A 72,089-nucleotide genomic window follows, 5' to 3' on the forward strand; every position below is an offset into this window, starting at 1 on the left:
TATAAAATTTAGTAATTTTAGACTCTGTGTCAGGTAACTGCAGTATCTGAAGACTGTAAGTCTATGTCTACCGCATATTATTTCTGCTGGTTCTTATTCAAAAAGTGCATTGTTTTCTTGTGCCATTTATCTGTGAGTCAATCATTTTCTTTGGACCTTTATCTGTGGAATTCCTTTGAGGCCTAGATTGAAGTTGAGTTCCTCCAAAGAGGATTTGTATTTACTTTTATGAGTTGCCGGTGGTGGGGGCGCAGGGGCGGGGGGGGGGGCACTACCAACCTGAGATCACTCTAAATTATTTGCTTGAGTTATTTTGGACAGCATAGTTAGCATAAATTTAGACCACAGACTCATGTAGAGGCTTACTTATTGTTATGAATTCTTGGAAAATACTTTTCTCTGGATTGCTTAACATCAATACTTTAAATCCTGCACAATAAAGCAAGTTACTTGCAAGTAGATAATCAGAGTTAGTGTTTAAGTGTTTTAACCTAGAACTGTTGGAAGAAAGGATAGATAGTGATAATTTTCTAGACTTAGATTAAGCATGTATGTTCAATTTGCTAAAGCAGTAACTTCCAAACAGGTAGAAAGGGTAAAGATGAAATAAAATACTGGGGGAAAAATAAATCAAAAGATGAGAAAGGAAAGTTAAAAAGGCAGGGGGTAAAAGTATGACAAAGAGAGCATAAAAAGAAGAAACTTACCTAAATATATATTTCAGTTTAAATTTAAATGATTTTAACCCTCTAGTACAGACAAAAATTATCAGAATAGATTTTTTTAACCTAGCTATATGCGTTCACACGAGCTATGCTTAAAGCATAAGAACTAAAGAAACTAAAAGTCAAAAGTGGGGGAAAAAAGATATGTCAGGTAAATGTTAACCAAAAGAAAATATCTGTAGCTTTATTAAGAAAATATCTGTAGCTTTATTAATATGGGATAAAAATAAATATCAAGACAAAAGGCATTATCAGAAACAAGACGGTCACTGCTGCTGCTGCTAAGTCGCTTCAGTCGTGTCCGACTCTGTGTGACCCCATAGATGGCAGCCCACCAGGCTCCCTTGTCCCTGAGATTCTCCAGGCAAGAATGCTGGAGTAGGTTGCCATTTCCTTCTCCAATGCATGAAAGTGAAAAGTGAAAGTGAAGTCGCTCAGTCGTATCTGACTCTTTGCGACCCCATGGACTGGAGCCTACCAGGCTCCTCCATCCATGGGATTTTCCAGGCAAGAGTACTGGAGTGGGTTGCCATTGCCTTCTCCAAAGAGGGTCACTACTACTTTCAATTTCCCAAGAATTTTTAACATATAAAAATATTTTGGAATTATTCTAGCAAATAATGTGCAATCCTCCCTGAAGATAATTATAAAGCTTTACTGAAAAATGCTAAAATTCGAAATAAATCTAAAGATATACTTTATTGTAGGATAAGGAATTTCAGTTCTTCCCAAATTTGGGAATGTAATTTGGGAAAATTACATTCTTCCCAAATAGATTTAGAGATTCAATATAATTCCAATCAAAAACCCAACAGCCCATACAACTTCATAAGCTGATGTAAATGTATATGAAAAAATAAAGGCCATAAGAAGAGTCAGGTGAATCCTGGAGAACTAATTAGAACTTTCTGTATCAGACACTAGTACATATTATAAAACTATATGAAACTCTGCTCTGCTGCTGCTGCTGCTGCTGCCAAGTGGCTTCAGTCGTGTCCAACTCTGTGCGACCCCATAGACGGCAGCCCACCAGGCTCCGCCGTCCCTGGGATTCTCCAGGCAAGAACACTGGAGTGGGTTGCCATGTCCTTCTCCAATGCATGAAAGTGAAAAGTGAAAGTGAGGTTGCTCAGTCGTCTCCGACTCTTCGCGACCCCATGGACTGGAGCCTACCAGGCTCCTCTGTCCATGGGATTTTCCAGGCAAGAGTGCTGGAGTGGGGTGCCATCGCCTTCTCCGGAAACTCTGTTCTAGAGCCTGAGAACCGCAACTACTGAAGCCCATGTGCCCAAGAGCCTGTGCTCTGCAACAGGAAGCCCCTGCAATGAAAAGCCAGGGTGCCGCAGCTAGAGAGAAGCCCCCGCCCGCCCAGCAACGGAGCCCCGGCACAGCCGAAAACCATCAAGCAAGCGAAAATTTAAAAATAACACAGAACTATAGTAATTGAGATGGCATGGTATTGGCACAGATAAACAGAACATAGCAGAAATACACCCAAGCGTATTTGGAAACTTTGGTTTTTTGCAGACTTGGCCCTGCACATCATTGTGGAACAGAAAGACTATTCAGTAAATGTTGCTGAGACAACCATAGATCTATATGAGGAAAATGGCATTAAATCTCAATCCTACCACAAACAAAAATCAGTTCCAGGTAGATTAAAACACTTAAATGTAAAGACAAATTATAACACTCTCAGAAGACAACATAAACAATATTTTATGACATTGGAATAGGTAATAATTTTTCTAAATAAGATGTGAAAGGCAAAAAATAAAAAACATAACTATAAAGTTTCCCATAAAGGGAAAAAATGAGTAAAATCAACTACATTATAATTAAGAACTTTGCAACAGAGAATAGAAAATAAACCTCAACCTGAGAGGATTTTTTGGTAATACATAAAACTGGAAAACAATATCCATGATATAAAAAGAATGTCTGTGAATCATTTTTTAATGGGCAAAGAACACAAAAATCCATTTCTCAAAAGAAGACTCACAAATGATCTATAAACATATGAAAATTATACTTAGTATTTGGGGAAAAGAAAATTAAAACCACAATGAAATTACCATATCATACCACCAAATTGTCAAGAGTTAAATGTCAGTCAATACCAGGAGTCGAGGGCAAGAGCACCTCTCATCACTCCTGGTGGAGCTTTAAAGTGGTGAAATCACTTCAGAACACCGTTGTTACCTAGCAAAGCTGCATATACTACACCCGAACAATTCCACACCCAGCTATATGCCATGAAGAAGCTCTTGTGCCCGTGCAGCAAGATTTATGTCCAAGATTGCATTTCTAAAATGGAGACGTAGCTGTAATACAACAAAGGAGAGAAAATGAACCAATTACAGCTACATGCATCCAGCAGACAAACCTCAAAACAGCGATGTTGAGTGAAAGACACCAAATTGGAATATGCACTGTATGTTTCCATTATATATGTTCAGACAGGTAAGACAGAACAATACATTGTCCAGGAATATGTGCACAGCTGATATTACAAGGAAAAGGAAGGAAATTATTATCATGGATTTGTGGTTTCATCTGGGGAAGGGAAGGGTGTGCAAAGAGGCTTCTAAGGTGTGTTTGTTCTTGTTAATGCTGAATGGTGGGTAAAAGAGTTAATTTTAACAGGCAATGAAAGTTTTACACAGGCTCTTGTACATATACTTCATAGTAAAACCTATCTTAAGGGTAATATGGGAAAGCTAAATTCTTATTTTTCATAGTGAGAAATCAATAGAAAATGCCTAAAACTTAAAAAAGCAAGAAGTAGCAATATAAACACCACATCAAGGTTTATGGATGTGAATGTCAAGGTTAAAAGAATTCAATTTGGTTGTCGCTGGAGAGCAAGACATGGGAAGAAGGAAAGGGGAGCGGGACTTAGCTGCTTTTTACAAGTCTTTACAGAACTACTTGACTCTTGAAACCATGTGCTGTGAAACTGATTAAAGTAAAAATGAAGTTTTAGAAGTGGCATTTGATACCTAGAATAGTCAAATGCATAGCGACAGTAGAATGGTGGTTACTGAGGGCTAGTGGGGGTAAAGGATCATAGGGGTTAGTGGTTAATGGGTTCAGAGTTTCAGTTGGGGAAGATGACAGGTTCTGGAAATAGATGGTGCTGATGATTGTACAACATGTGCATGTACTAAATGCAAATAAACTATACACTTAAAAATGTTTAACGTGGTAAATTTTACGTTATGCATATTTTACCACACACAAAAAAATTTAAGCTCAAAACAAAAAGAAAGACTGGAATCTGAGCTAAGTTAGGCAGAGTATGAAGGAGTTAACCATCCAAGGCAGGGTGAAGAGGTTGTAGGAAATCTGATTCTTGCCCCGGATCTTTTCTTCATTAAAAGTATTAATTCCCACTCCTGGTTAGAAACCTCCCTAAGAATCTCCAGAGATCACATGAGGTGCTCCAACATAAAACTCACAAACTAAATTATGTTTAATTTCCAAAATTCCTCCTTGGGTGCTTAATGGAAATAAATACATCAAAAGTAATCTTAAAAAACAGAAAAACTCGAGTATCATTATTCACAGTACAAAAGGATTCTTTGACTAACAAGAGGATTTACTACAGTCTCTTAATATAACTCCCCCAGGACACTCAAAATGTGATTTAATTAACACAAAACACGCTTATCCCACCTTTCAGAAATACGCCAAACAGGTGCTTTCAAAGGAAATTGAGAACTGAAAATCCAAGAAAACAATGAACCACCATACAGTGGGTTAAGGCTGCTCTAGCCTAGAGTTTCTAAATCAACTTTATTACTGAAAAATCCCACACTGGGATCATCCCCACAAGGGAAGCTGTAGCTGACCAACCATATCTCCAATCATACCTCATGCCTCCCTCTATCATTACACACCATTTAAATTCTAATTCTTCACAAGAATCCGTCTAATATGAGACAAGCTCATCGTGGGCTGGGGCTGCGTCTTCCATCTGTATGACCCCAGGACATTTGCATACAGCCCAGGCACTGCCCAGGACCTACTTATTGATTATGTTGATCCACTCATTCTACCAACTGCCCAAAGCCTAGGAAAACAAACCCTTCTTTCTCGGCCTTTGTCCTTGCCTGCATCTACCAGCTCTGCATCCATAAGCTCAGAACCTAAATCTTTGCTCTGTTCTGCTCCCCACTTGAAGTTACTGGACTCCTTTCTTATCATGCACAGTCAGAGACCTCACATGGTATCATACTTGAGTATAATCCTTGGATATCAGGGTCTTGCCTTCCCTTCCCCCAGAACGGGTGGCCATCCCCAACCCTAGGTCCAGCAGTTAACAGGCTCTTGGGTCATCCTCTGCCGCACAGCTGCCTCCACTTAGGCACCCAGCTGGCCTCCTCTCTATTGCAGTACACCCTCCCTCTGCCTTACCAGTTCAGCCACCTAATGGGGAGACCCCAGCTCTATTCCACCTCCACTCAGTCCCTGAAGGGGAGAGGGTTTGCCAAGTGACATTCTCTGGCCCTCAGTCCACAGGTCTCACCACACTGTGGCCGAGGGTCTGGCCACACCATGACCACCCAGCAAATGATGATGAGGTGTCCCAGATCACAGGACAAGAGCTTGCTCCTCAGTGAGGCAGAGGGTTGGCAGCCACCACCCAAGAACCCACTTCCTACTCTTTGGAGGAAAGGCATCTGCAGCCAGGGACCACCCCTACAGCTGGGGAGCCCCCTATATAGCCCTGGGAAGAGCGGGTGAAGACCCTACTGTGTGGAAGAAAGGCAAGGTGACCAGACACCTTCCCTATCTGCGGGCCAGCAGGACCAAATAGTAAATATTTCAGTCTTTGGCAGGGTGGGGAGGGGTGGGGGAGGGCATGAGGCAAGACAGAGTCTCACTGAATAGTCTTTCTTATATGTAAAACTCTAAAAAAGTTTTGGGGCTGTACAAAACTAAGTAGAACTAGATTTGGCCTGCAGGCTGTAGTTTGCCCACCCCCTGGTGTGGTTGAAGAGGCAAGAATTCATTTACAAGACTATTAGAAGCTATTAGAAAGCTCAAGGGAAATCAGAGATGTGCGTTAGAACCCTTCTTCAATCAAAGCCAATGATTTCCAAAGCTATAGAAGCCTTCTTCAATCAAAGCCAATGATTTCCAAAGCTATAGAAGCCTTCTTCAATCAAAGCCAATGATTTCCAAAGCCAGGCATTCACTCCTACTGGGGAGAAAGGAAGAAATTAATGACTTCTAGTGTATTTTTATCTCATACTTTTTATTTCAATTTTGGTTTGTGTTTTATAAAATACATGATAATGCAATGGTATGTATACAGAATTTATAGATATGTAATTATATTGGGTGTGATGTACTAAAAACTTTTTAACTGTAGGAGGGCAGGGGAAAAAAATCTGAAGAATGCTGGCCTAATGACCTGGCACTAATTGATTTTGAAAAATCTCACACTGTCATGCCTTTATTTCTATGAGTACCTATTTTCTAACATAGTGTTGAGTTTTTTTAAAATTACAATTTATTTAAATCAATGTTGACAGATACTAGAGGATTTCCCTGTTTTTGAAATCAACATATTACGAGAGGGGGAAAGCTATTTGAGCACTGCTATGAGCAAGGTTCGGGCTTCCCAGGTGGCACTACTGGTAAAGAACTCGCCTGCCAAAGCTGGACCTGAGAGACACGAGTTTGATCCCTGAGTTGGGAAGATTCCTTGGGGAAGGGCATGGCAACCCACTCCAATATTCTTGCCTGGAAAATTCCATGGACAGAGGATCGTGGCAGACTACAGTCCATGGGGTCACAAAGAGTTAGACATGACTGAAGTGACTTAGCATAGCACAGCATACATCAACAAGGTTCTGCCTTTGGAATCCAATGTGTGGTCAAGATATTGAATCTTCACTGCTCCTTTTTGTCGTGTTGCATTAGAACCATCTTCCCCTATGGCAGGCCTCGGGATCAAGACTTTTAAGACTACTTCTGGGTCCATGTTTACTTCATGAACCTTGAAGGACTGTGGTCAAGGATCATGCTCTCCTTGACTTACACCAATGACATAGTAACACTTCCTGTATGTGCTGAATTCAGCCTCTTTTGCAACAGAAGGTGTTGCTGGGGGTGGAGGTGGTGCCTGCAGTTTAGCTCCTCACCTTACCTGATTTTATCCAAATGGCATCATTTGTACATTTTGCCCACATTTTGTAAAAATGGAAAATAACAAACTGAAAATTGTAGTGCCAATGATTAAACAGTGGAGATAAACTTGATGCAACTGAGATAAACATGAATAAAAATAAACATTCTGGAAACAAATAGCCTCACTTGGACACTCATTGCATAACCAAGGTAGCTAGGTATTGATTTGGACAGGAAAAGATTAAAACTATAGAAGACGTTGTCAAGGACACTGAAAGGCCAAATTTTTACCCCAACTTCAAATTAACTTGGCTTGCCACTGTTTCATGGATGCCAGCAAAAGACACAAAACCCTGGGTCACAGAGGATTTTATTTCTCAGGGTAATATCAGCACTCGTGCCAATTCCCTGAGCCCTGTTTTCTACAGAGTCAAGTGACATCTGCCCAGGCAATACATCAAATTATAGGAGAGGAACCCTGAGTGTAGGGAACCTGAAATCTATGATTTCTAGTTTTTTTAATTTTTAAAGTTTTTTTAAAATTTTCTGGTCATACCATGGTTTGCAGGATCTTAGTTCCCTGATCCAGGATTGAACCTCTGTCCTTGGCAGTGAGAACATAGAGTCCTCGCCACAGGACCACCAGGTAATTCACCAGAATTTTTTGTGTATATGACCCAGAATGTGGCTTATCTTAGTGAAAGTTCATGAGAACTTGGGAAGAATGTGTATCCCATTGTTGTTGGATGAAGTGTTCCATAAATGTCAATTAGATCAAGTCAATTGATGGTGCTGTTTAGGTCAATCATATTCTTTCTGATTCTCTGCCTGGTTAACCTAAAAATTACTGAAAGAAGAGTTTTGAAATTCCCAACCAGATAGCAGATTTTTCTATTTCTCCTTGCAGTTTTATAGTTTTTGTCTCATTAATTATAACACTGTTAAGGGAGAAGGCAATGGCACCCCACTCCAGTACTCTTGCCTGGAAAATCCCATGGACGGAGGAGCCTGGAAGGCTGCAGTCCATGGGGTTGCTGAGTGTTGGACACGACTGAGTGACTTCACTTTCACTTTTCACTTTTATGCATTGGAGAAGGAGATGGCAACCCACTCCAGTGTTCTTGCCTGGAGAATCCCAGGGACGGGGGAGCCTGGTGGGCTGCCGTCTATGGGGTCGCACAGAGTCAGACTGAAGTGACTTAGCAGCAGCAGTAAGAGCAAACATGTTAAGAACTATTATATAGTCTTGGAAAGTTAAATTATTTATTGTTATATAATGCCCCTCTTTAATCCTGATAAGTTTCCTTTTTCTGAAGTCCACTTTGTCTGTAATTAAGACAGCTACTACAACTTTCTTTTTAACTAGTGTTAACACGGAATAGCTTTCTCCATCACTATACTTTTAACATATCTGAACCTTTATATTTAAAGGGAGGTTCTTGCAGGTAACTTAAAAGTTGGATCTTCTTTACACAGTTGACAATTTTGGTCTTTCAATTGATGTATTAGACTATTCACATTTAAATTTATTACTGATATAGTTGGAGCTAATATTACTCGAACTATCATTGGAGTGAACTATTACTGATATAGCTGGATGAATCACAAACTGGAATCAAGATTGCCAGCATAAATATCAACAACCTCAGATATGCAGATGACAACCACCCTTATGGCAGAAAGTGAAAAGGAACTAAAGAGCCTCTTGATGAAGGTGAAAAAGGGGAGTGAAAAAGCTGGCTTAAAACTCAACATTAAAAAAACTAAGATCATGGCATCTGGTCCTATCACTTCATGGCAAAGAGATGGGGAAACAATGGAAATGGTGACAGACTTTGTTTCCTTGGGCTCCAAAGTCACTGCAGTGACTGCAGCCATGAAATTAAAAGACACTCACTCCTTGTAAGAAAAGCTATCACAAATCCAGACAACATATTAAAAAGCAGACACATCACTTTGCCAACAAAGGTCCATATAGTCAAAGCTATGATTTTTCCTGTAGTCATGTATGGATGTGAGAGTTGTACCATAAGGAAGGCTGACTGCCAAAGAATTGATGTTTTGAACTGTGATGTTGGAGAAGGCTCTTGAGAGTCCCTTGGACAGCAAGGAGATCCAACCATTCAATCCTAAAGGAAATCAACCCTGAATATTCCTCGGAAGGACTGATGCTGAAGCTGAAGCTCCAATACTTTGGACACCTGATGAGAAGAGCTGACTCGAAAAGATCCTGATGCTGGGAAAGACTGAGGGCAGGAAGAGAAAGGGGTGACAGAGGATGAGTGAGATGGTTGGATAGCATCATTGACTCAATGGACGTGAGTTTGAGAAAACTCCAGGAGACAGTGAAGGACAAGGAAGCCTGGCTTGCTGCAGTCCATGGGGTCACAAAGAGTAGGACACGACTGAGCAACTGAACAACAACATAGTTGTAGTGATATCTACCATTATTGTAACCATTTTCTATGTGTTATACTTGTTTTTGTTTCTTTTGTTCCCCTCTTTACCTGCCTTCTCTGGTTTTAAAAATATATATTTATTTATGTATTTGGCTGTGCTGGGTCTCAGTTGCATCCTGCAAGATCTTTAGTTGCGGCGTGTAAACTCTCTGCTGTGGCATGTGGGATCTGACTCCTGTATTGGGATCACCGACCACTGGACCGCCAGAGATGTCTCACCTTCTCTTGTTTTGACTGAGCCTTTCAAAGAGCTATCCTGATGGCTCAGATGATCAAGTGTCTGCCTACAACGCAGGAGCTCAGTTCAGTTCAGTCGCTCAGTCGTGTCCGACTCTTTGCGACCCCATGAGCCACAGCACACCAGGCCTCCCTGTCCATCACTGACTCCCAGAATTCACCCAAACCCATGTCCATTGAGTCGGTGATGCCATCCAGCCATCTCACCCTCTGTCGTCCCCTTCTCCTCCTGCCCTCAATCTTTCCCAGCATCAGGGTCTTTTCAAATGAGTCAGTTCTTCGCGTGAGCTGGCCGAAGTATTGGAGTTTCAGCTTCAACATCAGTCCTTCCAGTGAACACCCAGGACTGATCTCCTTTAAGATGGATTGGTTGGATCTCCTTGCAGTCCAAGGGACTCTCAAGAGTCTTCTCCAACACCACAGTTCAAAAGCATCAATTCTTCAGCACTCAGCTTTCTTTATAATCCAGCTCTCACCTGGGTTCAATCCCTGGTTTGGGAAGATCTCCGGGAGAAGGAAATGGCAACCCATTCCGGTATTCTTGCCTGGAAAATCCCATCGATGGAGAAGCCAGGTAGGCTACAGTCCATGGGGTCGCAAAGAGTCAAACACAACTGAGTGACTTTCTTTCTTCAAAAAATTCCACTTTATTCTTTCCCTTAGCATTATCAAGAATGCTTCTTTTAAAAATTATTTTAGTAATTGCCCTAGAATTTGCAATGTACACTTTTAATTATTCTATGTCTGCCTTCAAACAACATGGCTTCACATGTGGTGTGGATACTTTAGAATATTTTCAGTTTCTTCCTCTTGCCCCATATAACATTGCTGAAATATAGTATGTTTCACATATCCATAAACTGTAATCTAATTGTTACTATTTTTAAAGTTATCTTTTAGATCACTGTAAGAGTAAGAAAAATAAAATATTTTATTTTACCTTCTTTTATTCCTCCCACTTTCTTTATATAGATACAACGTTTTGACCTGTCATTTTCCTACTCCCTGAAAAACTTAAAAAAATATTTTTTCCAGAGCCAGCCTGCTGCAATGAATTGCCTCAGATTTTGTTTGTCTGAAAAAGTATTTCTTCTTCACTCTTTTTTTTTAAAGAAATTTTCATCTTTATTTATTTATTTAATGTCTTAGGCCAGGCTCTGCACGGCATGCAGGATCTTAGTTCTCCAACCAGGAACTGAACCAGTGCCCCTGAACTGGGAACTCAGAGTCTTAACCACTGGACCTAAAGGGAAGTCCCCTTCCTGTTGTGTTTTGTCTTTTTTTTTTTTTTTTTTTTTTGCCTCTCTGCTTGTCATCCCCTCACTCTTTTTTTTAATGTTGATATTTCATTATTATCCTGAAGAAGGAAATGACAACCCACTCTAGTATTCTTGCCTGGAGAATCCCATGGACAAAGGAGCTTTGCAGGCTACAGTCCATAGGTAGGCAAGAGTCAGACACGACTTAGTGACTAAACCATTTAATTATTATATAAGTTTCAGGTGTACAGCATTATAATTCAATCTGTATATACCATAAACTAAATACCACAAATCTAGTTACCATTCATCACCATACAGTTGACCCCATTCCCTCTATTTTACCCACCTCTCAACTCCCTTCCCCTCTGGCAGCCCCTAATCTGATCTGTTTCTATGAGTTTATTTTTGTTTTATTTGTTCATTTGTTTTATTTTTCAGATACAATATGTGAGTGAAATCATATGGTATCTATCTTTCTCTGGCTTAGTTCACTTATTTCATAATATCTATCTATGTTGTTGCAAATGGCAAGATTCCTCTTTTTTATGTCTGAGTGTATTTCATTTTGTATACACACATCTTCTTTATCCATGCATCCATCAATGGACTCTTAGGTTGATTCCTTATCTTGGCTATTGTAAATAATGCTGTAATGAATATAGTGTTGCATGTATCTTTTTGAGTTAATGTTTTCATGTTCTCTAAAATAAATACACAGAAGTGAGATAGCTGGGTCAAATGGTAATTCCAGCCTTAATTTTTTTTAGAAACCTCCATATTGCTTTTCATGGTGGCTGTACCAATTTATAGTCCCACCAACAGTGTATGAGGATTTCCTTTTCTCCACACCTTCTGCAACATTTGTTATTTCCTGTCGTTTCAGTCATAGCCATTCTAATAGATGGGAGATGATCTCTCATTGTGGTTTTGATTTGCATTTCCCTAATAATCAGTGATGCTGAACATCTACTCATGCGTGTTGCCCATCTGTGTGCCTTCTTCAAAAAAATCTCTATTCAGGTCCTGTGCCAATTTTTTAATCAAGATTGCTTGTTTTTTGTTGAATTATATGAGTTCTTTATATATATATTGGGTTGGCCTATAAGTTCATTCAGGTTTTCCTTTAAGATGGTACAGAAAACTTGAATGAACTTTTTGCCCAGCCCAATATTTTGCATATTAGACCCTTATCAGATATATGATTTGCACATACCGTCTCCATTCAATATGTTGCCTTTTCAATGTAAGACAGTTTCCTTCACTATACAGAAGCTTTTTAGTTTGGTGTGGTTCCATTTGTCTATTTTTGCTTTTGTTTCTCTTGCCTTTGGAGTCAGATCCATAAAACGTTACTGAAATACCACTACATGTCTTTGAGGTTGAGTGTTAAGTGTTACTCGCTCAGTCGTTTCTAACTCTCTGTGACCCTATGAACTGTGTAGCCAGTCAGGCTCCTCTGTCCATGGGATTCTACCAGCAAGAATACTGGAGTGGGTTGCCATTCCCTTCTCCAGGGGAACTTCCAGACTCAGGAATCGAAATCGGATCTCTAGCATTGCAGGCAGATTCTTTACCATCTGAGCCACCAGGGACTACCTACCTTTTCTTCTAGCAATTTTGTGGTTTTAGGTCTTACATTCAAGTCTTTAATCCATTTTGGGTCAACTTTTGTGTACAGTGTAAGACAGTGAGACCACTGTTTCATTCTTTCATTCTTTTTCATGTGACCATCTAGTTTTCCCAACACTACTTATTGAAGAGACTATCCTTTTTCCATTGTATGTTCTTTGATCCTTTGTCATAAATTGTCCTTATACATATAGGTTTATTTCTGAGCTCTCACTCTGTTCCATTGGTCTGTGTGTCTGTGTTTGCCAGTACCATACTGTTTTATTATTAAATCTTTGTAGTATAGTTTGACATCAGGCAGCAGGATATCTCCAGCCGTGTCCTTTTCTCAAGACTGTATAGCCTTTTTGAGTCTCTTTCAGTCCTGAAGGATAATCTCACTGGGTAGGAATCCTGTTTGTCTTAATTTCTTTAAAATTTTAAATGTTTCACTCCACACTCTTCTTGCTTTCACAGTTTCTGACAATTTCACTGTAATTCTTATGCTTGTTGCCCTGTAAGCAGTAAGGTCATTTTCCTCATTCTTGCTTTCAAGACTTTTTGTCTTTATTTTTATGCAGTTTGAACATGCTGACTATTCTACTATACTGAACAGTAAACAACTGTTTCCTTCACTCCAGAAGGAACATTATCTCCATCCTCCAAAGCTATTTACTGTTCTAACATCCTTGAAAAGATCATCTGGATGTGCAGAAAGATAAGAGATCCATGGAGAATTTATCCATGTGTAAAACATTGTGAAAACTGCACTGGAAATTGTGTTCAAAACAGTTTCCTCAGGGAGAATTCCCTGGTTGCCCAATGGTTAGGACTCGGTGCTTTCATTACTGCGGTTCTGGGTTCGATCTCTGGTCAGGGAACTAAGATTCCTGCAAGTTGCACGGTGCAGCTGAAATTTTAAAGTGCTCTCAGCCTTGGTTGTCCATTAGTATCAGCTGAGATCTTTATAAGCCAATGTTCACAGATTCTGTTTCAATTGGCCTGAGGTGGAACCCAAGCCATCAGTAGTTTGCAAAACCCCTGGGTGATTCTAATGTACAACCAGGGTGGAGAACATCTGTCTAAAAGATGCTGAGGTGAGGTATAGTTAGTAAATATATTTTTAGCTCGGTGCTTCTCAAAGTTTACTGGGCATGTGAATAACTTGAGAATCATGTTCAATGCAGACTCTGATTCAGTAGGTCTGGAGTGGAGCCAGGGATTCTGTTTCTGACAAGCTCCTGGATATAGCCTAATGCTGTCATTTGACTCTGAGTAGAAAGGTTACCGGGATTCCCTGCTCAGACAGTAAATCATCTGCCCGTAATGTGGGAAACCCGGGTTCAATCCCTGGGTCGGAAAGGTTATCACTAGAATATGTGTCTACTGTAAACTTTTGTATATATACATGTTCAGAAATTTACCATATATGAAAGGAGAAGGCAGCTTGACTCTGGAAGATGGTTTTGCAGTAAGAGTGAGACCTTTTGGTTCCCAAGATCACAGAAACACCTTGGGTGTTAAGATCTTGAAAAATTTGACAGACAATTCAGGGTGTTAACAAAAACACAGAGATTTAGAATACATGGCCATTAAATCCTAAACAACAACTTTACTCTGAATCTCACATTGCTCAAATATGGATGGTGCTAATAGCTGAGGAATGGTCCACAAATTGGGATTCAAGTGTCAGAGAAATTCTGATACTACTAGAGCAAACAGTCCATCAGGTTTGAGCAACCCAGGGAAACACTGATCAATGTGTTATTATTTCTCCTTCTATGGCAGTATGAAAAATTATCTCTGGACTGCCTCCTCTCAATCTTTCAGTTTAATTTCCAAAGGTTATGATACCACTGACCTCTGAGCCCGCAGAGCTGGCACTTATATCTCTCCCCCACCCTGCAGCCCTGGCAAAGAGTAGCAGGGGAAATCCCTCTTCCAGAGCCAGTGCTATTAGTTAGCAGGCCTTCCCCAGCCTCAGCAGTAAACAATCTGCCTACAAGGCAGGAGTCTCAGGAGACATGGGCTCAATCCCTGGGTCAGGAAGATCCCCTGGAGAAGGGAATGGCAACCCACTCCAGTTTTCTTGCCTGGAGAAACCCATGGACAGAGGAGCCTGGCAGGTTACAGTCCATGGGGTTGCAAATAGTTGAACACAACTGAAGAGACTTAGCATGCACGCATCCCAGTCTAGCAATTTGTCCACTTTCAGCCTGAACAAGTATCTTTCTGGCTACAGGAGTACCTTATTTGTATTCCTGAATAAACAGAAGGCTCCTAGACTTCCTGCCAGGGCTCAAGGAGCCTGGAGGACATAAAGAAGCATGCCTATAAGATATTTATCCTATTGATGGCCCTGGGGCAAGAGGGAGAGAGGAAGATTTGGGGCCTTCTTTGACATGCCTCCTTAGCAAGTTAATACCTGCTTACCACCAACTGCTGCTAGAAGTATCTAGAAATACTACTTTAGGGACTTTCCTAGTGGTCCAGTGGTTAGGAATCAGCCTGCCAATGCAGGGGATGTGGGTACGATCCCTCACAGAGGAACGAAGATCTCATATGCTGCAGGGCAACTAAACCCGTGCACCACAACTCCAGAACCCACGTGCTTCAACTAAGACATGACACAGCCAAAAACAAATAATAAAATATTGAAATACATATATATTGTTTTAATTTTAAATAAAGAAATAATACCACTTCACAACAATGAGATAGGTCATCCTTCCTTTCCCACTGAGCCTGACTTCTCTGAGTTTTCTCATACAGATTTGCTGAAATGAGAGCAGGAGGTCTTCGCTTTCCCTGACCTCTGGGCTTCTTACATCCATCAGAAGAGAAAAATACCATGGCAAGGTACTCAGAGCCAAGGAAGGGAGATTGCCTCAGCCCATTAGCCAAGTGGATCAGATGTGAAAATGACACTGCTGTAGGGGTCACCAGTTTTTGCTCACGTACTATGGACCCAAAATAAATAAAACCTTGGCTCTGCCCTTGAGAGTCCAAAATCTGAGTTAATGATTTTCTAAGGTTAAGTCAACTCTTTGCATGAGGTGGCCAAAGTACTGGAGTTTCAGCTTTAGCATCATTCCTTCCAAAGAACACCCAGGGCTGATCTCCTTTAGAATGGACTGGTTGGACTGCCTTGCAGTCCAAGGGACTCTCAAGAGTCTTCTCCAACACCACAGTTCAAAAGTATCAGTTCTTCGGCGCTCAGCTTTCTTCACAGTCCAACTCTCACATCCATACATGACCACTGGAAAAACCATAGCCTTGACTAGACAGACCTTTGTAGGCAAAGTAATGTCTCTGCTTTTTAATATGCTATCTAGGTTGCTCATAACTTTCCTTCCAAGGAGTAAATGTCTTAATTTCATGGCTGCAATTACCATCTGCAGTGATTTTGGAGCCCCCAAAAATAAAGCCTGACACTGTTTCCATTGTTTCCCCATCTATTTCCCATGAAGTGATGGGACCAGATGCCATGATCTTTGTTTTCTGAATGTTGAGCTTTAAGCCAAGTTTTTCACTCTCCTCTTTCCCTTTCATCGAGAGACCTTTCAGTTCCTCTTCACTTTCTGCCATAAGGGTGGTGTCATCTGCATATCTGAAATTATTGATATTTCTCCCAGCAATCTTGATACCAGCTTGTGCTTCTTCCAGCCCAGTGTTTCTCATGATGTACTCTGCATATAAGTTAAATAAGCAAGGTGACAATATACAGCCTTGATGTACTCCTTTTCTTATTTGGAACCAGCTGGGAGGGATTGGGCACAGTTGTAGAAGGGGACGACAGAGGATGAGATGGCTGGATGGCATCACTGACTCGATGGACGTGAGTTTGAGTGAACTCCGGGAGATGGTGATAGACAGGGAGGCCTGGCATGCTGCGATTCATGGGGTCGCAAAGAGTTGGACACGATTGAGCAACTGAACTGAACTGGAGGTTAGGTCAAGTTGTTTAAATACTCAAATAGAATGTATCTGTTTGTTGAGAGCAGTAGGCATTTTGTCATCCAAGGTTTCAAGAGGCTAATAGTTAAAGATGGGAGTAGGTAGTTCCATAGGCTGTCTAATCTCTATGAAAGTGCACGAAGTCCCTAATGTATGGAAATAGTGTCTTTGGTCCATTCCAGATGTTTCATAATAATTAAAATATTGTCCCTTGATGACAATGTTAGGTGCAGGCACAGGGGGCAGACCCATGGGAACCACACAATGCCCCTCAATTGTGGGTGTCATCAGCCAGCAATGGTAGCCAGAGAGGGAGAATGTGGCTCCTGTTTCTTCCCTAAACTCCCTCTTATCGCTGCAAACCTAGAAACTCAAAGCTATCAGAGGTCAGGAAGGTAGTATAGGGTTGTGAGACCAAAAGAGCTGGAGGAACTCTGTGCATTTTAAAAGCATTCAAATTGCTTTCTCAGCAACAATTTCTAGAGCTGGCCTAGAGAATCTGCTACACCATTTCCATCTGTTTTTGTTTGGACAGGTTACTTCACCTCTTTAATTCTTTGACTCCTCATCAGTAAATAGGGACAGGAATACCCAGCTTGCATGTATCCCCAGGTGGTTGTGATAATTTAATTATCCAGTATAAATAAATGCATTTTTTAAATATAAATCATTACAAAAATGCAAGCAACTTAACATCAAGTCTTCCTTATCTCTGAAGGCTTAATTTATGTTCTGTTTCTCTTAGAACTGAGGGATATACATTCCTATCTATTTTCCAAGAATTCCACTGATAATATTTGTTGGAAAAAGTACTCTTTTTCTGCTGCCTGAACTTGTTGAGAGTACAGCTTATGCAATTGTTAACTTGCTGCCCTACAGCAAATCAAATCGACAAATATTTACTAGCTGCTGAGCTCAGCTTTGTAAGAAATACAAAAACTATGAGATTCACTTTCTGAGTTAAAGGAACAAATTGCCCAGCTGCACATGGTACCCGTATATTCTAAGGAGGAAAAAACTGCCTATGCTCTCTGGATGCCACCAGTACACCTGGAGCTTTACTTCAAATACAAGAAACAGCTGGTGCTCATGATTTAAGGCTCAATACAAACAGTAGAGAGAATTTATTTTACAAGCTGTCTGGTTTGGCAAAATTCCAGAATTCATCAACTAGAAAGATAAGGATGATGATGATAATGATAAAAATGATTCTTCATAGTTGGTCTGAAGATAGTGACATAAAAAAAGTACAATCTACATAAGACATTCCAAAACTGGAACATATCCTCAACTTCACCCAAAATAGACTTATAAGCAGGCAGCACCTGTAAAAACCAATGGTAACCCTACACACTGGACACGGCTGTGCGTGGAAGCTGGACCTATGGAAGTTTCAGGCCATGTTCCTTTGACTAATCCTTTTACTTAAAAGGGCATCAATATCTGTTTAACACAGAAAAGCTCCCAGAGAAAGAACCCCGCAATTTCAAAACCCAAATAATACTCAAAATCATCCAACCAGTGCTTTTCTGTGAATTATTGAGATCTTTAAGTCTTAAGACTAGTCTAAAAAAAATATATGGCTTCTATGGGACTTTCCTGGCAGTCCAGTGGCTAAGACTCTGTGCTTACACTGCAGGGCACAATGGTGTGATCCCTGGTTAGGGAACTAAGATCTCACATGCCACAAGGTGTGGCCAATAAATAAATAAGGGTTCTAATAAGGGAAAATGCCAATGCCTCATTCATAGATGAATTTTTAACATTTGGTGAGAATAATAATTCAAGCTAACACATATGGAGTACTTCCACCTGTAGGTAAAGTGCTGAAGACTTTCATGCATTAGCTTACTGAATCCTCTTCATAAGTTACTATAAATACAGTCACTATCCTCATCTTAAAGATAAGGAAACTAGAGCTCCCAGAGGTTATAGCAAGGCCCAAGGTCACATGACTGAGTGAAGGAGTTGGGCTATTTGGCTGCCCCTTGCCATGTGTAACACAGACAAGTGGATATGGTCTGCCTTGAAGTCCCCAGATGGCTGCAGTTCAATAAGCAGCTCTGGTTTCAAGTAGCTAATTCCATCCACAGCCATGGACTATACCCCTACCCCATCCTATTATTTACTTCACAGAAGGTCTTCTTTTGGTCCCCAACAGGACTGGGTATAAGACTTGAAAATGGCTCAACAAGCCCCTTCCCAGTACTACAAAAAAGAGAATTTAAAATACTTTTTTTCCATTATCAATGGATTATCCCTTTTCTATCCTCTTCCATGTCCTTAATAGTGAAAAATTCCATGGAGACTGGTTTGATGAGGTATGAGAGCCTTTTGAACTGAAATGTGATTCAAAAATTCAAGTTGTGTCCACGAATGTTTATGATTTAGCTCTTCTCTTTTTCAGTGGGGTCTTCACATAGGGAACAAAAGATATTGTTTTGGGCAAGAACCTTATTGCTCTTCAGATTTTCCACCTGTAAAATGTGGGTAACATTAGCCCACATTTTTAACGTGGTTTGGGGGAGTATAAAAGAATACAAGGAAGAGAGGTAAGAATAATATTATTATACAAGCCAGATGCCATCTTCTCTAACATTTCCAATCTAGAGGCCCCACCACCACCCATCTCCTGACAGCAGCTGGTTTTATTTATAGCATCTCTCATTACCCAAATTAAAATTTATTTTATTTGGCTGTGACAGGTCTTAGTCTCAGCACATGGGATCTAGTTCACCAACCCAGGCCCCCTGCATTGGAAGCAAGAAGCCTTAGCCACTGAACCATTAGGGAAGTTTCCCAAATTAAAATTTTAATATAACAGTTCTCTTGAGAACTTCCTGTCTCTCCAACTACAGTGAAATTCCATGCAAGAAGGGATTTTTGTCTTTTTGTTTAACATTGCATTGCCAGCATCTAAAATTGTCCCTGGCATACATTAGATTCTCAATAAATGCATGTTGCGTGTATGCTGCATTAGTAAAACCTTAAAAAAAAACACTGTATCTTTGTAAACATTTTTAAAAATTGGATTTCAGGTCCATGCATGCATGCTCAGTTGTGTCTGACCCTTTGCAATCCTATAGACTGTAACCTACCAGGCTCCTCTGTCCATGGGATTCTCCAGGCAAGAATATTGGAGTGGTTGCCATTCCATCCTCCAGGGGATCTTCCCAACCCAGGGATCAAACCCACGTCTCCTGTGTCTCCTGCATTTCTGGCAGATTCTTTACCCACTGAGCCACCTGGGAAGTCCTAGAAATAGATTGTCAGTTCAGTCACTTGGTTGTGTCTGACTCTTTGCAACCCCATGGACTGCAGCATGCCAGGCCTCCCTGTGCATCATCAGCTCCCAAAGCTTACTAAAACTCATGTCCATTGAGTCAGTGATGCCATCCAGCCATCTCATCCTCTATTGTCCCCTTCTCCTCCTGCCTTCAATCTTTCCCAGCATCAGGGTCTTTCCTAGTGAGTCAGTTCTTCACATCAGGTGGCCAAAGTACTTAATTGTAATTAATCCAAATTGATTGCAATTGTAATTACAAATTAATTGTAATTAAGGATTAATTGTAATCCTTGGTTAATGGCATGCCTTCTTTTGTTATTTAGCTGTTGAATTAGGTTTTTTACCTGAAAAAAAAAAAAGGTAACCTAAAACAAAAGCTCAGGTCCTTCAACTCACCAAAGGGCTTTGACCCTTATCTCATGTCCCAACCTCTCCCAATCTAAGGTAATCATCATTCAAAATCCCAGGTTCTCCATTTCCCTACAAGTAGAGCCTGAGATGGGATTCTTGTTTAGATGATTTACTGAGGGAGTTCTCAGGAGAAGGGGAGTTTGGGAAGCAGGGATGGAGAGGGAAAAATAGCTAAGCAAGGATGCGGAATCTGCTGAAGCCTGGATTCAGAGCTCTCAGGCATACAGTGAAGCACAGCATTGACTCCACCTTGAAGCAAAGACTACCTGTTTGTACCCAGAGTCAGTCAGTGATGCACTGACATTTGGGGAAGTGATAAATGGAAAGCAGGTGCATGGTTTCCTGGGTAAGGCAACCCCCATTTGGCTAATGGCAATACTCCAGAGAGGGATGGGGCCTGATATGTTGACAGCCAACATTCATAGTAGCTAGGGATAAGCGCTCTTGACCAGGAAAAGGGGTCTGGGTGTGTCTACTGTATCTTGCTTCCCTCCTATCCTTTTTATTGAGTTATAGCTGATTTACAATATTGTATGTTTTAGGTGTACAACAAAGTGATTCATAATTTTTAAAGATTATATTCCATTTATATTTATTATAAAATATTTGCTATATTCCCTGTGCTGGACAATATATAGCCTTGTAGCTCATTTGTTTTATACATAGTCGTTTGTACCTTTTAATCCCCTACCCCTATCTTGCCCCCTCCCTCTTCCCTCTCCCCACTATTACACACTAGTTTGTTCTCTATATCTGTGAGTCTGTTCCTTTTTGTTATATTCACTCTTTTATTTTTCAGATTCTACATATAACTGATAACATATAGTATCTATCTTTCTCTGTCTGACTTATTTTACTATTGCTTACTTTTTTACATAGTTTTATCAAATTTTGTATGTCTTCCTTATAAGTGTGTGTGTATATGTGTATATATAAATTTTATATATATTTACCTCCCAAATATTTGGAACTTTCTAGAAAGGATATCACACTAAATTTTGTTCTGACTGTAGTAAAATATTTCAGTATGTGAAAATACCATACTTATTCACCCACTGTCCCACTGGTGGACTTTTAAGTTGTTTTTAGGTTTTTGCTGTTATGAACAGTGTTGCTGTGAAGATTCTCATATATGTCTCCTGTTACATATTGCAAGAATTTCTTGGGTTTATAACTCTGGGAGACAGTGAAGGGCAAGGGAGCCTGGCATGGTGTAGTCCATGTAGTCAAAAAGAGTTGGATACAACCTAGCGACTGAACAACAATGCTTGGGATGGAAGAGATGGAAGGGATGGATGGAAGTGTGAAATTTAGAAGATAATGCCAAACTATTCTCCAGAGTGAATTTGCTAATTCACACACCCACCAACAAGGTATAAGAGATCCTGTTATCTACCTCCTCTCCAACTTTCCTTTTTTTTTTGGCTGCACTGGGTCTTCACTGCTGCTTGTGGGCTTTCTCTAAGCGTTCCGGCTAACAGGGGCTGCTCTTCGGCACACCGACTTCAGTAGTTGCACCACACTGGCTCAGTAGTTGGAGTGCGAAGGTTCTAGAGACAAGCTCAGTGATGTGGTGCACAGGCTTGGTGGCTCCACGCCATATGGAATCTTCCCAGACCAGGGATCAAATCAGTATCCTCTGCTTTGGTAGGCAGATTCCTATCCACTGTCCACCAGGGAAGTTCTCCAACTTTCTGACTTACATAAACTGAATGAGTATAAAATGGCTTTTCATTTTGGTTTTGATTTATATGTCTTCCATCAGTAATCATCTCTTCCTGAAAGTGTCAGTCACTCAGTCGTGTCCAACTCTTTGTGATCCCAGGACTGTAGCCCACTAGGCTCCTCTGTCCATGGGATTCTCCAGGCAAGAATACTGGAGTGGGCAGCCATTTCCTCTCCAGGAGATCTTCCTGACCCAGGGATTGAAACCATGTCTCCCGCACTGCAGGCAGATTCCTTACCACTGAGCCACCAGGGAACTCCACCCTCTGGACTGTAGCCTGCCAAGTTCCTCTGTCCATGGGACTCTCCAGGCCAGAATACTGGAGTGGGTTGCCATGGCCTCCTCCAGGGGATCTTCCTGACCCAGGGATCAAACCTGCTTCTCCTGCAGCTCCTGCACTGCAGGCAGTTTCTTTACCACTGAGCCACGGGGGAAGCCCCAATCATCTCTTCTATGTTATCAGAATACCTGTTACTGCTTCTTAAGTGAAGGGCTTGCTCATATCTTTTATCCACTTTTCTATTGGATTATTTGTCCTTTTCTTACTAATCGGTAGGAGTTCTTTGTCCTTTGTCTTTTGAGTGTATTATGAATATTATGGCTATCTTCTAATTTCCAACTTGTTTTCTCATTTTATAGCGTCTTTTAATGATATCTCAATGTTATTATAGTCACAGGTATTCTTTTATGGTTTTTAATGCCTTGTTCAATAAATCTTTCTCTTAAGGAATCTAAAGGACCATTTCAATCTTGGGGGTGGGCAAGGGGTTCCACAAACAGAGGTTGCAGGCAAGTCACAGAGGCAAGCATGTTATATCTACTGAGGCATTGTCTGGTCTGAAGCAGCCCTGACTAGCCAGCACAAGCGACCAGCTGGCTGGCAGGTGTGCTCTGGTTATAGAATTAGATGTTTCATGCTATTAGAGCTGGATACCATTAAAAATTCTAATCATAGACTGTAATTAACTTTCCTTGCTCTGACGCCCCGCTCACTAAACAACCTTCTGATTATAATTTGGCTTCCCATGTATCTTTGCCTACAGGGAGAGAATGTACTGTTCAGGCCGACGTGAGGACCCAATCCACTAAACAGTTACATGCCATGATGTAAATTAATAAATTTGTATTCTGATTTTATCATGTGCCTCATCTGAGCTCTGTAGGCGTGAGTCAGCATCCCCAAGTCTAATCAATACAGACACAAAAAATATCAAGCCTCTGAGCTGAAAAACTAAGAATTAGACCCAGGACCAGAGCGCAGTCACCAAGGTAACATTACCCTGGAGGCCCCTCAGCCTGATGGAGAAGGATATGTCATGTGATATGGACAGGGATTAAAATTGACTTTTTGACATTATAAAGAGCTGCATATTCAAAACCATGGCTTGGTTCCATTCAGGTGAAGCAAAGAATAGAAGATGATCAGGAGACTCATATTGAATATTTATTGGCTTATGAGCACATACCAGATGCTGCACAAATCCTAGGCAGAAGGGTAAGATTTACAGACATGTTTGAAGAGAGCAAATTTAATAAAAGAGAGAGAGAAAATAAAAGAGGCAGATGGTATATGCTAAGGAAGAATGTAACAAGAGGAGCCTGACTGATGAATCTTTGCTCCACCTTGCTACTCAAGGTCCAGGATGCAAAATAGAAAAAGCAACTTTAAAGATCAAAACCAAAAAATGAAAACCAGGAGAAGGAAACACAAGGTACACCAGAGAACAAATAGGGATGTGCAAGTGTAGTAAGATTACTCAAGCCAGAAGCGTGATTTAGGACCAACAGGGTGAGAGGAAGATCTCTGAAGTTCAAAAGCCAAAGTAGAGGTGAGCCCATCAGGACAGATGGGGATAATTTAGCTATCCTGCTATTATATTAGATCAGCACTTAATCCAGGCTTTCTGAGTGAGCAGTACCTACGAGGACACAGATCACCTTCTGGATCCCAGTTACACTGAATAATAAAGGGGAGAATGTGATCAGAATTGTAATATCTGGGAATTTTTGACCCAGTGATGAGATGTGAGTCTACATTTTATATTCAGACTAAGAGTGAACAAAAACAAAACAAGGGGATGACCTGTACTGATGACCCTATGGGATTTATTTTTCAAAGAAAAATATGTTCAAGAAGGAGTGAGATCAGTTAAAGGAAGTTCTATTACAGCTGTGAGACCAGTCTAAAAGACAAGCATTACCTCCCACAGCACTTCCCTTGGGGCCCCCACCAGAGCAAGGCCATGGGTGTGGCTAGATCAGATGAAACTAGAGAACAATTTCACACGCCTTTTGATCTAAACATGAGGTAGAGACATGCCACCCAGCAAGGGTTGATCCTAAGTGTGGCTTGCCCACCCAGCTACGTGGAAGGAAAGGCATACAGACGGCTCAGTGAAACAGCAGAACCAAAACACAGCAGGCTGGCAGAAGTGCTTCTCTCAGCACACGGCCAGAATGCACAAACTACAAGGAAGGGGGCTGGCAGGTGGCTGACCTGTGTTCTCTACAAAGCCAGAAGACTCCGACTCACGTGTGAAGGAGTAAGCTCTCTTTAATAATGGCCTCTGTGTCTGTGTGGACAAGACAATATAAAATGTAGACAGAACAAGGCTCTCTTCTAGATTTTGTTCTGCACATGCTCCATGATGGTCTTCAGCCCCAGCCAGGTCTCCTGTGCAGTGGGGATAATCTGGTCGGCTGGCAGAGTGAAGGCATAGAAACCAGTATCTCTCAACTCAAAAGTGAACGCATACTTGATGCCATTATCATATGCCCAGTCAACACTGTTCCCACTGGATGCATCTGTTAAGTCAAAAAGAGAAAACACTTTGAAGCCTAGTTCCTTTCAGGGTTAGATGGGATGGGGCTAGGAGCTCTGCCAACCTGTGGTTCCTTATGATCTGTAGTTCTTTCTGGAAGTCATCAGGCCTACAACACACAAATGTTGACCTGATCCCTATGTCTCAGACTGTTCTGCACCATGAATGTCTTCACTAGTCTCAATCCAAGAGATTTTAAATCCTCATTTCCATTTGTCACCAATTCACTGTTTGGACTCCTTCAGGTCACTAGAAGCCAATCTCTGCAGAGTGTGGGAGGCAGCCTCCAACACAGCCACAATGATCCTGATCTCCTAGTATTCACTTCCTTGTGTAATGCCCTCCTACACTGGACAGGGCCAACATGATCTGTTTGACTGCAGAAAGGAAAGTGTGCGCCCTTCAAAGCTAGGTCATAAATATCATGGCTTCTGCCCTTGCTCTCTCTTGGATTACTGGCTCTGTTACATTGTAAGAACACTCAAGCAGACCTTTATAAAGAGGTCTATGTGGTGAAAAACTCACTGCCAACAATTAGCAATCACTTGGCAGGCACCAGAGTGAGTCTGAGAAGCAGAACCCTCAGCCCCATTAAGCCTCTAGATGACTGTAACCCTGGAAGACATCTTGACTGCAACCTCCTGAGAGTGTCTGAACCAGAGCCACCCAGCTAGGCAGCTCTTGCGTTCCTGGACACACAGAAACTGTATAAGAAAATTTATGTTTATTGTTTTAAGCTGCTAAATTTTAGGATAACTTTTTGCATCTCAAGAGGTAACTAACAACCCAGAGGAAAGGAAGCACTCGGGACTTCCCTTTGTCAAAAGGCTGAGGAAAGGCAAAAGGCCTGTTTTGCTGTTTCTTCCAGTCAAACTCTAGCAGAAACTGGATAAAGGTGTAGTGTAGATCATACCGAATAATAAAATAGCAATGTCAATAGCAGCTATCATTTGTTGAACATCTACCATGAGCCAGTCATCATACTGGTAAGTTTACATTTAATCTTTAATAAACCAATGAGGTGGGTATTACTATCCTTGTTTTTCAGATGAGAAAAAAATCCAGGCTCAGAATAGAATACTTTGTCTAAGAAAATATAGATGGAAAATGGCAGGGCTGAAATTCAAATCCATCTGATGAAAAAGCCCATGCTTTCTTCAACCTACTTGGGGTTCAGTTAGAATGTTATATATGTGTATATATATATACACATATATAACATATGGTGGTGGTGGTTTAGTTGCTCAGTTGTGTGCAATTCTTGTGGCCCCATGGACTGTAGCCCACCAGGCTCCTCTGTCCATGGGATTTCTCAGGCAAGAATACTGGAGCGGGCTGCCATTTCCTTCTCCAAGCGACCTTCCTGACCCAGGGATTGAACCTGTGTCTCATGTGTTGTGGCAGTCTCCTGCATTGCAGGCAAATTCTTTACCAACTAAGCTACCAGGGAAGCCCATAATATACACATGTCTGTTAAATGAAAATATGAGTCCCTTCATTCTTTCATTGTTTCTGAACGTTGTTTCTTATGATACCATTTGTGATTTTCTAGAGATGCTGCTTCACGGAAAATGCAATGGCATCCCACTCCAGTACTCCTGCCTGGAAAATCCCATGGATGGAGGAGCCTGGTAGGCTGCAGTCCATGGGGTCGCTGAGTTGGACATGACTGAGTGACTTCACTTTCACTTTTCACTTTCATGCATTGGAGAAGGAAATGGCAACCCACTCCAGTATTCTTGCCTGGAGAATCCCAGGGACAAGGGAGCCTGGTGGGCTGCCGTCTATGGGGTCGCACAGAGTTGGACACGACTGAAGCGACTTAGCAGCAGCAGTAGCAGAGATGCTGCTTCAGTTGCCATTACATGTTCCCTAAGGTTATGGAATAGGCTCTCCTAATCTCTCTGAAATTCCTGTATAATTCCTACAGATTTTCTCTACCTTGAGAAAAATGCTGAATAAGAAACAGACTATGGTACCAGCAAGTTACATAGCAAGCTCAAGTATTTTAGAACAGGTTTTAAATTCAGGAAGAGGGCAAGAGGACCTCTGCTGAACAAAGTGATCAGATTCAAGAACTTCACTTTACTTGGGTCCTTGCTAAGTCTACCTACCTACTCTTTTTTAAAAATAACTGGGAACATACTAATAACACTGGTGTGCACATGCTATTTTTCAATTAACAATTGAAGATTATTTCCTATTAGCATATACAGATCCACCTCATTCACTTAAGGGCTGCATAATGTTTCACTGTAAATGAGATGAAGTTGCTTAATCATATCCAACTCTTTCTGACCCCAAACACTGTAGCCTGCCAGGCTCCTCTGTCCATGGGATTTTCCAAGCAAAAATACTGGAGTGGATTGCCATTTCCTTTTCCATTTCGCTGTAGCAATGCACCAAATACATTTTTATTCAGTACTCTACTGATAAACATTTAGGTGCTTCCCAGTCTTCTATAACTAAACAACGCTGTCATGAACATCCTTAAAACTCACAATCTACCCATGAGCCAAACAAGCTCAAAGAATTTGTTTCTAAGCCCTTAGTAGATCAGAATCTCTGAAGAGGAGGGGAAAGGGTTGCTAGAAGAAGGTGGCCTAAGGAAGGAGACATGAAAATTCTTGAAAGCAGACACAAGAATTAAAGAAGCAAAACAAGCTCGGCTGTTTAGCAAAAGGATTGAACAGTCCAATATAGCACAGAAGGCTTTCAAGATACAACAACTGACATCCAGAAGGCCACTCAGTCATGAAGAAAGGAACTTAAATCTCTTCTACATGCTCAAAGAAGGCAGGAGAGTGTGGAAATCCATTTTAGAATTATTTATATTTACACAAATACAAATAATTTGTATAATTGAATAATATATACAAATTTTATAATTCATCTAAAATGTATATTATAATTCATCTAAAAGGATTAATCTGAGGAAAGGGTCAGCACTTGAAGGAACAAATATCAAGTATTTATATCCTACACACCCTAACCCAGAGAGTTAGTGTTTTTATACAAAAATTGATTTCATTTAGGGGAAGAAAGGAGGGCAGGCAAAGCCTATTAAAAATACAGAAGATGGACTCTTGAAAGAGGTAGAAAATATTATGTCTCTTGATAACACTCAGGAGAGCCTTTCTCCTATTCTGTTGGAGCAATCTGATGAGTATCTCTTACTTTGGGCACAGCTGGGAAGAAGAATGTTTCTTGATATGGGAGGAAAAGGCTATTCTTTAAACTGGCATTTAGACCCAAAGACCAGGACTCTGGTGACCTGCAGAGATCTTTGGAGAGGACCTCCTCAAAAGGCTCCTGCCAAGCTCCTTTAGCTCTCTTTGGCGTAGGGCTCAGTTCTGACTAATTAAATAGAGGGTGGTGAACCTCTCCTGATATGTTTGTTCTCAGAGGTGTTCCCATTCAACAACTAGTAATGATAAACCATGAGTAATTACTAGCTTGTTGACGCAATTAGCAACACAAACATCAACATCCTGCTAAGTGCTTTATGCAGCTTGGTGGCATGTGAAATACAGACAAGAGCGCTGAGGTCAGAGTACAGATGAGGACCTAGGAGGTGGGATGGAGAATCTTCGCAGAAGAGGAAGCCTGAGAACAGCAGTTGAGGGCAAAGTAAGTAGGACGGGAGAACAAGTTACAGTATGGAAAAGGAAAGCAATATCGGCAAGTTTTCAGGGGCTTTGAGGGCAGACCAACTGTTGGAAAACTATTTACAGGGGAGGCATCAGACAGGGAGAAGAAGGCCACTTGTTTGAAAGGAGCTTAGCTCCCCATGTTTTATGTTTCTATTTCCCATTTATAGCTAGGGCCTTGGAAAACAATCATATCCTTCAATCTGATCTAAAAATTTAAAGATCAGATCACAGAATAATGGAACTAGAAGGATCTCAGCAGGAACAGAGTGAAATGCTCAGATGAAACACTTCAGCGAGAAACCAAAACAAGGGTATTTCCTGAAACTGAGGTTGAGTTGTAGGTGATAGGTCTCAAGACCCTTGTCAGGTCTGGAGTCTTCACAGTTTTTTTGTTTTTTCAGCTCAATGCTAATGACTGCTGGGAGGACCTCCTAAACCAAGCCTGCTATGCATGTGTTCATTACAGACAGGAAGGTGAGGGGGTCCCCTCCACGCCCTGGTACCACCACCCCAGTTTGATGAAGATGGTTGCCTGCAACAACTACCACCACACGGACTTGACATAAATTCAGCCTATCACTAGCAACAAAAACAGGTTACAACATAAAAAAAAGGCTGTCTTGCGGCTCTTCTCCAGCTTCAAGTATCCTCTCCAAGTGTTCCCTAGTAACCAGTAAACTCAGGGAGTACTTACAGAGAGTGGAGCCGACAGAACCCACTCGGTACTGAGTGCCCGACAAGGAAGCCATAGCATTGGCTGCATTCTGCGCCACTATATCCTAGGAGCAGGGAGATCATTAGAGTGAGAAAGAATGGACTCTGAAGCCAGACATTCCTCAGCTGTTCTGTACTGCAGTGGACTGGAAGATTCCCGAACCCCCACCCCCAACCCCTCCCCACCACCCAAAGTTCCCTTCTGGCCTCCTTCTTTCCCATCTGACCAGAGCCAAGGCCCAACTATAAAGTGAGAAAAACGTAATGGTTCCTCCAACTCCTTCTATCACATCCTCAGTTCTTTACTTCCAGTTTGGGACCAGGGTAAGGAGAGAGGTGGAAGAAGGCCAGAGAAGTGCTCTGAAAACAGGTGTATTATCAACTCAAGTTGGGGTGCTGTACTGAGCTCTTTGCAGATCTGGAGGGCTGCTCACCAGCCCATCAGAAATCTAGTAAAGGCATCACCATGTTCACCTAACCTGACGGAAGGGACTGTCATGTTCATGAAGACAAGGGAAAGGCAAGTATGTTCAAGAGAAAACCTTTTAAGAGTTTGGGTGTTCTCAGAGTGGAGGTGGAGACAGGGCCACCATATACGGATGTGCCCTACACAGAGGACCTGCTTGAGACCAGAATCTAGCCCACACCTAGTCATAAGCCCTGCAGCTGTGACCCCCGGCAGAGGGGCACACTCCAACACACCAGCAGAGAGAGAGAGGCCTGCAGTCACTCTGCAGGTGTCAGGCCACTCCAGGGAGTCCACCCCAAGCGTCTGCTCACATCCTGGGGTGAAGCACTGCATGCAGCACAGAGCACCCCCGGGACCACACCCCGAGTGAGGAGCACCTCCCCCCTGCCCACCACAATGCCGCCCACAGTTCCTGACGAGCAGTGGATCTGCAATACATTTTGGTCAGAAAGACAAGTGAAAAGGAAAAACAGCATCCAGTGTGGATCTTGGAACTCACAGCAAACACAGAAAGAAGGAGGATCATCTTCTTCCTGTTCCCAGTAGGCCTGATGGCACATTGCAGAGAACAGAGAGAGAACACTGGGCCCTTCTGGAAACAAGCCCAGCTTCTGGACTTTCTCTACAAAGCCTGAGAACCACCACTGTAGCAGCACCCAGAGGAAACACATATACCACTTACCAGTTCATCAGCATCCCCGGCTCTCATAGTCATATAGCCATATGGATACATCACCAGCTGGGAGTAGCTGTGCAGGTCGATGAAGCATTTGAAGTCCCCATGATGTGCAATGAAATCTGCCACCAATTTCACCTCCACTTCTGAATGGGGATGGGGTCCATGATACATGTCAGAGCAAGGGTCCCTACTGGTTCCCGCTCCTGTGGGGAGTGACCCAAGCAGAAACGTTAACCCATGGGCTAAGGAAATAGAAATGCAGGATTCTGCACCCAGAGGAAAGGCAGAAAGCGTGCACAGGCCGCTGGCTACCCTGATAATCTAGTCTGCAATGTGTATATATTGTGGGGAGGGTGTGGAAGTGGGGTGCTGAATCTGCCAGTGTTGAGCAGGAAAATGGATAAGATTCATTTAAATGGATAGAGTTGACCTTGTACTGTATCACCAACAATTAATGTCATATTTTACAATGAGTAATTCATATGTATTCTTGATAATTAATATGAATACTAATTAATAATGAAAATGACTCCATTTATTCTCCAACTAATTCTCTTGGTTCAGATCTTAATGGCCAAGTGCTGCCAAAAATAATCTATTGTTGTGGCTAAAATCTCTTGATTATTTGACAGATTTTTAAAATTATTGCCTTCTGTATTACTTCACAATATAGCCCCCAAAGGTATCTGACATGTATGTGAAAGCATCCCTGTTGTGACTTAGCTTTGATGCCCTCAGTTGCCACATTTTTATCAGCTCTTTTCCCACAATCACATTACTTTTCCCCCAATGGTTTGTGTGGTATTTCTATGCAAGTAAGAAAATTAAAACCATTACATTAAAACATCACATCAAAAGCAAAACATCAGTACAGCTGTGGAACAGTGAAAGAGAACCACCAGAATTTGGAATGGAAAAGTGAGTTTAGTTCCTAAATTTCATCAACCGTATGCTCTTGAGATTGTCACTGAGCTTCCATTGTCCCATTTCCAATAAGAAAACTCACTCTCTAGGTCAGAAGAATAAGTAAGATAATATATGGGAAGCTATATAGCATATAGTTGGCACTACTGTGGGAGTGATTTTTACATAGCTGGAACTCAGAACCCACATCTCCTAATTCTCATTCTCTTTCCATAACATCAAAGGGCAGAGGTTCATATTTATATATCTAAGGGTAAACTAACACCTAAAAGAGATGTCCTTTTCATTATAGGGGACTGGAATGCAAAGCAGGAAGTCAAGAAATATCTGGAGTAACAGGCAAATTTGGCCTTGGAATACAGAATGAAGCAGGGCAAAGACTAATAGAATCTTGCCAAGAAAATGCACTGGTCATAGCAAACACCCTCTTCCAACAACACAAGAGAAGACTCTACACATGGACATCACCAGATGGTCAACACCAAAATCACATTGATTATATTCTTTGCAGCCAAAGATGGAGAAGCTCTATACAGTCAACAAAAGCAAGACCAGGAGCTGACTGTGGCTCAGATCATGAACTCCTTATTGCCAAAGTCAGACTTAAATTGAAGAAAGTAGGGAAAACTGCTAGACCATTCAGGCATGACCTAAATCAAATCCCTTATGATTATACAGTGGAAGTGAGAAATAGATTTAAAGGCCTAGATCTGATAGATAGAGTGCCTGATGAACTATGGAATGAGTTTCGTGACATTGTACAGGAGACAGGGATCAAGACCATCCCCATGGAAAAGAAATGCAAAAAAGCAAAATGGTTGTCTGGGGAGGGCTTACAAATAGCTGTGAAAAGAAGAGAAGCAAAAAGCAAAGGAGAAAAGGAAAGATATAAGCATCTGAATGCAGAATTCCAAAGAACAGCAAGAAGAGATAAGAAAGCCTTCTTCAGTGATCAATGCAAAGAAATAAAGAACAGAATGGGGAAGACTAGAGATCTCTTCAAGAAAATTAGAGATACCAAGGGAACATTTCATGCATAGATGGGCTCGATAAAGGACAGAAATGGTATGGACCTAACAAAAGCAGAAGATATTAAGAAGAGGTGGCAAGAATACACAGAAGAACTGTACAAAAAAGATCTTCACAACCCGGATAATCATGATGGTGTGATCACTCATCTAGAGCCAGACATCCTGGAATGTGAAGTCAAATGGGCCTTAGAAAGCATCACTACGAACAAAGCTAGTGGAAGTGATGGCATTCCAGTTGAGCTATTTCAAATCCTGAAAGACGATGCTGTGAAAGCGCTGTACTCGATATGCCAGCAAATTTGGAAAATTCAGCAGTGGCCACAGGACTGGAAAAGGTCAGTTTTCATTCCAAGCCCAAAGAAAGGCAATGCCAAAGAATGCTCAAACTACCACACAATTGCACTCATCTCACATGCTAGTAAAGTAATGCTCAAAATTCTCCAAGCCAGGCTTCAGCAATACGTGAACCGTGAACTTCCTGATGTTCAAGCTGGTTTTAGAAAAGGCAGAGGAACCAGAGATCAAATTGCCAACATCCACTGGATCATGGAAAAAGCAAGAGAGTTCCAGAAAAACATCTATTTCTGCTTTATTGACTATGCCAAAGCCTTTGACTGTGTGGATCACAATAAACTGTGGAAAATTCTGAAAGAGATAGGAATACCAGACCACCTGACCTGCCTCTTGAGAAATCTGTATGCAAGTCAGGAAGCAACAGTTAGAACTGGACATGGAACAACAGACTGGTTCCAAGTAGGAAAAGCAGTACGTCAAGACTGTATATTGTCACCCTGATTATTTAATTTATATGAAGAGTACATCATGAGAAACACTGGGCTGGAAGAAACACAAGCTGGAATCAAGATTGCCGGGAGAAATATCAATAACCTCAGATATGCACATGACACCACCCTTATGGCAGAAAGTGAAGAGGAACTAAAAAGCCTCTTGATGAAAGTGAAAAAGGAGAGTGAAAAAGCTGGCTTAAAGCTCAACATTCAAACAATGAAGATCATGGCATCTGGTCCCATCACTTCATGGGAACTAGATGGGGAAACAGTGGAAACAGTGTCAGACTTTATTTCTTTTGGGCTCCAAAATCACTACAGATGGTGACTGCAGCCATGAAATTAAAAGATGCTTACACCTTGGAAGAAAAGTTATGACCAACCTAGACAGCATATTCAAAAGCAGAGACATTACTTTGCCAACTAAGGTCCATCTATCAAGGCTGTGGTTTTTCCAGTAGTCATGTATGGATGTGAGAGTTGGACTGTGAAGAAGGCTGAGCGCTGAAGAACTGATGCTTTTGAACTGTGGTGTTGGAGAAGACTCTTGAGAGTCCCCTGAACTGCAAGGAGATCCAACCAGTCCATTCTGAAGATCAACCCTGGGATTTCTTTGGAAGGAATGATGCTAAAGCTGAAACTCCAGTACTTTGGCCACCTCATGCAAAGAGTTGACTCTTTGGAAAAGATTCTGATGTTGGGAGGGATTGGGGACAGGAGGAGAAGGGGACGACAGAAGATGAGATAGCTGAATGGCATCAATGACTTGATGGACGTGAATCTGAGTGAACTCCGGGAGTTGGTGATGGACAGGGAGGCCTGGTGTGCTGTGATTCATGGGGTCGCAAAGAGTCGGACACGACTGAGCGACTGAACTGAACTGAAGGGTAAACTGCTATAGTTTAATCTTCATAACATCATCCTGCCTGTTGGGGTAATAGTGCTAATTGATCTCTTCTGTTACTACCAAGAGCCTTTCCACCATTCAGTAACTTGCCCAGGAACCAGGACAGCCAGGTAGAAAGTCAGCCCATGGATTTGTATAAGATAGAATAGTTTTAAAGATAATAGTGTTCTCTCAGGAGGACAGAAACTGCTCAGTCATTCCCTTTCAAAATTACAGTGAACAATAATATAGAGTGATACACAGAATAAGGGATTTGCCCAGTTTCTCAGTGAACCAGCAATGGAGATAGCCTACAAACCAGTTCCCTCACTGCCAGCTCAGAGACCTGAGGACCAGGCTACCCAGAGGTATCAGGATTTAATAACTCTCTCCCCCACCTACCTCCAAAATGAGAATTCCAATTTCTATTTGGATCAGTACCAATGCAGGTGCTTCCAGGATTTACAGACCGTGTCTTCCTCCATAATCGGTTCTGAAAAATTCACCAAGGAAGAAACAGCATTCAGAGATTGGTCAGGGCACAGAAGAGGTGAAGATTTTCTTTGGGGGGCCTATTATAGAGATGGCACCGTGGATGGGGCAAGCTGCCTGAAGTTCTGGAGGCAACTTCAGAGATCTGGAGGATCATCAGGGTTTCAGCCTTCTCTAACTGCAGAGTCTCCTCTCCTTCCCCAGAAGGGAGAATTAGCCTCCTGATCAGGAGAAAAGGACTTCCCCAAAATGACCTGATGCCACCTGAATCCATTGAATAATTTAGGGCTTCAGTCAAAGTGGAACAAATGGACATTATCGGCCTCAGTGATAACTGATGTGATAGCAAGTGCACAGCAACTATTTAACCCTTGCCTAAAAAATTGACCTGACTCCAACTAAGCATCTAGATCTGACCACAAGTGAACAGGAAACACAGGCGATGAGGGAATAAATTAAATGGCACAGAACAAAGAAGTCATCAGGCAAATTCAGAATGTAACACATTCTACATGACAATTTACTTGGGTTTCTCCAACAAATGAATGTCATTCTAAAAGACATGTGGAGGCAGGGCAGGGGTGGGGAAGACGTTGTATAATTAAAAAGCCTGCATAGTTGTAACAACCAAATACAGGTACAGACCTTATGTGGATCCTAATTTCAACAAATTGACTCAAAAGACATTTTAAAGATAATTAGGGATATCAGATTACATTGAAAAACTTCCATTCAATTCTTTTTACTGTTGATAGTGGTAGTGTTTTAATTATCATCAACTAGAGATGAAGACTAAAGAAGTTTTGAATGAAGTAACCTGATGTCAGGGATTTGCTTTAAAACACGTTAGGAAAAAAAAAATATGTGGAAGGGAAAGAAATGAAAAGAAGATTGGTAAAGTGTTGATAATTGTTCAAGATCCATAATAGGGAGTTCATTAGATGATTCTCTATAAGGAAAAAAAACATTCCCTGGTAACCCTCAGCCCAGAGAATGACTGGAAAATGAGACCCCCCAAGGAAGCTCCTAAAGAGCACATTTTATGGAATTTTTATCTAAGGTCATAGATAAAGGTCTATACAGTCACAAAGCAAGGAAATCAACAAACAGGTCTTAACTCCAAGCCCAGCCCACCTGTCAGTATTACTCACGTGAGTATGAGTGTACACATATCCATCAGGATTGGCCACCGGCAACAAGAAAATATCCATTTTCTTTAAGATGGAGGTGATGACCAGATCTCTCCCATAATCACATGCAATCTAAGCAAAGACAACATGCTTGTCAGCTATGTCTTTGCAGGCTGGGTTGCTAGATCTAAGTCAGAGTATCTTCCCCAGATGCCCGGCTCCTAGAACAGCATCTACCCTCTGGCAGTCTCCCTGCCACCCTTGTAGGTGCAGCTCTCTGCAAAGCCCACAGAGCACTTCAAAATCTGAGGGAACATGGCTACCTGATGACATCAACTTCAATGAGTCCTGGGCTGCCTGGTTTATTCTTCCTTCCAGGGGGTAGGAGCAAGGGAAGGGAGAATCACACATCATAATAGTTATTAGGAATATGAGCCCCTGTGCTAGGGTTGGGGAAGACGGATCCTCCACTCACACCACCCCTCCTCCCTGGAACTGGCTTAAACTAGACTTTCCAGAGGGACAGAGCATGGAGACAGCATGAGGTTCCTGAGGGCCAGGGGAGCCTGAAAGGGACTGAAGGTAAAAATTATCTGAGCCTTGCTGCTGAGAAGGCCCTGGTCCCTTCCTGCAGGACTGACTATGTGTCAGTGATTCAGGGCCACCATTACAGCTCATTATTAGTATGCTCACTGCTATGAGCGGACATTGCCATTTAGCTAAACTATGAGGCTGACTGTGGGGTTCTGATCTTTTGTTTCGCCAATTTGAAAAGACTCCCCCAGCCTACTGTTCCTATGAGAGTACCCTCCTAACCTACCATACCCCTACCCCAGGTACAGCTGCATAGTACAGTACAGGGCACCCCTGGCCCTGCAGAATTCTGGGCTAATACGACATGACCTTTCTCGCAATCCAGATTGCCGTGGCAGGTGCGATCCACTCACGGGCATGGAGGCCTGCATTCAGCCAAATGGCCGGCCGCCGGCTGCCTTTTCCAGTGCTGAACTGGAACGAAAAAGAGGCCAGAAAATTACCATTCTGTCTGGCTGTGTGTCTACTCACCTCTCTTCTCTTCTTCCCAGCTCGCCCCTATTCATTTAAACCATTTAAGATCATTCAGAGGCCAAATATTCCTGAGGGCACCATCCATTAATCAGGCTTCTCCAGGTCGAGGAGCTTAATTAGCTGACTGGCAGGGCCCAATTGCAGCACCACAGCTCCAGGCAGCTTGAACCACTCCAAGGTTGGAAGCAAATGGGAAGGGGAAACAATTGCTATTGTGAATTATAATGTCAGTGTGATTAGAGATAATATTATGTCTCTTAAATGGACTTCCCTGGTGGCTCAGATGGTAAAGTGTCTGCCTACAATGCAGGAGACCTGGGTTCAATCCCTGGGTCAGGAAGATCTCCTGGAGAAGGAAATGGCAACCCACTCCAGTATTCTTGCCTGGAAAATCCCATGGATGGAGGAACTTGGTAGGCTACAGTCCATGGGGTTGCAAAGAGTCGGACACACCTGAGTGACTTCACTTTTGCTTTATGTCTCTTGAATGACCTCAAATGGTATCTCAACAGAGAGAGACACAAAAGTGCATGAACCAGCCTGTTCTAGCTGATGCCATAAATGAAATCAGTTTTAAAATGAGGAAGGGAGGGTTCACTGTTGCTCACTGCATGAAATGAATTCTGACTGCTCCCTTTTAGTGTTGGGTCCCCTTGGGTCAGAGTTTGGTGCTAATGAAGCAAAGTTCTCCATCAGTTGGCAAATAATCTAAATTTATGTAGATTATTTGACAGCAACCAGCTCAAAGGCAGGGCTTCTCCCACTGGCAATTTCACCACTGCTGTAAGCCTGGATCCCTCAGGACCTATATGGATCTAAGGGTTTGACAAATTCTAGGCACCATCACTTGTTCCATGGTTTATATCTCCAAATTCCTTTTTATTCATTTGGCTGGATTATTTATGTAATTTATGTCACTGCCATAAATTCTTTGCCTCTTTTGCCAATATAGACCTAAAATCTGTTAGAAATATCTGGAAATTAGTCTTGATGCAGCCAAGGATCATAGACTGGGCTTAAAATTACACCAACCCCAAAATTACCCTCCTAGATTGCTTTTCCAATAAGTACCCCTAAAAAGTAGAATGGAATTTTTAGACCCATCCCAATTTGTCTTCATATTTACAGAAGATGGGAATGGAGGCAAAAGACTGTGGCCAATCTGAAAGCCTTCTGAAACAGTAACCACCTCCCACTTCCTTCATTTTTCAAGTTTTGTAGATTTTCTTGGCTGCCCTGGGTCTTCATTGCTCTGCGTGGGCTTTCTCTAGTTGCAGTGACTTCTCTTGTTGCAGAGCAAGGCTCTAGGGCTCACAGGCTTCAGTAGCTGCAGGCTCAGTAGTTGTGGCACACAGGCTCTAGAGCATCGGCTCAGTAGCTGTGGTGCACGGGCTTAGTTGCCCCTCAGCTTGTGGAATCTTCTTGGACCAGGGATTGAACCCAGGTCCCCTGCATTGACAAGTGGATTCTTAACCACTGGACCACCAGGGAAGTCCACTCACCTCTTCTTGATCCTGCCTTTCAGCCAAAACTTGGAAAGGGATGTGCTCCTTCTAACTCCATTCACAACAAGCAGAAGCAGGGGACCCTGTGTCAGAACAACTTCTAACCCGAGCAGAGGTGTCCCCACCTCACCCTCCTCCCTGAAGTCAAGGAGGTCCTTACAAGCTGCCTCTTTCAAAAGTGTGAGGGCTGAGTCCTAGACACAAGGAACCAGGAGCCTGAGTCCAGTCGGGCCCTTCAAGATGCATGGAACCTCACCTTCAGTACATACATCAACCGGTTCTCAAATGAATGCCCAATCTTCACCGCGCTCACCAAGCGAGGATAGGATTTGACAATGAAGTCCATCTCTTTGTGAATCTGAAGCGTGAAAAAGTAAACACAGGGGCATTTCAAAAATTTGTTCAGCTCTAGATGGGTATCTGTGAACTTTATTTTGTTGATATTAATGATTTTTTTATAGTCCCCTAACCTTGGGGTTGACATTATGAAATGCTTATTATTACAAGCAGACTGCCTAAGAATCCATCTCTATGATTTTCTAGAGAAAAACACATTTTATTTGTCCACAAAATTATAGTCCATTAAATAAGAGTAGAAACACTTATACAGATACTGCTCCAAAAGTGTGGCCCTTTGCACTATACTAGTCTAGGTCATATATTATCACCCTGCTTATTTAAGTTATATGCAGAGTACATCATGCAAAATGCTGGGCTGGATGAAGCACAAGCTGGAATCAAGATTGCTGGGAGAAATATCAATAACCTCAAATATGCAGATGACACCACCCTTATGGCAGAAAGCAAAGAGGAACTGAAAAGCCTCTTAATGAAAGTAAAGGAGGAGACTGAAAAAGCTGGCTTAAAACTCAACATTCAAAAAAACTAAGATCAAGGCACCCAGTCCCAACACTTCATGGCAAATGGATAGGGAAACAATGAAAACAGCAACAGACTTTATTTTCTTGGGCTCCAAAATCACTGCAGATAGTGACTGCAGCCATGAAATTAAAAGATGCTTGCTCCTTGGAAGAAAAGCTATAACCGACCTAGATAGCATATTAAAAACCAGAGACATTACTTTGCCAACAAAGGTCCATCTTGTCAAAGCTATGGTTTTTCCAGTAGTCATGTATGGATTGAGAGTTGGACCACAAAGAAAGCTGAGTGCCAAAGAACTGATGCTTTTGAACTATGGTATTGCAGAAGACTCTTGAGAGTCCCTTGGACTGCAAGAAGATCAAACCAGTCAATCCTAAAGGAAATCAGTCCTAAATATTCATTGGAAGGACTGATGCTAAACCTGAAGCCCTAATACTTTGGCCACATGATGAGAAGAACTGACTCATTTGAAAAGACCCTGATGCTGGGAAAGATTGAAGGCAGGAGGAGAAGGGGAGGACAGAGGACAAGATGGTTGGATGGCATCCAGGACTCAATGGACATGAATTTGAGCAAGCTCTGGAAGCTGGTGAAGGACAAGGAAGCCTGGCATGCTACAGTCCATGGGGTCACAAAGAGTCAGACAGGATTTAGCAACTGAACTGAATTGAGTCTAGATAACCAGCAAGGGCCCCATTTAGCCAAGATTCTTGAAAGAACCCCCCTCCTTTTTTTTTCATCACTTTCCCATCAGTTAGAATGAAAATTCAGCAGGTACTATAAATATATATAATACCACACAAGTATATTATGTACATTATAAAACAAAAAATAGAAACAAAAGTTGTTACATTAATAATAAATTCAAATATATGTAGAAATATAAATAGAAATTGCAACAGTTTATTCCTCCATTCCAGTGGACTATCTTGCTTACACCCCACTGTACAAGCACTCCACTTTGGAAGTGATTCTTCTAAAGACTTTGATCTCTCAGTTGAAGAGCTGTAATAAAGCAAGGTTATGAATGCTTTCATTTGCTTTCAGAAAAAAGAAAAGGTTTGCTTTAAATGGAATTCATCCACCTTAGTTGTTCAAACTTTTTGAGGGCTGAAATAAGGAAATAAATGAATTTATATTTAGACCTTAAATTTGAAAGAAGGAGCTTTACAGAGAAGGAAAGTGTGCAATCAATACACAATAAAATCAAGCTTAAAGGGTTTATCAGACTTGCAGACATTATGGCAGACTGAGCAAGAAACTCGCTCTCAAATATACAGGCAAGCCAGATAAAATACTATGAAAATGAGTCCCAGCCAAATTTAAAAGCCAAAAAAAAAAAAGAGGAAAAATTGTGCCAGAAATGAAGAGAGAGCAAGCTAACAGAGTACAGGACAAAAGATGAAGCCCCACGGCTAGATATCCGTCTTAGGTTCTGAGGGTTTACAGCAACCAGGAAGAGGAGTAGAGGGCAAAGGACCCTGCTTAGAGCAAGGAGCAAGTTCCAACTTGGAGCTGGAAAGTGGTAATTATGGCCATGAAAAGGGCCTGGAAACTCTACCCACCAACCCTAGAAAGTGGAGCAAAAGCCAGATGCCTGCCTGGAGTCATGAGAGGAGAATTACTCAGGAAAAGTTAAAACAACAAGCTGTGTCCAGACATGGGGTTGCAAATTCACAGTGCCAACACAAGGGGAAAGCTTACCCACAACAATAACAAAAGTAACTGCCACCACAACAATATGCACAAAGGGTCTTAAATTAGAAACCCTGGCAGAGACAAACATGGAATTCCCTTTAGAGACCTAAGAAGGTTCAAGTGATTGTGGGATATGTGCTTCTAAAAGCTGTTTTTAGAAAGAACTGAATACGAGCAGCCTTCTGCTGCAAGCCAGATGACAATGATACCTCAAGTCAGAGAACAAAATTGAGTGGATAGGAATGTGAGGATCCTGCAACAGTCAGGTGAGGGGATGGTGTTTCCAGAATCTTGGGTGACATTTGCAACCTGTTAGCTCAGCTCAGGAGTGTCCCATGTTAATGAGGCTATCATCCCGGGTTGGATCCCTGTGTGGGCCTCAGCTCCATTTTCATCCATGGCCTTGGACTGAACTCCTGACTTTATCCAGCTGTGTTGCAGATGTATGTCACTGGTCACAAGAGGGATCAAGAGGCAGAATGGCCAAGTGTACACAATAAACAAAGCTACTGACAATCCTGGGAAAGAAGTGGAAAAAAAGCTTGGGAAAAAAACCTCATCTGAAAGAAAAATAATTCAAAGTATATGCCTCATGAAAAGCATGCCAGGAACTCTATCTTTGGATATATATTCAGCTATAGGAAACAGAATACCAGTTTAGATTTGGGGTTTGTTCCTGAGTTAGCAGAGAATTTCCAGACTAAGGAAAAAAACACTGAGCGGCCTAAGAAAACCATAGGCTACGTGATTCAGTTCCATTCCAGTCCTTCTTGGTTCTTCAAATTCCAATATTACATTAAATTATTCTGTTCCAAATTTCTTATTTGAAGGGTTGGCTTACCTTGAAAGCCATTTATATAAGTGATTGCTAACTAAACACAGCACCAACATGTATTATGGAACAAATATACATTATAAGTATTCATGATAAATGAGTGGAAATATTTGGTTAACCTTGGAAATAATCACTTGTCTATTTGCCTGGGATAAGTAACACTTTAATCTGGGTGAATAAAGTACAGGGATTCTGGTGGAATATAACAAGGTTGAATTACGAGGACTGAAAATGGTTGCAATTACTTCATGGTTTTCTTTGAGGGGTTGCTTAAGAAAAGAAGGATGCATGTGGGAGTAAATGTTCAGTTTGCATTTCACTCTGCTCTTAGGAGATAAACAACCCAAGAGTTAGAAAGAAATTGAAGTGTACACATTTTAACCCCTCATTGTAGGCATACTGTACTAGGGACTAACACCTCCTGGAAGTAAGGAGAGGGGTTACAAAACCCAGAAGGCCAATGATCTGATCTTCACCTGCTCTGAAATACTTACAGCTTCCAGGGTGTGATAGGCCCCATAGTTAAAGCAATTACTGCTCAGTTCTTGGCGTACATTGCGTTGCAGTTTTCGGTCTTCACTATCTAAAACGGTCTGAAACAGACATGGCAACATTACAAAGTGATTCTCTGGGGACAGAGGTTCATGTTGTTTCCACTCTACCTTGGGATATGGGCTGGCCAAGATGGCAGCACCCTCAGCACACATATCAAGAAGCACAAATGTCAAGGTGTAAAAGGGGGTCAGATTTCTTCCCTGTATCTATAAAATCTTACTTCTTGGAGCCCAATGTATATCACCTCATTCAAAACTCACTTTCTCCCTGGAAGCAACATATGTGCCATTTGGTTATTCTATACTACGAATTCTCTAGACGTCAGCCTGCATCTGGTATCCAGTGCCTCTGAAATACCCAGCTTGGGAAACCATTCAGAAACAAAGAAATTCTTACAACCACTCCTACTTTGAAGGTTCCTGGCAGATGTCTGTGACATGTGAGGATGATTAATAAGCTCACAGCTGCTCACACCATCAGGAAACTCCCAGGCCAAATCACCAATTAGCCCACAACCCACCTCAGTGAAGGAGAGAACGTGAGCCAGACACTGTCCTGCTGTTCAGATACAGTTCGTGAGGCTGGTGTCTGATTTGGGCAGCGACGCTGACTCTGCTAGGGGCTGCTGGTAACATTCTCCCTTTCACCAACCATGCTTATTTATTATTTATTTATTTTTGCCCATGCCACATGGCATGCGGGATCTTAGTTCTCTGACCAGGGATTGAACTTCTCCCCCTTGCAATGAAAGTGTGAAGCCATTGGACCAAACATCCTTTGAAAGAATTCTCAAAGGATATTTTTTATGACTGGCCTTCAGCACCTTCCCACCAGCACACATTCTATTCTTCCCTCTTGATTTCAAAAAAGAAAAAAGAGACTTAATACTTGTGAGAAAGCCATGACATACCATGCACTGTTAGACATTTTATGTACATTTAAGCACTTAATCTCAATTAATCGTATGAAGTAGGTATAACTATTACCATTTTACTGATGAAGGAACAGAGTCTCAAGAGGGTAACAGTTTGTCCAAAATCACACAGCTAGTAGTTAGCAAAATCAGGATTTGGATCCAGATCTGACTGGTTTGCCATGTAAGCCCTTTTGCCATGTAAGCCCTTTCTAGCACAACATGTTCCTCTAACAAGTCACTGCACTTTACTTCCATATACCTCAATGTCTTCATCTGTTCACTGGAAAAGAATGAGGCCAGAACTTGAAAATGTTCCAAGTCCACTCTGGCTGCTTGGTCCTATGCAAGACCAGTGGAGGGACCTTGGCCTACCCACCTGCAGGTCTTCAACAGTCACTGAGTACTCTAAGCCATGGTCCTCCAGGAAGGATTTGACTTCCCGCAGACTGAAAGAAGGGACCAGGACATCTGCAGGATGACCGAGGGTAGAGGGAGATTTCCACAAGTCGAGCTGAAGAGAAAAGAAGTGAAACCAGGTTAAAGGATAGTTCAGGTAAAAACCACAATGAACTCATTCTTCTAGAACAACTGCCAAAAGGCTGGGTGGTCCCTGAGAAGCTGAGTTCTGCACAAGGGCAAACTTCTGCTGTTTCACAGTTTTATCTGGTCAGGCCTGCCCAGCAGGCAACACACGGCAAAGCTCAAGGAGTAACAAGTCAATGGCAAAAAGATGAAGCCCTCTGCTGAGGACCCCATCTCCCTGGAGAGCACTTTCCCACCAACTCTCTCCGTTGTATAAAGACGTGTTGATTAATATAGGATTATACACAGAAACTCTTCAGGAATAACAATGCCAGTGCTGCAAGAGTCTTCTCCCACCATGGTTAACTAATACTCAAGAGAAAGAGAACTAGGTACCTTAAGGTTGTCTGAATTCATTAGCTGATTGAGTTTGCTGATCTCATCTTCATTTCTGACGTTAATTCTGAAAACTTGGTGCCTGGAAAGTGGGGGAAAAAAAGCAAAAAATAATGGTAAAGCTTTCAGCTGGCAAATAAACCCCAGGTCTACTATCCCAGACATAATGAAAGGAAATGGTCTAGTCTTTGGTTATAATATATAGCCACTAAAAACAAGGCTACGTGGCAACTATGAAAAAGTGCTTATGGTATATAACTTTCAGGGAAATATTAAGTGAAAGAGCAGGACACAAAATTGTATGTATGCCATGACTGTAAGTATGGAAAAAGCAGATGCATTGGAAGAAAAACAGACAACGGAAATATAGCAAATGCTGACAGTGCTTATGTTCGGGTCATGGGATTATGGATGACTTACTTTTTTCCCCTCGTATCTGTTTTCTGTAATGTGGTCATATTACTTTATAATGAAAAACATATATATTTTGCAGAAAGGAATGTTCCTGAGCTACACGCAAAGCTAACTCAAGACATAAAGAGGCACTTCTTCACTGTCAAGGTCTAGGACTGAAACTGGCTGAATGTCCACGCTGGAAAGAGCAAGGAAAGAGAACAGACCTTCCATCCTGGGAGGGTTAGTTATTTTTCCTCTCAGCAAAGAGGGGAGAGGCTGGGTCCTCTCCAGGCCCTTCCAGCTCCGGAGCCCTACACAAATGCATGGTGCTGGGGCTGAATTTGGGATTCATCCTCCCAATGGGGCTCTGACAGGGCCCAGAAGGAAGCTGGCCAGTCCCAAGTCCCCCTTTGTTGTTCCTCCTGCACTTGTTTCCTATACATCATTTAGCTCCCGCGGCAGCAGCAGGGGTAGAGGCCCCCGAAGTCCTGTGTGTGGGTGGGAGAAGGCCAAGCCTGAAAAGCTGCCTTTGTGCTCTCAGCCGGCTCAGAGAGCCAGGGGAGCCATTAGGCCGTTGCTAGGTGACGGCCCGAATGAATCGGCACTCAACACTGTCACATGCGTCATCCCTTTGACACAAATGAATGCGGGAAGAGCTGTTGGAGACGGCTGTGGGCTGAAGGACCTGTTGACAGAGAAAATGGTTCTGTCACAGGGAGCTAAACGTGCAGCCTCACGTGGCAGATCAGCATCTCCTCATCAGAAAACCGGTCTAATCCGGATGAACTCGCAGAGCTTAACTTTGTTCTGGGAACTTCTGGGGGGTCTCCAGGGGGTCTGGTCTAGCCTCTAAGGAGGTAAGGTCCGCTGCAGAGTTGCTTCTGTTGCAGGCAGCAAATTTGAAGGGAACGCCATTGCTGAAGCCTCACTTTCCCCCTGCTCATCTGGTCTCCACAGGGTCCTGAGAGGTGGGCAGCCAAGTGCATCCCACGGGAGTCTCTGAGGCCACAGTGGAGAAGCCACTGGCTGGCAGGTATCAGTCCGAACCTGACAGACTTGCTAGATGTTGGACTGCAGCCCTGGGAAGATGGGGAATCAAGCCACTATTTCCCTGATACAGGCAGGCAGCCTTGCAAAAGTAACAGGTTTAAAACAAAAGGGAAACCCTTCCTCCTAGCTGAGTACCAGGACCTATCTGTAGAACTCATGCTCTGTCACAACCTGTCCTCAATACTCCAGAAAAAGAGGCCTCTTAAAAATGGGTGTTCTGCCTATTTGCAGGGCAGCAGTGGAGATATAGACATAGAACAGACTTGTGGATACAGTGGGAGAAGGAGAGGGAAGAAAGAATGGAGGGCAGCATGGAAACATACGTTACCAAATGTAAAACAGACAGCCAGTGGGAATTTATTGTTTGATGCAGGGAGTTCAACAGGGACTGTGTGATAACCTAGAGGGGTGGGATGGGGAGGAGGAGGGGTGGAATGGGAGGGAGGTTCAGAGGGAGGGGACATATTATATCTATGGCTGATTCATGTTGATGTATGGCAGAAACCAATACAATATTGTAAAGCAGTTATCCTCCGATCAAAAATAAATAAAAATTTTTAAATGGGTGTTCTGAAAAGTGCCTGTGCATTGGCATCTTTGTTAGCAAAATGAGGCATCGGTAAAATACAGCATTGACTAGAGTATCACAAAGAGAACAAGGAGGGAGAAGGAATAGGAAGAGAAAAAAAGAGGAACATAAGAATAACGGGCTCTTAAGAATATTAAAATCATGTTACACATTCATCCACACCATGTGCTTTAATTCTCCCAAAGTGATAACTTCACAGCAGAACTTTCATACTCCTGGGCACAGTCCACAAGGGAGTACAGGGAATCTAATTGGCCCTGATGATGATTAAACTCACAGCTCATTTCATTACGTCCTAATTAGCCCAGCTCCAAAGGATAAAGACACATCTGTAACATGCAGACAGGCAGGGCGGAAGAGCTGGTACAGAATAGAGTCTTTCCCCACATGTCTCTCCTCCGTCTCTCCCTCCTACACATTCTTGGCTCCAGCCTCACTCAAATCCCAAATTCACCATACATTTTGCCCTCCTATGCCTTTGCACATGCTGTTTCCTCTGCCTGGATATCCAGCCCTTTTCTTTATCTGCCTAGCTAATCTCTCACCCAGGCTTTAGGACCAACCTTCATCACCCATAAGGTTTTCCTCAACCAGAAAAGACAATGTTAGGGACAATCTTCAGATGGCACTAAAAACTGGCAGGAGGCAAGGAGGATCTAACATTATTCTCATGAACGTAAGTTCATCCATACCTAGAAGCACAAAAAACGTAAGTGGGTGCCAGGTGAAGGGCAGCCTTTCTCTTGCCCTCACTGTCTTTGTCTCTATTTGGAAAATGTACCCTGAGAGTGTGGGTGGTGGAACATAACCTATCTCCACCATCTGGAAATCTTTTCAAAGATTTAAGCTCTTTCTGAAGATGGAAAATTGGCCTGGGGAGGGGGACATGCTGGGGTTTGCAGGTTGCCATTTTTACCCTTCCTACTCCCCACAGGTAGGTGTTCCTACAGCTCTTCTTAACTCTGGTGCTCTCCAATACTTGGACTGGCAGCTGCTGCCAACACAATGGTTAATGATCCACTCTCAGTCACTCTCACACTCATCCCATGTTCTGGACAGTCAGTAGTCATCTTGGTTCTGAGCTTCTATCCCTCCCTGCTTTCACCATGTGGGTGGCCAAGCAGCATGTTCTTTGTGCCTTTCTTACTTGCATCCCCAGCCAGTCTTAGAAGCCACCACATCTGAGATGATTTCATGGAACTCTTAAATGCTTACCAGTTACTGCCAATGCGACAAGTTCTGCAACTATTTCCTGTTCTCTGCTTGCTGTACACCTTTAGGCATCCTGGCCACCATCCTATCCTTAAGATGATCGGAGCTCAGGACAGAAGACACCAGCAGAGTGAGAGAGACTGGGGAGGTAGGTGAGATTGGCGGAAGGAGCAGAGACTGAGGGTGTAGGGGGATGAAACCATCACCTCCATCTCCATTAGCACTGTTCCCCCATAACCCAACCTGCTTCCTGGCTATCCAACCACTCGAATGCTCAGAGAACAACTTCCCCTTGCTCTAAATGTTCACCAAGTTGGGTGTCTAGGCTATGTCTATGGACCTCAGGAAGAATTCCTCCACCTTTGCTGGGTTCCCTACTATAAGGCGAGAAAGATTTGGGGGTAAGGATAACACCATTAATTAAAACTGTCTGCAATTTGCTCAGGCACACAGCACTTTTTGTGTAAGCTCCTATGGTGAGCACTCCAGACCCCAGGCAAGCAGTATCAACCCAGGTGTCCACTGCATTATATGAGAAGTCTGTATCTTGAGAAATAAAGATTTTTTTTTCAGCCATGTGAATAGGTGCAGCGGGAGCCTGAGAGCTCTATGCGTCAGCCCACATAGCAGCAAATGTAGGTATTACACACTTACTGCTGAGCTGCCTGTGGAAAAACCTCCTTCCCTTACCACCTGTTATGCCTAAGTGCTCTGAGCTATTTGGCAGTAGAGACCAGGTGTGAACGGAAGTCATCAACATAAAAATTACTCAATCACACATAAGTAATTACTTCAATAAACAATCTCAAGGTCCCTTTAGCCAGATAGTATAATAGAGAGTAAACTAACAGATATAGACAAATCAGTTAGATATAGGATTCTTTCTGGAGATTGTTGTTCAGTTGCTCAGTCATGTCCAACTTTTTGTGACCCCATGGACTGCACTTGGGTTTTGCAGAGTTCCAACTCCCCTGCTTACCAGCTAAGTAGCCTTGGGCAGGTTCCTTAATCTTTCTAAGGCTGAATTTTTTTCATGTTTAAATTGAGGAAAATAACACCCCTGCCTGGCAGAATTGTGTGATCCAAAAGATAATGTACGTGACAGCTCTTTGCAAATGGCAAAGCATTATGCAGTAATGAGTTATTAGAATTCAATCTACCAGTAGGGTACCATGGCATCCTTTCATCTCTCCTACCTCCCAAATGTCCTCTCCTTTGTAAACCAAAAGGCATTCCACGTGGAGCACATGTGCGTGTGCATGTGCACACACAGAATGAACAGGTGTACGGTTGCCTTTCATAGCTAAGGCTAAGCAAGACCCATCAAATCTCCATATGCTAGATGCTACCAAGAAGGGTCTGCCAAACCTTAACCGTTAACAGGAAGGTGAAGCCAAGAAGCCTGTGACCCAGGTTTTCCTCTAAGTATGACAGAAACTGGGCTTCCCTGGAGGTTCAGAGGTAAAGAATCCACCTGGCAATGTAGGAGCTACCTGTTCAATCCCTAGGTCAGAAAGATCCCTGGAGAAGGAAAGAGCAACCGACTCCAATATTTTTGCCTGGGAAATTCCACAGACAGAGGAGCCTGGCAAGCTACAATCCATAGGGTCATAAAAGTTAGACACAACTCAGTGAATAATCAAGAACAAAACACAGCAGAAATTAGAAACAACTGGTAAGTCTTAGTAGTTCATAGCACAGGAGTAACAAAGTAGATGCCTGAAACTGACCTTAGGAATAAACCAGGAAGAAAGAACCGGCAGGAATTACTGGGCTGGGGAGGGACCAAAGACCATCTAGTTTTGACAAGAAAGCTAAAACTGAGCCTGAGAACGAAGTAATTGGTCCAAGATGATACAGGGGCACAGCTGGGACAGGAATCCAGGTCTTCCCTCCCAGCACCATACCACCTGAGGTACAATCAGCCATTCATGTCCAAATCTAGTAGGTTCCTGTATCTCTGAACTAAGTAATAAGTCCAAAAGGAACTTACCCAGAGAATGTTTCTTGGTCACAGATGCCAGACCCAATAAGGGCCCCAAAGAACAGTATCCACTGCATGTTCCAAGGATGCCAGTCATAGAGTGGTTGAGTCAAGCTGTGTTTATAAAGAGTCTGAGGCAGACTCATGTCCTCAAAAATGCTAATATGATTCCCAAGCACTCTTGCAACTCTGACAGTACATCAAGTGGGTCTTTGATGCCTCTTCCATTTCTTTTGAGTGATAAAGGCCAAGCCTCTTGACCTACAAAGTCAGGAATCTGCTCCTCAGGTTGGAAAAGTCTGTGACAAGGGTTCTGTATTGCTCAACACTTGGTTTTATAGTATCGTTTTTTGAGTGGAGAAGGCAATGGCACCCCACTCCAGTAGTCTTGCCTGAAAAATCCCATGGATGGAGGAGCCTGGTAGGCTGCAGTCCATGGGGTCGCTAAGAGTCGAACACGACTGAGCGACTTCACTTTCACTTTTCACTTTCATGCATTGGAGAAGGAAATGGCAACCCACTCCAGTGTTCTTGCCTGGAGAATCCCAGGGATGGGGGAGCCTGGTGGGCTGCTGTCTATGGGGTCACACAGAGTCGGACACGACTGAAGTGACTTAGCAGCAGCAGGGAAGTCCCACAGGGCTGGATAGAACTTACACAGACAGAAGAGGCCAGATTATAAACCTGAGATGGTGTTAGCTCTAGAATAAAAATAAAGACTATCAAAGAAACCCCAAGTCAACCCCAAGATCACACACTTCACACACTTGACAAGCCCTTCTCTGGTGAGAGTAGATCATGATGGAAAGTTTGTGGCTTCTGTTTTGAATCTGACACCTAATTTTTCTGACTCCACTAAAAAGGCAAAAATATATGAGGTACACGGTATAGGAGAAATGTGTTAGTCTTAATAAATTATCAGTTTTCCTTGGAATCTAAAAAGATAAGGCTTAATGGTATTATTAATAATAAGACTTCTTACATTTACTAGAATCCGAGTCTGGCGTCCTTTCTACCAAGTCACAGAAGAATAAGTGGAAGACACTCATGATCTCCACTTCTTAAGGACTCTGGAGACTTTCAGTCCGTCCAAGGTGCCCCAGATTGCACAAGCCTCCCCGATTCTACTGTCCCCCATCCACATTCTTTCTGTACTTTCTCAAGGGAAGCGGATTCAATCAAGGGTCACAGTTGGGAGTGTTAAAGAAATGTTATTCTGACATTTGTTAACAACTGTAAGGGAGACTTTATTCAAGATTATTGCAACAAGACTTCCCTGGTGGTCCAGTGGTTAAGACTCCATGCTTCCAATGCAAGGCCCACAGGTTAGAGGCCTGGTTGGGGAACTAAGATCCCATGTGTTGTGCACTGTGGCCAAAAAGAAAAAAAAAATGGTTATTGCAAGAGAGGTCATGCAACAGGAGAGATTAATTGTGTTCAACTTCAAATCTATTAAATATAGCAGAGCAAGGAGGTCGGTAGATGGAAAATTGCTGAGAGGAGACACAAAGTATAGGGAGAATTTTTGCTTAACTGACCTAACAGGATTTGTGCAACAGGCAGGCTACAGATTTAGACATTAATGGTGGAGAATAATGAACCTAATCAGATATCAAGGACTGAGGGATGATTTATCAGTATTCTTTGCTAAGACTGACTTAGAGTCCAAGGATAAAGCTAAGTAGAAAAGAGGGCTCAGGGAAGCCTGTCTAAGGTTTGGTCAAGAAGAGTTCGTCAAGAGTCGTGGAGCTGGGAGGCCTCTATCGGGGCTCTTTTGTCCTTCCAACACTGAAAATGAACGCCTAGGCCCACCTTGATCTGTCAAAAAAGCTGGGCTCTACTTCACCAAGATAGAGTTCAGCTTGAGAAGCTGAGATCTAAATCTGCAAGAAATCTGAACTAAGTAATCAAGCACTCAGAATTCCAGGCAAGCTGAAATTCACTTCCCACCTATATCTCCCAAGGAAAGCCATTAACATGAAGAAAATCCAGATCTCTAATGGAAGTCAATGTCTAAAGAGAAATGATATGGAATCTGAGACTCAGATTGACGGAGCAGCCTGGAGGGAGGAATGTCATTGGTTTGCCATCACTAGCTTTTATCATGCAGCGTATCAGAAACAGAAACCCAAAAGTCAACAATGGATCCAGAGTATGCAGCACCTAGCATGATACTTAGCACAATCCAGTTGCTTAACTAGTATTTATTGAATTAATAAACTCAGAAGTCCCTTTCTAGCTCTAAAATGTTACTCTCTTAAGATGAAGGAGCTGACATATACCACAACATGGGTGAATCTCAAAAACATTATGCTAAGTGAAATAAGCCAGTCATGAGAGGACAAGTACCATATGATTCCATTTATATGTGGTGCCTAGAATAGGTATATTCATAGAGACAGAAATAGAATAGAATTACCACAGGCTGGAGACAGAAAAAACAGGAAGTTGTTGCTTAATGGGTACAGAGTTTCAGTTTGGGATGATGGAAAATTTCTGGAGATCGATGATGGTGATGATTGTACAACACTGTGAATGCACCTAATGCCACTGAACTGCACACTCAAAATGGTTAAAATCACTTTATGATATGTATATTTCACCACAATTTCTTTTAATTTTTAAAGGATGTTGGTAGCATTTGCTTTAAATGGGATTTTAAAAGATAAAGGTTTTTTAAAATAGCAGTTCGCTGTGTTTCAGGGCAACATAAATCAAAGATATAATGTTCCTATATCAGGATTAGAAAAAGAAATAATCATAACCCAATTTTGCTTCCAATCAAAGAGCTTTTAATGGTATTTAGTCCCCAGAGTCCTAATGGGGGCGGTCTCACACATGCTCCATGGCTGTCTTCAAGCCAAGCCAAGTCTCTTTTGCTTGTGGCTAAGATCTGATCGGGCTTCCCAGGTGGAACTAGTGGTAAAGAACCTGCCTGCCATTGCAGGAGATAAGAGAAGATCCCCTGGAGAACAGCATGGCAATCCACTCCAGTATTCTTGCCTAGAGAATCCCATGGACAGAGGAAGCCATACTTTGACCACTTGATGTGAAGAACTGACTCACTGGAAAAGACCCTGATGCCGGGAAAGATTGATGGCAGGAAGAGAAGGGGATGACAGAAAATGAGATGGTTGGATGGCATCACTGACTCGATGGACATGAGTTTGAGCAAGCTCCAGGTGTTTGTGATGGACAGGGAAGCCTGGGATGCTGCAGTCCATGGGTCACAAAGATTTGGACACGACTGAGTGACTGAATTGACTAACTGAACTAAAGATCTGATTGGCTGGCAAGAGGAAGCCATGTCAACCTGCCTGTCTTTCAGTTCAAAGGCAAATGAGTATTTGATGCCAGAGTCATAGGACCAATCAGTACTTTCTCCACTGGCTTGGTCTGAAGAGTAAATGAGAATAAATTCTGGTTATACTATTCCCACTAGCCTCTCACAGCTATACAACCTCTATATGCAATTCCTTCATTATCAAAAATAAGTCCAGCCCCTATGTGCATGAACCTTGAGAACAGGGATAACTTAGTAGAGGGCCATGATTATGAAAAAAAAAAAAAAACAAGATTAATTTGAAAAGAAAAAAAGGTGTTATCAAATAGAGACTATACTTAGCCTTCCTTTGGTATTCTTAGGAGCTTCTGGCTTCACCCACCCATTTGAAATCCTGCCTGCTCTCCTCACTGGCATCTTCTACATCTTAGGGAGGCTACGCCACTTCCTTCTTTAGTTGGGTGCTAGGTACAAATATTTTTTCCTCTGGTGGGAGAGGAGGAATCACAAACAAAGGAAGAGAGGGAATTCCCTGGCAGTTCAGTGGTCTGGACTATGTTTTCACTGCCTAGAGTGCAGGTTCAATCCCTGCACTAAAATCCCATAAGCTGCATGGTATTACCAAAAATAAAATAAAACATTAAAAAAAAATAGAGGAAGACATTTGGCCCCTACCCTTAGAGGACTTTCAGCATAAGGACTGAACAGGCTTTGTTCTGATATCAAATAACGTGCCCAGCACCTATATGCGTGAGTGAAATCAAGAATGTGCACCTGTGTAATATGTGGACACTGATATGTGACACATGCTAAAGGAAGGAAGCATTAGCCTACAAAGACTTCTGGCAATCATGACTCAGAAGGGCTGAGCAATGGGCCAACTCTGAGGCCCCTTCCATGGAGAGCTGGTAGAGGTCAAACAGGAGATGGCTGGGGAAGAGATGGAGGAAGTCACCTAGTCCCTAAGAATGAGGCTGGGCAAAGGTGAAGACCAGGCAGGTTATACCAGGGGAAAGTAGGACTAGTGGCTAATACTGGGAATTAACACTATGAACTCTTGTTTCTTGAGTCTTTGCCTTCACCCACAGAAGGTGTAGTAGCACCTGGTTATTAACAATTACCAAATATGTTGCTTGCTTGAACTATCTTCCTGGGTACCAAAATTACTTACTTACCCATTTCATGTGGCCACATGACACAGATAATCCCACTAAAAGCTTCACGGTGCACCAAACCCTGGCTTCAGATTCAATCCTGATTCTGCGTCATCAGCTGGTCATCATAAGTGATCTACGGCAATCACTTAATCTGAGTTCCAAATGCTTCTTCTGTCAAAAAAGTATAGTAATACAACTTATTTTGCAGGGCAGTGAGAATTAAATAGGATAATATAATGGTTATGAGTCTATCACTTGTTGAGTGCTTATTAAATGTGTTAAACATTATGCTAAATTGGTTTGTTTAATCCTTACCATGTCACAAGGTAGATATTAGTATTATCCCCATTTTACAGATGAGGAAAACTGATTTCCTCTCTCTGAGGAAATCTCAGAAAGATTAAGTGAAGGAGCTGAGATCATGTACATAGAATAGGCATTCAATAAATGCCAGTTGGGATTATAATCATTAACAAATGACTAAGATTCCACCAAGGGACCATATTACAGATCAGAGGTATCTGGATTAGCTCCAAGGAAGCTAATTCACTTTAATTCACTCAGTCATGTCTGACTCTTTGGAACCCCACGGAATGTAGCACACCAGGCCTCCCTGTCCATCACCAACTTCCAGAGCTTGCTCAAACTCATGTCCATCGAGTTGGTGATGCCATCCAACCATCTCATCCTCTGCTGTCCCCTTCTCCTCCTGCCCTCAACCTTTCCCAGCACCAGGGTCTTTTCCAGTGAGTCAGTTCTTCACATCAGGTGGCCAAAGTTATGGAGTTTCAGCTTTAGCATCAGTCCTTCCAATGAATATTCAGGATTGATTTCCTTTAGGATTGACTGGTTTGATCTCCTTGCAGTCCAAAGGACTCTCAAGAGTCTTCTCCAACATCACAGTTCAAAAGAATCAATTCTTCGGCGCTCAGCTTTCTTTATGGTCCAACTCTCACATCCATACATGACTACGGGAAAAACCACAGCTTAGACTAGATGAACCTTTGTTGGCAAAGTAGTGTCTCTGCTTTTTAACATGCTTTCTAGGTTGGTCATAGCTTCTCTTCTATGGAAAGTGAAAGTGAAGTCGCTCAGTCATGTCCAACTCTTTGCGACCCCGTGGACTGTAGCCTACCAGGCTCCTCTGTCCATGGGATTTTCCAGGCAATAGTACTGGAGTAGATTGCCATTTCCTTCTCCAGGGGATCTTCCCAACCCAGGGATTCAACCCGGGTCTCACACCTTGTAGACAGACGCTCTACCATCTAGGCCACCAGGGAACTCCTTTCTTCTAAGAAGCAAACAACTTTTAATTTCATGGCTGCAGTCACCATCTGCAGTGGTTTTGGGGTCCAATAAAATAAAGTCTGTCATTGTTTCCCTATCTATTTGCCATGAAGTGATGGGACCAGATGGTGACTGCAGCCATGAAATTAAAAGACTTTTCCTGTGGTCATGTATGGGTGTGAGAGTTGGACTGTGAAGAAAGCTGAGCACAGAAGAATTGATGCTTTTGAACTGTGGTGTTGGAGAAGACTCTTGAGAGTCCCTTGGACTGCAAGGAGATCCAACCAGTCCATTCTGAAGGAGATCAGCCCTGGGTGTTCTTTGGAGGGAATGATGCTAAAGCTGAAACTCCAATACTTTGGCCACCTCATGGGAAGATTTGACTCATTGGAAAAGACTCTGATGCTGGGAGGGATTGGGGGCAGGAGGAAAACGGGAGGACAGAGGATGAGATGATTGGATGGCACCGCCGACTCGATGGACGTGAGTTTGAGTGAACTCTGGGAGTTGGTGATGGACAGGGAGACCTGGCGTGCTGCGATTCATGGGGTCGCAGAGTTGGACATGACTGAGTGACTGAACTGAACTGAACTGATGGGACCGGATGCCCTGTTCTTAGTTTTTTGAATGCTGAGTTTTAAGCGAGCGTTTTCAGTTCTGGACTGGGTTGCCATTTCCTTCTCCAGGGGATCTTCCCAACCCAGGGATCGAACCCAAGTCTTCTGCATCGCAGGCAGATTCTTAACCTACTGAGCTATCAGGGAAGCCCCCTGTTGCCCTCCCTCATTGCAAACCCCTTCCGCTGCCTAACATCTCCCATCCGCCGCCCAGGGCTTTTCCTACTTCAAATGGTCTCCTTATTTTCCTGTTCCAACTACCCTATCTATGTCAACTACCTCTAAGTCTCTCTGCAGAATCACAGAGCCACATAGCCCAACACATAGGACATCACCACCTGAAAAACACCACCATTATCTCAATCTCAATAATCCAAAGTCGAACTCATTATCTTTCCAACCTCACCCCTCCTTCACCTTCCTGGATATCCCCCTCAGTTAATGGCACCATTCAGTGACCATCAGTGAGAAAAACTCCACTTCTAACAAATGACAAAAGCCTTTTGATTTTACCCTCTAAATGTTTCCCTTCCATCCACACTGGCCTCAGAAAGTCTAACAGCAAGCTCCCAAGCTCTATTCCTGCCACTGTTATTATTCCTGACTTGTCCTCCTCTGTTTCCCCTAACTCTTCATGGACAAATGGCTGCAACAAAATCTTTCCACTGAAATCTCTGTGTGCTCTTAAAGAGCCACAGCCATTCTGTCCCTACACAGTCCATGGGTTTATTTAGGGTGTGAGCCTCTTTTAGCCAAGCCATGTGTAACTAATAAAAAGTGATTATTTAGGACCAAGTCTTGATAAACGCCCATTCTCAGGCAAGGAGATACCACATAATGAGAGTGAGCCATAAGAATCACGACAAACAGAGCAGGAAACACAGAACTTTGCTCTAAATACAGGGTAACTAGCAGGAAACCCAGAACTTTGCTCTAAATACAGGAAAACTAACAGGAAACCTATAACTTTGCTCTAAATTCAGGGCAACTAGCAGGAAACCCAGAACTTTGCTCTAAATACAGGGTCAGTTTCAGTTCAATTCAGTCACTCAGTCACGTCGGACTCTGCGACCCCATGAACCGCAGCACGCCAGGCCTCCCCGTCCATCCCAGACAACTCCCAGAGTCCACCCAATCCCACGTCCATTGAGTCGGTGATGCCATCCAACTATCTTATCCTCTCATCCCTTCTCCTCCTGCCCTCAACCTTTCCCCAGCATCAAGGTCTTTTCAAATGAGTCAGCTCTTCGCATGAGGTGGCCAAAGTATTGGAGTTTCAGCTTCAAAATTAGTACTTCCAATGAACACCCAGAACTGATCTCCTTTAGGATGGACTGGTTGGATCTCCTTGCAGTCCAAGGGACTCTCAAGAGTCTTCTCCAGCACCACAATTCAAACGCACCAATTCTTCAGTGCTCAGCTTTCTTTATAGTCCAAATCTCACATCCACATATGACCATTGGAAAAAACCATAGTCTTAACTAGACGGACTTCTGTTGGCAAATTAATGTCTCTGCTTTTTAATATGCTGTCTAGGTTGGTCATAACTTTCCTTCCAAGGAGTAAGCATCTTTTATTTTCATGGCTTCAATCACCATCTACAGTGATTTTGGAGCCCAGAAAAATAAAGTCAGCCACTGTTTCCACTGTTTCCCTATCTATTTGCCATGAAGTGATGGGACCAGATGCCACAATCTTAGTTTTCTGAATGTTGAGCTTTAAACCAACTTTTTCACTCTTCTCTTTCACTTTCATCAGGAGGCTCTTTTGTTCTTCTTCACTTTCTGCCATAAGGGTGGTGTCATCTGCATATCTGAGGTTATTGATATTTCTCCTGGCAACCTTGATTCCAGCTTGTGCTTCTTCCAGCCCAGCGTTTCTCATGATGTACTCTGCATATCAGTTAAATAAGTAGAGTGACAATATACAGCCTTAACGTACTCCTTTTCCTATTTGGAACCAGTCTGTTGTTCCATGTCCAGTTCTAACTGTTGCTTCCTGACCTGCATACAGATTTCTCAAGAGCAGGTCAGGTGTTCTGGTATTCCCATCTCTTTCAGAATTTTCCACAGTTTCTTGTGATCCACACAGTCAAAGGCTTTAGCATAGTCAATAAAGCAGAAATAGATGTTTTTCTGGAACTCTCTTGCTTTTTCCATGATCCAGTGGATGTTGGCAATTTGATCTCTGGTTCCTCTGCCTTTTCTAAAACCAGCTTGAACATGTGGAAGTTCACAGTTCACATATTGCTGAAGCCTGGCTTGGAGAATTTTGAGCATTACTTTACTAGCGTGTAAACCCTTCTACTCCTTGGAAGAAAAGTTATGACCAACCTAGATAGCATATTCAAAAGCAGAGACATTACTTTGCCGACTAAGGTCCGTCTCGTCAAGGCTATGGTTTTTCCAGTGGTCATGTATGGATGTGAGTTGGACTGTGAAGAAAGCTGAGCACCGAAGAATTGATGCTTTTTGAACTGTGGTGTTGGAGAAGACCCTTGAGAGTCCCTTGGACTGCAAGGAGATCTAATCAGTCCATTCTGAAGGAGATCAGCCCTGGGATTTCTTTGGAAGGAATGATGCTAAAGCTGAAACTCCAGTACTTTGGCCACCTCATGGGAAGATTTGACTCATTGGAAAAGGCTCTGATGCTGGGAGGGATTGGGGGCAGCAGGAGAAGGGGATGACAGAGGATGAGATGGCTGGATGGCATCACTGACTCGATGGACTTGAGTCTGAGTGAACTCCAGGAGTTGGTGATGGACAGGGAGACCTGGCATGCTGCAATTCATGGGGTCACAAAGAGTCAGACACGACTGAATGACTGAGCTGAACTGAAACCTTTCTCTGGTGGCTCAGACGATAAAGCGTCTGCCTGCAATGCGGGAGACCCAGGTTCAATCCCTGGGTTGGGAAGATCCCCTGGAGAAGGAAATGGCAACACACTCCAGTATTCTTGCCTGGAGAACCCCATGGACAGAGGAGCCTGGTGGGCTACAGTCCATGAGGTCACAAAGAGTCAGACACGACTGAGTGACTTCACTTACTAGCATGTGAGACGAGTGCAATTGTGCGGTAGTTTGAACATTCTTTGGCATTGCCTTTCTTTGGGATTGGAATGAAAACTGACCTTTTCCAGTCCCATGGCCACTGCTGAGTTTTCCAAATTTCCTGGCATATTGAGTGCAGCACTTTCACAGCATCATCTTTCAGGATTTGAAATAGCTCAACTGGAATTCCATCACCTCCACTAGCTTTGTTCGTAGTGATGCTTTCTAAGGCCCACTTGACTTCACATTCCAGGATGTCTGGCTCTAGGTGAGTGATCACACCATCGTGCTTATCTGGGTCATGAAGATCTTTTTTGTACAGTTCTTCTGTATGTTCTTGCCACCTCTTCTTAATCTCTTCTGCTTCTGTTAGGTCCATACCATTTCTGTCCTTTATTGAGCCCATCTTTGTATAAAATATTCCCTTGGTATCTCTAATTTTCTTGAAGAGATCTCTAGTCTTTCCCATTCTATTGTTTTCCTCTATTTCTTTGCATTGATCAGGGTAACTAGCAGGAAACCCAGAACTTTGCTTTAAATACAGGGTAATCAGCAAGAAACACAGAACTTTGCTCTAAATACAGAGAAACTATCTCCTGGAAGAGATTTAGCCTCACAGAAGAATACTGGGTAAGGCGGGGTTTCAGGTACTTTTAAGGTATATTCTACTTTATATCAGTGCATTTAAAGGCTTTTATCGTAAATTACATAGTGCCTGCTAGCTTAGTAGGCAAAGACACATTCTGTTCAGTTCAATTCAGTCACTCAGTTGTGTCCGACTCTTTGCGACCCCATGAATCGCAGCATGCCAGACCTCCCTGTCCATCACCAACTCCCGGAGTCACTCAGATTCACCTCCATCGAGTCAGTGATGCCATCCAGCCATCTCATCCTCGGTCGTCCCCTTCTCCTCCTGCCCCCAATCCCTCCCAGCACCAGAGTCTTTTCCAATGAGTCAAATCTTCCCATGAGGTGGCCAAAGTACTGGAGTTTCAGCTTCAGCATCATTCCCTCCATAGAAATCCCAGGGCTGATCTCCTTCAGAATGGACTGGCTGGATCTCCTTGCAGTCCAAGGGACTCTCAAGAGTCTTCTCCAACACCACAGTTCAAAAGCATCAATTCTTCTGTGCTCAGCTTTCTTCACAGTCCAACTCTCACATCCATACATGACTACTAGAAAAACCATAGCCTTGACTAGATGGACCTTAGTCAGCAAAGTAATGTCTCTGCTTTTGAATATGCTATCTAGGTTGGTCATAACTTTTCTTCCAAGGAGTAAGCATCTTTTAATTTCATGGCTACAGTCACCGTCTGCAGTGATTTTGGAGCCCCAGAAATAAAGTCTGACACTGTTTCCACTGTTTCCCTATCTATTTCCCATGAAGTGATGGGACCAGATGCCATGATCTTCGTTTTCTCAATGTTGAGCTTTAAGCCAACTTTTTCACTCTCTCTCCTCTTTCACTTTCATCAAGAGGCTTTTTAGTTCCTCTTCACTTTCTGCCATAAGGGTGGTGTCATGTGCATATCTGAGGTTATTGATATTTCTCCTGGCAACCTTGATTCCAGCTTGTGCTTCTTCCAGCCCAGCGTTTCTCATGATGTACTCTGCATAGAAGTTAAACAAGCAGGGTGACAATATACAGCCTTGACGTACTCCTTCTCCTATTTGGAACCAGTCTGTTGTTCCACGTCCAGTTCTAACTGTTGCTTCCTGACCTGCATATAGATTTCTCAAGATATCTACATTTGACTGAGGACATAGGTCCCACTTTGTATTTGGAGCTGTTCAGGCTTGCCAGAGTTTGTGCTGCCTTTGGGGCACAGGTTTCCCGAGGGAACCAGGGAAAAGGTGGGTGAATAGTGCTTGTTTCTTGGAAAAACAGAAGCCCAATAGCAGGATGTAAAAGGGACAGTCTGATGAACTGGACTCTCGTTAATTAAGCATAACATTGTTTTTGTTTCAATTGTTTTCACTGGGAAGTGAGCACAAGTTTACGTCTTTTGGCTCTGAAGGCGCAATAGACCCTCATTGTTTATTTGATCATCCAGGTGTTTGCAATAAATACACGAGTCATTATTTTGCCACCAGCTTTCCTCATTCAGGAGTATGGGAGGAAAGACAGTGGGAGTAAGGGGCTAAAGAGAATGTGTACTGACCTAAGGATGTACCCCGGAAGTTGGGGTTTTTTCCTTTTTAACTCAATCCCTGTTGTTGATGTTCAGTTGCCAAGTCTTGTCTGACTCTCTGCAACCCCATGAACTGCAGCATGCCAGGCTTCCCTGTCCCTCACAATCTCAGAGTTTGCCCAAGTTTATGTCCATTAAATTGGTGATCCTCACATTGGCTTATTTCCCTATGATTGTCTCTTTTTCCAAGAAGTACAGCTCAACAAAGTATTTTCCATTATTTGAGGGTTCCAGTTTTGACTGACGGAGGCTTTTCTGTCCTTTCTAGGGATAATTCAAGGTCTTGAACTTGGATTCAGGAAAACAACTGTACAATTACCAGATGGGGGAAACATGGCTGGGCAGAATCCTCAGAGACCCTGGGGGTTTCAGCTGTCAATGAGCCCAGCATGAGTCAATGGCATGACACCACTGCCAAAAAACGAATATGACCCTCAACTGCATAAGCTGGATGAGGGCAGTTATGGTTATGCTCTGCTCTGTGCTTGTTAACATACACAAGTTCTACATTCACTTCCGGGAGCTGCCCTTGAAGAATACAGACAAACCAGAGCACATTCATGAGATAGCAACCAGAAGGGTGAGGGGAGTTAGAACCATATTCTTGAGAGCTTGAAGGGACCAGGGTACTTAGTTAGGATAAGGAAAAACCTAGCAGAAGCAGTCTACTAATCTTTAAGTAATTAATGAATTTGTCTCTCAGAGGGAAATAAGCTTGCTCTCTGGAGCAAGATGGTAAACTAAGGCTGATACATGAAAAACATAAGCAGAGGGTTTGAGCTCACTATGAGACAGAATTCAAACAATCTCATCTTCCCAACATGGAACAGGCTGCCTTAGAGACAGGGAGTGATCCGATTATGGGCTGGAGGATTATTTGGTAGAGATGAAAACACCAGGTTTCGATAATTTAAGGATATCTAGAGTTACTAAAGGGCTTCCCACGTGACTCTAGTTGTAAAGAATCCACCTGCCAAGGCAGGAGACATAAAAAACTCGGGTTCTATCCCTGAGTTGAGTCAGGAAGATCCCTTGAAGGAGGGAATGGCAACCCACTCCAGTATTCTTGCCTGGAGAATCCCATGGACAGAGGTGCCTGGCTGGTTACAGTCTATAGGGTCACATAGAGCTGGACATGACTGAAGCGACTTAGCACATGCACAGAGCTACTAAAAGTACCTTTGACTTTCAACCCTGACATTCTTTTTTCCCTGATTCAATGTTGAGTGGTAACATTCACCATCAAACCCTGAAAATTGCATAACAGAACTGAACTACAACTATGAGATAAAAGATACACCTGAATTGGAATAATCTATTCCATTTCTGCTAGCTGCTGACAACAATCTACTTGAAACAGAAAGTCCATAACCAGTGTTTTAAATCTTTGCCTGAGTCACAGTCTTCTCAGAGGTTGGACATATTATGTCTCATTCATCTTTGTAACCTGTCACTAGTCCACCCAGATCTCAATACCTATCTTTATGACTGAAACTTAACCTGTCCACACCATGGATGTTTGTTTCCAGGCTGAAATGAAGTTTCAGAAACTTAACAGCTCGCCAAAGTTATGTGACTTGGCACATGTATACTCAAAGGGGAACATCAGCAGCTGTGAATAGCTGTGGAAGGTAATGAAGCCCTTGAATTTCCCATGACTCTTGATGAAGTCCACTATGGATTTCACTTCAACTTCAGAGTTGGCACTGGGTCCATGGTATGAGTTAGAGCCAAGAGTTGTTGCTGGCTCCAGGTTCAGATAGGATGTGGAAGAAGCCAAGTGAAAACAGTGAGCTTTAAGAGGACAGTGTATGGAGGCAGTTACCATGCATCAGTTCCTCCTCTGGAAATCAGAGCAAGATTGTCATGGTATTAAATTGAGATACTACCTAAAGGCACAGTCAGAAAACCTAACTTAAGAGAGTCTGGACATATCTCTCCTCTTTAAAAACATGGTTCCTCTATATGGCAGAAAGAGCAAGTTAAATCATCTCCCCTCTGTGGGCGTTGTTGGAAGAAAAGCTAGATTTAACATTATAGATGGAGTTCCTGCATCGGGTGGGGGTTGAGCAAGCTCATTTTCTGGGATTTCTTCCAATTCTTAGAGCCCAAGAGTAGAAGATTCTATGCATCTGTACTTCTAAGTCACAAACTCACAAATGCAAAGAACCTCTGAAACCCTTTCTGTGGTAAGAAAATCACAGCCACCATCGACAACAAGGCTACCTTTGGCCTCATTTTCTCAGCTACAGGAGTTACTTATGACCACTAAACTGGGCCCACTGTGGCCTGGCCAGGGTTAAAGAAACTCTGAGGGGACAGGTAGAGGCTGGGACTCCCCAGGATCTCTAAACAATATGGACAAAGTATATATGCAACCTATCATCACATTTTGAGAATATTTAATAAGAACAACATCCCAGGAAAAAGTCTGACTTTGAATCGCTGGACATTGTTCAACATTTTGGATCTGATGCTTTGATATTTTTATTTCTGACACAAAAAAAAAGGAGAGAAAAGAAAAGAAAAAATTGGTAAAAATTGATGACGTTGCCACTCATCCATATCCTGTCACAGCTCCTTAGGGTATCCTTTCTTGGTTCAATGATTCTCATTAATTCATGTGTCTTACAAGTATTTATTGATTGCTTTCTATGTGCCAGACACTGTGTCAGGTGTTAGGAACACTATTTCTAACTGCACTATTACATCGAATGAGGAAAAAACAAACTCAGCTTAACTGTGATTAGAGAAACAAAAGGGGTTTTAACTGGTGCCTAAAGGCAAAAAGAAGCCCCCCCTCAATCAGCCTTTCGGCATTAGCCCTTGAAAATCAGAGCTACAGGTCAACAAAGGCAGAGCAGGAAGTGAATATTTTCTCTTTGAATCTATTTTGATTTGTACTTCATTTTAGTTTTCCTTCTCGAAGCATCCATGGATGACGTAGTGTTTCTCCTCTTTCAGATCCCAACCCCCTCTAGTGGTTGGTTCAGGGCTGCCTGAGCCTTCCTGCCAGCATACAAAGTCTTTGCTCTGGAAGCTCAGAAGCTGAGCTGGGATACAGCTTATGTGAAAACCAAGATGTGAGACAAAACTATATTAAATGCTCCTCAAACTCAGTGACAGCACTGTGAGCCTGTGAACGGAACTTAGTGAAGTGTTTTTTGTTTTTTGTTTTTTTTTTTCAGATGGATTTTTAAATAGCTTCAATCCTGAATGGGCTAAGCAGGCTGACAGCAATGCAGAGCCATGCAAATAGCTAGCTGTTGTCTATGAGACAACATCTGACCATCCCTGGGGGCAAGCCCCTGTGCTCAACCTCCAAACCTGAGTCTCAGTTCTAGTTTGAATCAGCACCAACACTTGAGGTTTCCAGATACCTTCGACCGGGTCTTCCCCCACATACAGTTCTTTAAAATCCAATGGAAAGACAATACAGAAAAAAAAAAAAAAGATGGCTGTTCAGTCTGGTGAGAAGTTTCCTTTAGAATTCTGTTCATTGCTCTCACTTCCTGCCTGGAAGGCCCCTTTGGAACTGTACTCATGTCCTCCTTTGCCCATAGAGTGACCAGTAGTCTTCACACAGGGCTCTGCTTGGAGCTTCTCAGCCATGGCTGTCTCACCGATGCAAGAAGTAAATAATCTCTCCATCTCCTCAAATGAATACCTGCCTCTAACCATGTTCCGCAGAACTATAGTCTGGGCAAATGTTAACAATACAGTAACAAAAAACAAGAGCAACAGAAAACAAAAAAATTTTTAAAAAAATGTGGGGAGAGAACAAGGGTTTTGTGATAGAACATTTTGGGAAAATATAGGGTTAAATTGGCTAATTTACTTCAGAACTCCTAAAGGTGTTTTTTTGTTTTTTTTAATGCTTTAAAGTTTTTAATGAAGCGCCAAAAGAGGGACACCGTGGACTATATTTCTCAAACTTGACTGCGGAACCCTTTATTCTCATGAGATGAGTACTAGTGTTTGTACAAGTTCCTTTTGAACACGCATTGAAAAACACTATGGTAGTCGGCTCTCTCCAAAAATAAACCTGAAGCTCTGATTCATTTTTAATATACGTGGGTCACAGTTGCCATAATGGTGTTCTGTAATGAGATTTTAAAAGGAAAACTACAAAACTCCTTTTTTTGATATTACAGAGGATTTCTACAGATTTTAAGTAAAATGCCAGATGCATTGTACTGCCTACGTAAATCCTTACAGCAATCTAATTGTCAGCAGGTAACATCCGCCTCCTCTTTTCTATCAATCCTACCACAAAAAAGCAGAGACAATGGGAACAAATCTCCTAGGTGACTCACAGTGAACACTGAACTCTAATAGCCCAGCCTAACAGCTGAAATGGGCTCTGATTCAGGCAATACGGAAAGATATCATGTGCTAGGAAAAGAAATGATTATAAATATCACTATATGCCTCATTTCTGGGCCACAACTAAGAGATAAGGCATTCTGTTTAGGGTAAAGCAGAAACAGAAAGATCACTTTTATTTTGTTTTGAAGTTCCTACACATCTCTTTAGATTCTTGTTGAAGAGAAAAAGTCAGGCTTACTTTGAGAGAACACATAGCCATTGGGGTTGGTGACCCGAAACAGGAAGATATCCATCATATCCAATCAAAGTGATGAATGGATCATTTCCCTAATCAGAGGCAATCTGAGCAGAGACAACAACATATATGTCAATCTCATACTCCCCTTTCACCAGGGAACAGAGAAGAGACTATTAAGGCAATGCGTTTTTTCCAAACATGAACTATCACTAAAGGTCAATGAGAGTCTTCCAGGACTACAGCCCATCTCCAGTTAACATACTTAATGTGCCAAAGTCGATACTTCTACTTCCAGTCAGAATAATTTACTTACATTAAATAAAAATCAGACATCACTTATCCATTCTCTCTTAAAAGCAGAATTCTTCCAATTAATTTTGGTGAGGCATTTTGCAATGCTGGGGAATGGTGTATGCAGCTTATAGGGATCTGTGAACCAAAGAAATTTTTTCAGTTTCCTAGTTTCCTTAATCACCACACAGACTATAGCTTCCCCAAAGTACTCACAACCAACATCAGATTACTAAAATATGCAGACTTTTCTAAAGATCCAGAGAACCGGTTAAATTCCATTTGGGGAATTACATTTCTACTTGTGATCAATTGCAGTAGAGTTGAAGTTTCTGCTGGATTAAAATTTATTCATTTCCTGTGCTCAGCCATCCTAAAGCATTATTATTCAACTGTTAAATATCCATTTCATAATACCCTAAAGGTAACCGAATTTTAATTGAAGGGGAAAATGTATCAGCCGGTATGCACGTGGTTGCACATGCTTGAATGATCTGATGTGGATTGATTTCCTTTGCTCATGAATTAACATTCTGATTTATAGCATGTCATTTTTGAATTACTTAAGAAATACCAGAGTAGGTCACACCCAGCACGGTGTCCTGACTCCAATGTCAATGAACATGTGGAAGAGAGGTATCACTACACCCTAACTTTAAATCAGATTTGGAAAATTTTCAGAACAACCCGAAAACCCTTAACAAGTTCCACTTCAGATTTGCAGGTCACAGTAAACTCTTCTAGCTCCTATTTACATTTTCTATCTGAGCTCCTTTTGTGATTATATACGTTTCTAGTACACTGTGCCATAGCCCTCCGAACTCCAAGCAGCAAAGCAATTTTCTCTAGTCTGTTCTTAGGCTGAAATCTGACCCACCCTCTTAATCTCTTCTAGCTCGATCTTTTAACAGAGCACATGGTGGCCAGCAGGGCAGAGGAAGACTGGGGTGCACGCTAGGGTGCTGGGTGGGGCAATATCAAATTAGGTTTGAATAAGTCTATTTCCTGCCTTGTGACAAGAGAAGAGGTTGGGATGACAGTGTTAGCTGTTAGGACCACAGATATTGCTTTGAGTTTAGGCGGGGCCTGACCCCAGAAAGACATAATAATCGGGGGACTGGGGGCAAAATTACCTTATTTGCAGTCCACAGCACAGTAGCTTGTGTAACTCACTGGCGGGCTTGGATCCCGCGAACGTCCTCCCTCCCGCGCTGAGCTGAAAAAGGAGCATGGAAATGGGAATGGCTTCACTGCTGCAGAACCCTTGTCTGTTCCTCTTCCTGTACTTGATGTGGTTGAGAAGGAGGTGTAGACAGTGGTGCTGCCGATTAACTTTTCATTTAAAGTGGATTTTTTTTTTTTGTCCCCTTCCTTTAATGTAAACTTAAATTCTGGCTAACAAGAGGAACATCCTTTGATGTTCGTAAAAAATCATTGTGGGAAACGTGATGACATGAAAATATGTTCATCGTATGTTTTAAATTTTTAAAAATAGATTATCAAATAGTGAAGTGCCATTTGTAAAAGGCTAGCTCATGTGTATGTATATATATACGTACAACATACAAATACAGGAGGAAAAAGGGGGTCTGGAAAAGAGAAGAAATAGATACACAACAAAATGTTAATGGTTAACAATCCCATAACTGTAGAATTAGTAAAATAGGTATGTTTTTCATTTTTTCTCTATTCTACATTTTTTGCAATGATTGTATTATTTCGTAATAAAAATGCTTTCGAGTCCTTCATAAAACCAGGATGGTAAGCTCCGGAGGTGCTTTCCAGAGTTTAAATTTTATGATCTAAGTGGCTCAGTTTTATTTGGAACAGTGGCTTTGCCAATTGGATCAGTAAATGGGGAGGAAAAGATTATTTTTGCACCATCAACTTCTGTCTTCGTGCAGCGTTCTAAACATCACAGATAAGGTAAATGAGAAATGCAAATCCTTGCTAAAAATAACTTTTCACGCGCTTTGGGAGTTTTAGTTTAAAATGTTTTGCGCTTTTTCCTCCGAAGGGCTCAAATGCAAAAAAATGGGAAACTTCGGGAAACAATATTTTCAAGGATGAACCAAGGAACCATCCGGGAGAAGGAAAGGCCACCGAAAGTTCAAGCGGGAAGAGAATCTGGGGTTTCTTGATCCCGTTGTAGGAGAAACCGGGAAAAGGAAACAGAAAGAAAAGAAGGTAGTAAATATGAGCAAATGTGTCACGGTGTCATAGAGTAGGCAAAGCACTCCTCCGAGGCCTGCTTTCTGAGAACTGCTCTGGAGATATCCATCTGTCCCAGTGAGTCCGTTGGTTCTCAGCCATAACGTTCCCAAATTTAGCAGGGAGTTGTGACATTATCTTTTCTTTTTTTTTTCTTCTTAACGAACTCTTTCTAGGAAATAATTTTCACTCTTTTTAAAGGCAAGGTGAAAAAGCTTAAAATTATCAGCACTGAGACTTGCCAGCGCTTACAGGTTGGAGTAAAACCATAACCTTTTCCGGCTCGCACCTAAAAAATGCCTCCGTTTTTGGGCAGTTGCCTTTGCCATTTAGTTGCCCGTCATCCCGCATCACGGGAAGAACTCTTTTGGTTTTAAATGCGGCTCGGGCAAATACTTGGAGCTTTTCTTTCTTCTTTCTTAAACTCCTGGTTGAAAGAAAAAAAGGGAACCAAAAAAAACCACCCCAAGGTACAGAACTGCTACCTTGATTAATTACAGAATTCCTTCCCCCATCCTCCCCAACCCTGGGGCTCCGCACTACCTCTTGCATCCCCCGCTCACGCGGGGGCCCACACCACCTTCCCAGCTCTCCTCACCCTGGGCCCCACGCCACCTCCTCCTTCCTCTGTTCCTATTGGCGCATACGCCCCTGTTTCCCTGAGAGCAAATCTATCAAGAGGAGAGCATTAATTCACTCCCGGAGACCTGCGTCAGCTTGCGCAGTTAAGAGAAAAGAAAAGCGAGGGGGGCGGGGGTAGTAAGGAGGTGAATACTCAAAACCAGCAAGGACCGGTTGGGGAGGGGGAGCGGCGGGGGGAAAAACAACTCTGCAGGCGAAGCTGGGACTGACAGCTCGCCTGGGAGGAGCAGGATTCTAGAAGCATCGAGAGGAAAAAAATCAGCCCTGCACCTGTGGACCTTGAAGCATGTTCATGGGCCGGTTTTTTAAAAGAATAGCCACTGTTCAGTTTGCTCCCTAGACTAGGGTGCTCAGCAACCGAGGTTACCCACTTCTTGGGAAATCTGAAATGTTTTAAGATGCAGAAACAGATATTTGCAAATGAATAATCATTAAACGACTTTTCTCTCTCCTCCATTTCCAGTCCCTGCTTGCGGGAATGGAGAGGGCTGCACGGCAGATGCTGTGGGGCTGGGGACGCTGGAGTCGAAGCTAAGCGACGATGAGTCACCGGGCATCCGCAGTGGCTGGGAAAGGGGAAGCCATTTTGCCGCAGCAGAGCCGGCTAATTCCAGTTTCGTGCTTCAAGCAAGATGGTACTGCTCGGCCTATGGTTTGCCTCAGGCCAGCTCGAGGTGAACTTAGCCAGCCAGAAAGCCTTTTGCCCTCACTAGCAGAAGAGCACATAATGGGAATGGTACACACACATCCCTCCCCCCGCCCCCCCCCGCCCCCCCTCGCCCGCTCCACACACACCACCACCACCAAAAAAAAAAAGTGGATTTAGAGGTATGCGCTGGCAACCCACCGCAGTATTCTTGCCTGGAGAATTCCATGGACAGAGGAGCCTGGCGGGCTACAGTCCATGGGGTCTCAAGAGTCCCACACGACTTAGCGACTAAACCAAACCACCGCTACAAAACGCACCAAGGCTGGGTCAAGGCAGGGCGGCGGGGTGCCTGCCTCAGAGGCACGTCTGCCACCAGCTACTTCAGCTCCTGTTTGCAGGGCTGATTGCAAGTCTGTGCAGCTGGGGCACCCAAGCTGTGTCCATTGCTGAGACTGAGACATGTCTGGGCCTGTCTGAATAGGAATCAGCATGAAGCGGCCGCTGCAGCTGTTGCCAACATTTGCTCTCCGCAGGACACACACACCAGTTTGTCAGGCCGGGCCGAGAAGAGAGCACATCGTGTTTCCATCACTCCGTTCTTTTTCTCTCTCAGTCTCTGTACTGGTCCATAGTTCCTACTCTGAAAACCCTTAGGTTTCAAATTAAGAATTTGGGGACTGGGTGCAATTTTAGAAAAGTAGGAGGATGTATTTTACACATGTGGCAGTACTTCATCCTCAAACACGTTAATATTTCTGGCAGTGAAACAAACAGTGGCAAGTCAGTTCTGGTCAGGTTTTTGCCCCTAAATGAGTTAGGTCAGGTCAGGGTTTGCCACCAAATAAATCTGGGGGAAAAGAAGTGTTTTCAGAATTCTTTGTATTTTAGAATTGCAGATTTGGGGAATCATTTCCTACCACATATCTCCTCTCTAGCTCTATCCTGCTCCCCCAGCACTCCCCTTAACGCGCCAACCCCCCATCTCCTCGTCCCCTCCCCCAACCTACCTGGCAAATCACTGCCGATCTGGCGCCGCCCCCTCCAGCCAAGAAAAGTTCTGTGTCACAGAGGCAAGTGCAGCACTGTCCAGGTGATCCAGATGAAGGGGGCCTTTCTTCACACCAACAAAACAGGAGAGATGGCACACAACTTGGCTGCTATCAAGTCGAGGAGCCTTTGGCATGTTGGGAGACTCTGCCGTGGCTGTCAGAGCATCAAGGTGTCCCTGGATTCTATCATCAATGGCAGCCAGGAAGCACAGCTCTCTGATGGGTTGTGGGTAGCAAGGTCAGAGTTCAGCAAGGGAAACTTGAGGGGAGAGGATAAGCATGAGAGGCTGTTTTGTGCTAACTTAAGCTGCTCCTGGATGCTTCTAAATAAGGCAGTGGCTGCTGGGATAGGCAGGTGGGCTTCAGGGCCTGACTTAAGGCAGTGACACTGATACTGGCTGTAAAATCTTAGGGAAGCTTGGAGAAGTCAGAAAATAATATGAGTGTAATTTCCAGTAAATCGTGAAGTGGAACCACAGGCCTTATCAGAGCTGAGCATGGCCCATTTCTCTGATGTTCATGTTGAAACACCTGCCTTTTCCAATGTATGATAAGTTTCAGAGTTGAAGTTACCATTCCATTCTTTTCTCTAAGTAACATTTCTTCATTCTGCTTGTTAAATAGAACCTAAGATAAGATCACAGTCACACGTATGAGTGGTTTATAGCAATGCATTTGAATCTACAATTGTGAAGGAAATGGTGATACCCAGTCCCAAGCATTCTTTCTGTCCTATAGGTGTTGGGGTCACATCTTTCCCATATTCTGGCAGCACCCTAAAATGGGCTGGGACATTAACGGGTCTTATGGCCAGACAGATGCTGTGAATATAGGATGACAGACAGTCCTGTGATTGTCTTATGGCTTATTCTCCCTTTCCAGGAACCCAGAGTCTGAGATAATCTCAAAAACTAAATGAGGGGACTTCCGTGGTGGCACAGCGGTAAAGAACCCATCTGCCAATGCAAGAGACACAGGTTCCATCCCTGAGCTGGAAAGATTTCATATCTTGTGGAGCAGCTAAGCCCAGTGTGTCACAACTGTGGAGCCTGTGCTCTAGAGCCCGGGAGGTACAATTGCTGAGCCCACCTGCCACAGCTGAAGCCCAAACGCGCTAGAGCTCCTGCTCTACAACAAGAGAAGCCACAGCAATGAGAAGCCCGAGTGCTACAGCTAGACAATAACCCCTCTCCCCAGCTCACAACTAGAGAAAGCCTGTGTGCACCAACGAAGACCCAGCACAGCCACAAATACACTAATTCAATTATTTTTTAAAAAAACTAAATGAGGACCTCCCTGATGGTCCACTGGTTAAGAACCTGCTTGCCAGTGCAGGGGACACTGGTTTGATCCCTGTGTGCCACAGTTACTGAAACCCACTCGCCATAGAGCTAGTGCTCTGCAACTAGAGAAGCCACTGCAGTGAGAAGCTTGCACATCACAACTAGAGAGTAGCCCCCACTTGCTGCAACTAGAGAAAGCCCGTGTGCAGCAAAAAAGACACAGCACAGCCACAAATAAATACAACTAAATGAATAACATCTTACTTTTACCTACTTTGAGTCACACTCTTCTGATTGCACTTTGTTTTTCATGTCAGAGGCTCTTTTTTGCCCTTTTCATAACACTTTTTATTATCATATCCCACTTGCACTGTGAACTTAGTTGCTCAGTCGTGTCTGACTCTGCGACCTCGTGCACTGTAACCCACCAGGCTCCTCTGTCCATGAGGATTCTCCAGGCAGGAATACTGGAGTGGATTGCCATGTCCCCCTCCAGGGGATCTTCCCAACCAAGAGATCAAACCCAGGTCTCTGACACTGCAGGTGGATTCTTCACCACTTGTATCAAATGAGAGAGGGACAGAAACTTCCTACCACTTTGCAGGGGTGGCTCAGAGCTCAGAAGGCCCTAGTGGCATCCACACATCCCTTCCATGGAAGAAGATACCCAGATATTGAAGAGGATGGACCTTCAGTTCATACGGATCAGCAAGCCTCTGGAAGAGTGGGCTGTGGGATAATTACTTGAACATCTTCAGTCATGATGGAATAAGCACTTCCCTGGGACTCTAAAATAACTTTGAC

General features: G+C 42.8%; 1 protein-coding gene across 1 annotated transcript; it reads right to left on the minus strand.

The window, feature by feature from the left end:
- LOC102182474 (carboxypeptidase A4) lies at positions 24,192-49,419 on the minus strand. The gene is made up of 11 exons (XM_005679474.3): positions 49,018-49,419; positions 43,778-43,859; positions 43,236-43,370; positions 41,883-41,981; positions 38,230-38,331; positions 36,304-36,408; positions 35,422-35,532; positions 34,181-34,271; positions 30,153-30,352; positions 28,982-29,066; positions 24,192-24,617 (listed from the first exon to the last, which is right to left on the minus strand). The coding sequence occupies exons 1-11, from the start codon at positions 49,152-49,154 to the stop codon at positions 24,433-24,435; spliced, it is 1,332 nt and encodes a 443-aa protein (XP_005679531.3). The 5' UTR covers positions 49,155-49,419; the 3' UTR covers positions 24,192-24,432.

The sequence above is a fragment of the Capra hircus genome, chromosome 4 (genome assembly GCF_001704415.2).
Source record: "Capra hircus breed San Clemente chromosome 4, ASM170441v1, whole genome shotgun sequence".
Classification (NCBI taxonomy): domain Eukaryota; kingdom Metazoa; phylum Chordata; class Mammalia; order Artiodactyla; family Bovidae; genus Capra; species Capra hircus.

Coding starts and splice junctions, on each gene's coding strand:
- LOC102182474 (XM_005679474.3), bottom strand. CDS start 49,154: ATGAGTCTGCCTCAGACTCTTTATAAACACAGCTTGACTCAACCACTC. Junction 34,272..35,421: donor ATGTGTACACTCATACTCAC/GTGAGTAATACT, acceptor TGAATTTTTCAG/AACCGATTATGGAGGAAGAC. Junction 30,353..34,180: donor TTGGAATTCTCATTTTGGAG/GTAGGTGGGGGA, acceptor CACTCCCCACAG/GAGCGGGAACCAGTAGGGAC.